Source organism: Bubalus bubalis, chromosome 5 (assembly GCF_019923935.1).
Source record: "Bubalus bubalis isolate 160015118507 breed Murrah chromosome 5, NDDB_SH_1, whole genome shotgun sequence".
In the NCBI taxonomy this organism is placed as follows: domain Eukaryota; kingdom Metazoa; phylum Chordata; class Mammalia; order Artiodactyla; family Bovidae; genus Bubalus; species Bubalus bubalis.
This window is the reverse complement of record NC_059161.1, coordinates 120,742,735-120,814,823: the sequence shown is the minus strand read 5'-3', so window position 1 is coordinate 120,814,823 and position 72,089 is coordinate 120,742,735. Positions and strand designations below refer to the sequence as shown.

The 72,089-nt window shown below is 42.1% G+C and overlaps 1 protein-coding gene and 1 pseudogene across 2 annotated transcripts; both read left to right on the top strand.

Annotated features, from left to right (window-relative positions):
• The first annotated feature begins 27,948 nt into the window (after nucleotides 1-27,948).
• LOC102411564 (pregnancy-associated glycoprotein 1-like) lies at nucleotides 27,949-37,296 on the top strand. 2 transcript variants are annotated; one of them, XM_025286474.2, is made up of 9 exons: nucleotides 27,949-28,033; nucleotides 29,064-29,211; nucleotides 30,485-30,602; nucleotides 30,700-30,818; nucleotides 32,015-32,208; nucleotides 33,120-33,236; nucleotides 34,905-35,046; nucleotides 35,134-35,232; nucleotides 37,009-37,296. In XM_025286474.2, exons 1-9 carry the CDS (start codon nucleotides 27,981-27,983, stop codon nucleotides 37,156-37,158), a joined length of 1,140 nt encoding a protein of 379 aa, XP_025142259.2. In that variant the 5' UTR covers nucleotides 27,949-27,980; the 3' UTR covers nucleotides 37,159-37,296. The 2 variants fall into 2 exon arrangements, with proteins under 2 accessions (XP_025142259.2, XP_025142258.2); XM_025286473.3 differs by lacking the exon at nucleotides 37,009-37,296 and adding an exon at nucleotides 36,489-36,978.
• Nucleotides 37,297-62,551: 25,255 nt separating this feature from the next.
• LOC102411223 lies at nucleotides 62,552-71,584 on the top strand (annotated as a pseudogene).
• The last annotated feature ends 505 nt before the right edge of the window (nucleotides 71,585-72,089 follow it).

The window sequence follows — 72,089 nt, the reverse complement described above, 5'->3', positions numbered from 1 at the left end:
TTAGCTTGAAAGATATTGAGCATTACCTTGCTAGAAAGTGAGATGAGCACAATGGCACGATAGGTTTAACATTCTATGGAATTGCCTTTCTTTTGGATTGGAATGAAAACTGACATTTTCCAGCACTGTGGCCATTGATGAGTTTTCCAAATTTGCTGACATATTGAATGCATCACTTTTACTGCCTCATTCTTTAGGAATTTTAAACAGCTCAGCTGGAATTTCATCACCTTCCCTAGCTTTTCTTGTAGTGATGCTTCCTAAAGCCCACTTGGCTTCATACTCCAGTATATCTGGCTTTATGTGAGTGACCCCACCATCATCCCTATCCGGGCATTATGACCATTTTTGTATAGTTCTTCTGTGCATTCTTCCCACCTCTTCTTAATCTCGTCTGCTTCTGTTAGGTCTTTGACTTTTATGTTCTTTATTGTGCCCATCTTTGCATGAAGTCTTCCTCTGGTATCTCCACTTTTCTTGAAGAGATCTATACTGTTTACAATTCTATTATTTTCCTCTAATTCTTGCACTATTCACTTATGAAGACTTTCTTATCACGCCTTGCTATTCTCTGGAAGTCTGCATTCCATTGGGTGTATCTTTCCCTTTCTCCTTTGCCTTTCACTTCTCTTATTTTCTCAGCTATTTTTAAGGCCACCTCAGGCAACCACTTTGCCTTCTCACATTTGTTTTTCTTGAGGATGGTTTTGATGAGCACCTCCCATACAATGTTACAAGACTCCATCCATAGTTCTTTAGGCTAACAGACCTAACCCCTTGAATCTATTTTTCATCTCCACTATATAATCATAAGGGATTTGATTTAGGTCATAGCTGAATGTTCTAGTGGTTTTCCTGACTTTCTTCAATTTAAACGTGAATATTGTTTGCTTTTGCCTAAGCATTGCTTCCAGGTCTCCACCCACCACTCCCAGTGGGTGTGGAGCAAAAACACAGAATTTGAGGACTGTTACCCTGGGTTTGTGCTTGGCTTTTCACTTACTTATCTGTGTGTGTTTGATCAAGTCTCTTAACCTCAGTTTTCTCCTCTTGAAAATGGGCCCCATGATGATAATTCCACCTTCTAGATTGCATGTGTGCCTGCTAAATACAAGTGGTCCTGAGAGGGCTTTCTGGGTTCCTGAGTCTGGAACAAATATGAATTATTCTGCCACCTGGGAGAAGGAAATCTATTTAGGGGTTATGGCTGCCATCCCCAAGGCTAAATACTGATTCAAGCCAAATGACATCTATTTCTGAACTCTGACCCAGAACTCTGACTGAGTCGATGCTTCTGTTTTCTGGGCTTACACAAGAGCTAATGATTACTGGCTCAGATTACTCCCTTCCTCAGCCTTACCAGTCAGCCTTTCCTTTTCAACTACTCCCCTGAAATCACACTGCAAGGAAAGTCATAAAGGCTCTTGCTGTCTTGTCAGTGCCCCACATCTCCAGCGTAGCAACAAGTAGCTGTTATGGCTACTTGTCATAGCAACAACTATGGCAACCTGTACAGTCCAATCTCAGCCTGTTAAATGAATCTTTCCCCATTTGGCCCCTCATGGTTAAATTACCTACAGTTGCCTTAGTAACCTTCCTATGCTTGCTGTTTAATGTCGAAATATGTATGGACTTCATCTAGTTCTTTTTTCCCAAGCATAATTCCAACCATGCAAATAAGTAACCAAGCATTTAGTCATCTAACTACCCACAGGAACTGACAAAAGCAAACCACTCATCATGCATTTATTGCTTGCCCCAAAACACCATTGAAGTGATCTGCTGAAACAAAGTGAATACATTGGCATGTACACTCCAGAAGGGACACTTTTTCTCTGGATTTGTTTTCCATCTAGTGAAGAATGTCTACCATAAGCCTGACCCTCCAGCAGTTGGTCACCTAATTTTTGCAGACTCAGCCCAATCCAGATCCCTTCCACATGCCTCAGAAAAATCTAGAGAACAGACTCAGTCAAAGTTCTCACTCCTGCACAAAACAGTTTTTTGTTTTTTTAGAAAATAATATTTAGTTACACATTCAAAATCTTGTGCTCCTTGCCTTGGATTCAAGGGCCTACACCAGAGGTTGGGAAGCCTCTCCTTCCACCTAAACCTTTCACCACTACCACCAGGGCCACAGGCTTGACTGGACCCCAAAGACTTCTGCCTGCTCCCTGATGTCCTCTGTATATCAGTTCAGTTCAGTCTCTCATTCATGTCCAACTCTTTGCTATATCGTGGGGTACAGCATGGCAGGTTCCCCTGTCCATCACCAACTCCCGGAAATTGCTCAAACTCAGGTTCAACAGGTCGGTGATGCCACCCAACAATTTCATCTTCTGTCTTCCGCTTTGCCTTCTGCCTTTAATCTTTCCCTGCATCAGGGTCTTTTCTAATGAGTCAGTTCTTCCCATCAGGTGGCCAAAGTATTGGAGGTTCAGCTTCAACATCGGTCCTTCCAATGAGTATTCAGGACTTATTTCCTTTAGCCTGGACTGGTTGAATCTCCTTGCAGTCCAATGGACTCTAAAGAGTCTTGTCCAACACCACAGTTTAAAAGCATCAATTCTTTGATACTCAGCTTTCACATCCAGTCTCTCATCCAGTCACGACTTCTGGTAAAACCATAGCTTTGACTATACAGACCTTTCCTGGTAAAGTAATGTCTGCTTTTTAGTATGCTGTCAGGTTTTTCATAGCTTTTCTTTCAAGGAGCTAGTGTCTTTTTTTTTTTTTCCCCCCACAACTGCAGTCACTATCTACAGTGATTTTGGAGCCCAGTAAAATAAAGTCTGTCACTGTTTTCGTTGTTTTTCCAGGTATCTGCCATGAAGTGATGGAACTCAATGCCATGATCTTCATTTTTTGATCTGTATATACCATATCTCGACCATCCCAAAGAAAAAGAAATGCAAAAAGGCAAAATGGGTGCCTGAGGAGGCCTTACAAATAACTTAGAAAAGAAGAGAAGCAAAAGGCAAAGGAGAAAAGAAAGACATACCCATCTGAATGCAGAGTTCCAAAGAATAGCAAGAAGACATAAAAAAAAACCTTCCTAAGTGAACAGTGCAAAGAAATAGAGGAAAACTTTAGAATGGTAAAGACCAGAGACATCTTCAAGAAAATTATAGATAAGGAGGGAAAGTTTCAGGCAAAGATGGGCACAATAAAAGAGAGAGATGGGATGGGCCTAACAGAAGCAGAATATGTTAAGAAGAGGGTGAAAGAATACATAGAAGAACTGCACAAAAAAGATATTAATGACCCAAATAACCACGATGGTGTGATCACTCACCTAGAGCTAGACAATCCTGAAATGTGAAGTCAAATGGGTCTACAGAAGCAGTGGAGGTGCTGGCATTGCAGTAGAACTATATCAGATCCTAAAAGATGATGCTGTTGAAGTGCTGCACTCAATATGCTAGCAAATGTGGAAAACTCAGCAGGGGCCACACGACTGGAAAGGTCGTTTTCCTTGCAATCCCGCAAAAAGGTGATTTCAAAGAATGTTCAACTACCACACAGTTGCACTCATCTCACATGCTACCAAAGTAATTCCCCCAAGCAAGTCTTCAACAGTACATGAACTTTGAAATTCCATATGTTCAAGCTGGACTTAGAAAAGGGAGAGGAACCAGAGATGAAATTGTCAAAATTCGTTGGGTCATAGAAAAAGCAGGAGATTTCTAGAAAAACAGCTACTTCTGCTTTATTGACCATGCAAAAGCCTTTGACTGTGTGGATCACAACCAACTGTGGAAAACTTACAGAGATGGGAATACCAGACCATCTTACCTGCCTTCTGAGAAATCTGTATGCGGGTCAAAAAGCAACAGTTAGAACTGAACATGGAACAGCAGACTGGTTCCAAATTGGGAAAGGAGTACATAAAGGCTGTATATTGTCACCTTGCTTATTTAACTTATATGCAGAGTACATCGTGTGACATGCCCAGCTGGATGAAGCACAAGCTGGAATCAAGATTGCTGGGAGAAATATCAATAGCCTCAGATATGCAGAAGACACCACCCTCATGGCAGAAGTTGAAGAGGAACTACAGAGCCTCTTGATAATAGTGAAATAAGAGAGTGAAACGTCTGGTATAAACTTCACATTCAGAAAATGAAGATCATGGCATTTGGTCCCATCACTTCATTGCAAATAGATGGGGAAACAATGGAAACAGTGAGAGACTTTATTTTTTGGGGCTCCAAAACCACTGCAGATGATGACTACAGCCATGAAATTAAAAGATGCTTGCTCTTTTGAAGAAAAACTATGACAAACCTAAACAAATTTTTTTTAAAAGTTAAAAAAAAATTTTTTTAACCTTTACAATTAAAAGTAGAGAGATAACTTTGCTGAAAAAGTTCAGTATAATCCAAGCTATGATTTTTCCAGTTGTCATGTATGGATGTGAGAGTTGCACCATAAAGAATGGTGAGAGATGAAGAATTAATGGTTTTAAACTGTGGTGTTGGACAAGACTCTTGAGAGTCCCTTGGACTGCAAGGAGATTAACCCAGTCATCATAAAGGAAATCAAACCTGAATATTCATTGGAAGGGCCGATGCTGAAATTGAGCCTCCAATACTTTGGCCAACTGATGTGAAGAACTGATTTATTAGAAAAAACCCTGTTACTGGGAAAGATTGAAGGCAGGAGGAGAAGAAGTTGACAGAGGATGAGATGGTTGGATGGAATCACCAACTCGATGGACATGAGTTTGCCCAAGCTCCAGGAGTTGGTGAAGAACAGCGAGCCCTGGCATGCTGCAGTCCATGTGGTTGCAGAGTCGGACATGACTGAGCAAGTGAACTGAACTGAATATACCACATAGCAAATACTATTTGTAATGGGCATGTTCCTTCAGCAAGTCTGGGGCTCCCTAAGGCCCCAACACATATCCCCAATCAAGTATGCACCCATGCACAGGAGTCACTGCCTAGCATTCACAAGGCATTCAGTGAGTTCTGATTGCAGGGGGACCTCCATTTTAGTCGACATAAAGGAGCAAAGGACACATTTATCCTCCTGGATCAAATAACTCCAAAGTAGAAAAGACAAACGAAAGAGCATTGCTTTACATCAAACATCTGGCAGCAGAGAATGAATTCCTGAGGCAGTGAGCAATCAAGCAGAGTTCTACAATTGCCCCAACTCTAGAAATAGTTTCCAACACACACATGGAAGGTGTACCTAGGCAGAGGCAAAAAGTCTCCCCAAGAAGACAGATTTATGACTCTATATAGTTAGAGTTCACAGGAGAGAGCTACATACAGAGAACTGTGGGAAGGTACAGGTGATACCCTTCCAGGTTTCAGCAGAGTTGATAGTACTGGTCTGAATTATAGGGAACAATCCTTGAGTCTCAAATTGCACCAAGTCTAATTGTGTCCCCAACCACCAGCATGGAAATTACTGATTTTAAAAATATAAATTTATTTTTTTTAATTGGAGGCTAATAACTTGACAATATTGCATTGGTTATGACATACATTGACATGATCCACCACACATTTACATGTGTTCCTCATCCTGTACCCCCCTCCCACCTTCATCCCCATACCATCCCTCTGGGTCATCCCAGTGCACCAGCCTCGAGCATCCTGTATCATGCATCGAACCTGAACTGGTGATTTGTTTCACATATGATATACATGTTTCAATGCCATCCTCCCAAATCATCCCACCCTCGCCCTCTCCCACAGAGTCCAAAGACTGTTCTATACGTCTGTGTCTCTTTTGCTGTCTCACATACAGGGTTATTACCATCTTTCTAAATTCCATATATATGCATTCAGTTCAGTTCAGTCGCTCAGTCGTGTCTGGCTCTTTGCGACCTCATAAATTGCAGCACACCAGGCCTCCCTGTCCATCACCAACTCCCAGAGTTCACTCAAACTCACATCCATCTTGTCGGTGATGCGATCCAGCTATCTCATTCTCTGTCGTCCACTTTTCCTCCTGCCCCCAATCCCTCCCAGCATCAGAGTCCTTTCCAATGAGTCAAATCTTCGCATGAGGTGGCCAAAGTACTGGAGTTTCAGCCTCAGCATCATTCCTTTCAAAGAACAGCCAAGGCTGATCTCCTTTAGAATGGACTGGTTGGATGTCCTTGAAGTCCAAGGGACTGTCAAGAGTCTTTTCCAACACCACAGTTCAAAAGCATCAGTCTTCAGTGCTCAGCTTTCTACACAGTCCAACTCTCACATCCATACATGACCACTGGAAAAACCATAGCCTTGACTAAACAGATCTTTGTTGGAAAAGCAATATCTCTGCTTTTCGATATGCTATCTAGGTTGGTCATAACTTTCCTTCCAAGGAGTAAGCGTCTTTTAATTTCATGGCTGCAATCACCATCTGCAGTGATTTTGGAGCCAAAAAAATAAAGTCTGACACTGTTTCCACTGTTTCCCCATCTATTTCCCATGAAGTGATGGGACCAGATGCCATGATCTTCGTTTTCTGAATGTTGAGCTTTAAGCCAACTTGTTCACTCTTCTCTTTCACTTTCATCAAGAGGCTTTTTTGTTCCTCTTCACTTTCTGCCATAAGGGTGGTGTCATCTGCATATCTGAGGTTATTGATATTTCTCCCAGCAATCTTGATTCCAGCTTGTGCTTCTTCCAGCCCAGCGTTTCTCATGATGCACTCTGCATGTAAGTTAAATAAGCAGGGTGACAATATACAGCCTTTACGTACTCCTTTTCCTATTTAGAACCAGTCTGTTGTTCCATGTCCAGTTCTAACTGTTGCTTCCTGACCTGCATACAGATTTCTCAAGAGGCAGATCAGGTGGTCTGGTATTCCCGTCTCTTTCAGAATTTTCCACAGTTTATTGTGATCCACACAGTCAAAGGCTTTGGCATAGTTGATAAAACAGAAATAGATGTTTTTCTGGAACTCTCTTGCTTTTTCGATGATCCAGCAGATGTTGGCAATTTGATTTCTGGTTCCTCTGCCTTTTCTAAAACCAGCTTGAACATCAGGAAGTTCATGGTTCACATATTATTGAAGCCTGGCTTGGAGAATTTTGAGCATTACTCTACTAGCGTGTGAGATGAGTGCAATTGTGCGGTAGTTTGAGCATTCTTTGGCATTGCCTTTCTTTGGGATTGGAATGAAAACTGACCTTTTCCAGTCATGTGGCCACTGCTGAGTTTTCCAAATTGGCATATTGAGTGCAGCACTTTCACAGTATCATCTTTCAGGATTTGAAAGAGCTCAACTGGAATTCCATCACCTCCACTAGCTTTGTTCGTAGTGATGCTTTCTAAGGCCCACTTGACTTTATATTCCAGGATATCTGGCTCTAGGTGAGTGATCATACCATCATGATTATCTGGGTCATGAAGATCGTTTTTGTACAGTTCTTCTGTGTATTCTTGCCATCTCTTCTTAATATCTTCTGCTTCTGTTAGGTCCATACCATTTCTGTCCTTTCTTGAGCCCATCTTTGTATGAAATCTTCCCTTGGTATCTCTAGTTTTCTTGAAGAGATCTATAGCCTTTCCCATTCTGTTGTTTTCTCTATTTCTTTGCGTTGATCACTGAGGATGGCTTTCTTATCTGTTCTTGCTGTTAGTATACTGTATTGGTGTTTTTCTTTCTGGCTTATTTCACTCTGTATAATAGGCTCCAGTTTCATCCACCTCATTAGAATTGATTCAAAGGTATTCTTTTTAATGGGTGAGTAATACTCCATTGTGTATATATACCAAAGCTTTCTTATCCATTCGTCTGCTGATGGACATCTACGTTGTTTCCATGTCCTGGCTATTATAAATAGTGCTGCGATGAACATTGGGGTACACGTGTCTCTTTAAATTCTGGTTTCCTTGGTGTGTATGCCCAGCAGTGGGATTCCTGGGTCGTATGGCAGTTCAATTTCCAGTTTTTAAGGAATCTCCACACTGTTTGCCAGAGAGGCTCTACTCGTTTGCATTCCCACCAACAGTGTAAGAGGGTTCCCTTTTCTCCACACCCTCTGCAGCATTTACTGTTTTAGACTTTTGGATAGCAGCCATTCTGTCTGGCATGAAATGGTACCTCATTGTGGTTTTGATTTGCATTTCTCTGATAACGAGTGATGTTGATAATGAGTGATGATTTTTTCATATGTTTGTTAGCCATCTGTATGTCTTCTTTGGAGAAATGTCTATTTAGTTCTTTGGCCCATTTTTTAGGTCGTTTATTTTTCTGGAATCGAGCTGCAGCAGTTGCTTGTATATTTTTGAGATTAGTTGTTTGTCAGTTGCTTCATTGCTATTATTTTCTCCCATTCTGAAGGCTGTCTTTTCATCTTGCTTATAGTTTCCTTTTTGTGCAGAAGCTTTTAATTTTAATTAGGTTGCATTTGTTTTCTTTTTGCTTTTATTTCCAATATTCTGGGAGGTGGGTCATAGAGGATCCTGCTGTGATTTATGTTGGAGAGTGTTTTGCCTATGTTCTCCTCTAGGAGTTTTATAGTTTCTGGTTGTACATTTAGATCTTTAATCCATTTTGAGTTTATTTTTGTGTATGGTGTTAGATAGTGTTCTAGTTTCATTCTTTTACAAGTGGTTGACCAGTTTTCCCAGCACCACTTGTTAAAGAAATTGTCTTTTCTCCATTGTATGTTCTTGCCTCCTTTGTCAAAGATTAGGTGTCCATAGGTGTGTGGATTTATCTCTGGGCTTTCCACTTTGTTCCGTTGACCTATATTTCTGTCTTTGTGCCAGTACCATACTGTCGTGATGACTGTGGCTTTGCAGTAGAGCCTGAAGTCAGGCAGGTTGATTCCTCCAGTTCCATTCTTCTTTCTCAAGATTGTTTTGGCTATTCGAGGTTTTTTGTATCTCCATACAAATTCTGAAATGATTTGTTCTAGCTCTGTGAAAAATATCATTGGTAGCTTGATAGGGATTGCACTGAATCTATAGATTGTTTTGGGTAATATACTCATTTTCACTATATTGATTCTTCCAATCCATGAACACAGTATACTTCTTTCTTTTTATAGTTTTCTATGTATAGGACTTTAGTTTCTTTAGGTAGATATATTCCTAAGTATTTTATTATTTTCGTTGCAATGGTGAATGGAACTCTTTCCTTAATTTCTCTATTTTCTCATTATTAGTGTATAGGAATGAAAGGGATTTCTCTGTGTTGGTTTTAAATCCTGCAACTTTACTATATTCATTGATTAGCTCTAGTAATGTTCTGGTGGAGTCTTTAGGGTTTTCTATGTAGAGCATCATGTCATCTGCAAATGGTGAGAGTTTTACTTCTTCTTTTCCAATTTGGGTTCCTTTTATTTCTTTTTCTGTTCTGATTGCTGTGGTCAATACTTCCAAAACTATGTTGAATAGTAGTGGTGAGAGTGGGCACCTTTGTCTTGTTCCTGACTTTAGGGGAAATGCTTTCAATTTTTCACCATTGAGGATAATGTTTGCTGTGGGTTTGTCATATATAGCTTTTCTTATGTTGAGGTATGTTCCTTCTATCCCTGCATTATGGTGGGTTTTATCATAAATGGATGCTGAATTTTGTCAAAGGCTTTCTCTGCATCTATTGAGATAATCATATGGCTTTTATTTTTCAATTTGTTAATGTGGTGTATTACATTGATTGATTTGCGGATATTGAAGAATCCTTGCATCCTTGGGATAAAGCCCACTTGGTCATGATTTATGAACTTTTTAATGTGTTGTTGGATTCTGATTGCTGGAATTTTGTTAAGGATTTTTGCATCTATGTCATCAGTGATATTGGTCTATAGTTTTCTTTTTTTGTGGCATCTTTTTCAGGTGTTGGTATTAGGGTGATGGTGGCCTCATAGAATGAGTTTGTAGCTTTACCTTCCTATGCAATTTTCTGCAAGAGTTTGAGTAGGATAGGTGTTAGCTCTTCTCTAAATTTTTGGTACAATTCAGCTATGAAGCCGTCTGGTCCTGAGGCTTTGTTTGCTGGAAAATTTCTGATTACAGTTTCAATTTCCATGCTTGTGATGTGTCTGTTAAGAGTTTCTATTTCTTCCTGGTTCAGTTTTGGAAAGTTGTAGTTTTCTAAGAATTTGTCCATTTCTTCCAAGTTGTCTATTTTATTGGCATATAATTGCTGATAGTAGTCTCTTATGATCCTTTGTATTTGTGTGTTGTCTGTTGTGATCTCTCCATTTTAATTTCTAATTTTATTGATTTGATTCTTCTCCCTTTGTTTTTTGATGAGTCTGGCTAATGGTTTGTCAATTTTATTTATCCTCAAAAAGTACCATCTTTTGGCTTTGTTGATTTTTGCTATGGTCTCTTTTGTTTCTTTTGCATTTATTTGTGCCTTAATTTTGAAGATTTCTTTCCTTCTAGTAACACAGGGATTCTTCATTTCTTCCTTTTCTAGTTGCTTTAGGTGTAGAGTTAGGTTATTTATTTGCCTTTTTTGTTGTTTCTTAAGGTAAGCCTGTATTGCTATGAACCTTCCCATTAGCACTGCTTTTACAGTGTCCCACAGGTTTGGGTTGTTTTGTTTTTATTTTCCTTCGTTTGTATGCATATTTTGATTTCTTTTTTGATTTCTTCTGTGATTTGTTGGTTATTCATCAGTGTGTTTTTCAGCCTCCATATGTTGGAATTTACAATGGTTTTTCTCCTGTAATTGAGATTTAATCTTACTGCATTGTGGCCAGAAAAGATGCTTGGAATGATTTCAGTTTTTTTGAATTTTCCAAGGCTAGATTTATGGCCCAGGATGTGATCTATCCTGGAGAAGTTTCCATGTGCACTTGAGAAAAAGGTGAAATTCATTGTTTTGGGGTAAAATGTCCTATAGATGTCAATAAGGTTTAACAGGTCTATTGTATCATTTAAGTTTGTGTTTCCTTGTTAATTTTCTGTTTAGTTTATCTAGCCATAGATGTGAGTCGGGTATTAAAGTCTCCCACTATTATTGTGTTATTATTAATTTCCCCTTTCATACTTGTTAGCATTTGTCTTACATATTGTGGTGTTCCTATGTTGTGTGGATTTATATTTATAATAGTTACATCTTCTTGGATTGATTGTTTTGTCATTATGTAGTGTCCTTATTTGTCTCTTTTCACAGTCCTTTTTTTAAAGTCTATTTTGTCTGATATGAGTATTGCTACTCCTTCTTTCTTTAGGAATCTATTTGCATGGAATGTCCTTTTGCAGACCTTCACTTTCAGTCTGTTTGTGTCCCTTGTTTCAAGGTGGGTCTCTTGTAGACAACACATATAGGGGTCTTGTTTTGAATCCATTCAGCCAGTCTTTGTGTTTTGTTTGGGACATTCAACCCATTTACATTTAAGGTAATTATTGTTAAGTATGATCCCGTTGCCATTACTTTATTGTTTTGGGTTAGAGTTTATACACCGTTTCTGTGTTTCCTGTCTAGAGAAGATCCTTTAGCATTTGTTGGAGAGCTGGTTTGGTGATGCTGAATTCTCTCAGCTTTTGCTTGTCTGTAACGCTTTTGATTTCTCCTTCATATTTGAATGAGATCCTTGCTGGGTACAGTAATCTGGGCTGTCCGTTTTTTTCTTTCATCACTTTAAGTATGCCCTGCCATTCCCTCCTGGCCTGAAGAGTTTCTAGTGAAAGATCAACTGTTATCCTTATGGGAATCCCCTTGTGTTCTATTTGTTGTTTTTCCCTTGCTGCTTTTAATATTTGTTCTTTGTTTTTGATCTTTCTTAATTTGGTTAATTTCACCTTGGGTTTATCCTTTTGGGGACTCTCTGGGTTTCTTGGACTTGCATGATTATTTCCTTCCCCATTTTAGGGAAGTTTTCAACTATTATCTCAAGTATTTTCTCATGGTCTTTCTTTTTGTCTTCTTCTTCTGGGACTCCTATGATTCGAATGTTGGGGCTTTTAACATTGTCCCAGAGGTCTCTGAAATTGTTCTCATTTCTTTCAATTAGTTTTCCCTTTTTCCTCTCTGTTACCTTGATTTTTACCATTCTAACTTCTACCTCACTTATCCCATATTCTTCCTCTGTTAGTCTACTCTTGGTTCCCTCCAGAGTGTTTTTGATCTCATTTATTGCATTATTCATTATATATTGACTCTTTTTTATTTCTTCTAGGTCCTTGTTAAACCTTTATTGCATCTTCTCAATCCTTGTCCCCACGCTATTTATCTGTAATTCCTTTTTGTATTCAAGATTTTGGAGAAAAAAAAAAAAGATTTTCGATCATTTTCACTATCATTATTCAGAATTCTTTATCAGGTAGATTCCCTATTTCTTCCCCATTTGTTTGGTTCAGTGGACATTTATTCTGTTCCTTTACCTGCTGGGTATTTCTCTGCCTCTGCATCTTGTTTATATTGCGGTGTTTGGTGTCACTTTCCGTATTCTGGCAGTTTGTGCAATTCTCTTTATTGTGGAGTTTCCTCGCTGTGGGTGGGGTTCTACATGTGGCATGTCAAGGTTTCTTGGTTAGGGAAGCTTGTGTTGGTGTTCCAGGGGGTGGAGCTGAATTTCTTCTCTCTGAAGTGCAATTAAGTGTCCAGTAATGAGTTATGAGATGTTAATGGGTTTGGAGTGACTTTGGGCAGCCTGCATATTGAAGCTCAGGGCTATGTTCCTGTTTTGCTGGAGAATTTGCATGGTATGTCTTGCTCTGGAACTTGTTGGCCCTTGGGTGGTTCTTGATTTCAGTGTAGACATGGAGGCGTTTGATGAGCTCCTATCTATTAATGTTTGCTGGAGTCAGGAATTCTCTGGTGTTCTCAGGATTTGGACTTAAGCCTCCTGCTTCTGGTTTTCAGTCTTACTCTTATAGTAGCCTCAAGACTTCTCCATCTATACAGCACCAAATATAAAACATCTAGGTTAAAGTTTCTCCACAGTGAGGGACATGCAGAGAGGTTCACAGAGTTACATGGAGAAGAGAATAGGGAAGAGGGAGATAGAGGTGACCAGGAGTAGAAGAGGGAGAATCAAAAGAGGCGAGAGCAAACTAGCCAGTAATCACTTCCTTATGTGCTCTCCACAGTCTGGATCCCTCAGAGTTGTTCACAGAGTTACACAGAGAAGAGAGGAGGGAGGATGGAGATAGAAGTTACTAGGAGGAGGAGAAGAGGAGGAATCAAAAGGGGAGAGAGCCAGCTAGCCAGGAATCACTTCCCTATGTGCTCTCCACAGTCTGGATCCCTCAGAGATCTTCACAGAATTACATAGAGAAGAGAAGAGGGAGGAAGGAGACAGAGGTGCCAGGGGTATAAAGGGTGGAATCAAAAGGAGAGAGACAGTTTCAGCCAGTAATCAGTTCCCTAAGTGTTCTCCACAGTCTGGAACACACAAAGAGATTCACAGAGTTGGGTAGATAAGAGAAGGGGGAGGGAGGAGATAGAGGCAACCTGGTGGAGAAAAAAAGAGATCCAAAGGGGGAGAGAAGCCAGTGATCTCGCTCCCAAGTAAAAATGGTTGCTGAAGATTGGGTTTTTAAAGGTATAAAATTACTAACAAATACCAAAAAGCAAAGATTAAAAATCTAGAGTAGAGTTTGGATTCTCAAAAATACAATTATTAAAGGAAAAAAACAAAGTCACAAAAATTATAAAATATATATATATATGAATTTTGCTTTAAGAAATCGGGTCTTATTTTCAAACTAATAGTATGTTATAAAAATGAAAATTAAAGCCTTAGTAGAGGACTTAAAAATAAAAAAAATTAAATTTAAATAATGAAAATAGTAAAAATATATCTAGGACTTTCTGTGGTGTTGTTGTGGACAGTGTGGGTCAGTTCACTTTCAGATAGTTCCTTCATCCAGCTTATACTTCTAAAGATCTATAGGCCCCTTCCTATGTAGTTGGTGCTAACTGCAGGGTTTTAATCTATTGCACCTGTCACTTCCAGGGTGGTTCCCTCTTTTTAAGCTTCTTCTGTTTGCTGGTCTCTTCAGTGTCTAATTTCTGCCCCTACCCAAAGGGGTGGTGGTGGACAATTTTTTAGGCTCACTTGTTCAGTCGTGTTGTGGGGAAGGAGGGTCGCTGCCAACAGATAACACTGGCTGTGTGCTCACAGTTATTCGCCCACACGGGGTTTGCCCCATCTCATGGCGTGCATGCTTTCCCTGTCTGTACTGCTCAGGCTCTAGGTTACTTTGCTGGGATCTTTTGGAGGTGGGCCCTGGGTTGCATGCACTTCCCAGGCTTAAGCCGCTTAGGTTCAGATACTCGGGTACTCCTCAAAGGTGCAGACTCGGCTGGGCCTGCGTTTTGTGCTCTTCCCAGGTCCGAGCCGCTCAGGAGATCAGGTGTTTGGTGAATGCGGTGGCTGTGACTTATTGCCTCTCCCGTCCCTGCCGCTCGGTTTTCTGGGTGTACAACCGGTGCACCTTCTCAGGTGGATGTTGACCGTCCAGAATCCCAAGAAATCTTGGTTGGCAATGAAGCCTGCTTGCAGTTTGGTAGATGATGCCTCTCTGAGGCTGAGCTCTCCCCCTTCTGGCTCTGGCTGCCCTCGCTCCCCTGTCTCTGGCAGGGGATGGCCTGGCCCACAGCCGGCTAGCTCTGCTCAGTCCTTTGTTCTGTGGGCAGGCCTGGCAGTGTCTTAGTTTAGGGCTTTTCGCTGGGGTAGTTATCCCAGGGTCTGGTTTGCTATCTCAAGTTAGTTCCCTCAAATTGCCCTCGGGGCATTCAGGCCTGGTCCTTACTCTAAGCAATGCAGCCCGCACTTCCCTGCCCAGCCACCTCTTGCTAGTGGCGGATGCAGGTGTCTGTGCTGCTTCTCCACTGGGAGTTGCTGTTGGACATGTAATCTGTGGGTTTAAACTATTTATTTATTTTTCTCTCACTTATGTTGCCTTCTGAGGTTCCAAGACTCACCACAGACTCACCAGTGAGAGTGTTTCCTGGTGTTTGGAAACTTCTCTCTTTTTAAAGACTCCCTTTCCAGGATGGATCTCTGTCCCTACCTCTTTTGCCTCTCTTTTTATCTGTTACATTTTTTTCCTACCTCCTTTTGAAGACAACGGGCTGCTTTTCTGGGTGCCTGATGTACTCTGCCGGCATTCAGAAGTTGTTTTGTGGAATTTACTCAGTGTTCAAATGTTCTTTTGATGAATTTGTTGGGGAGAAAGTAGTTTCACTGTCCTATTCCTCTGCCATCTTAGGACTGCCCCCGAAATTACTCATAATTCCCATGAGATCAATAGGGTCCTAAAGACAATATTGCCTTGCTAGTGGGGAAGAGTAAACCTGGTCTAAAGGCTGGTTTCATCTCAGATTAAAAAACTTTACCACAAGCTTTCAAAAAGTGCAATTGTTTCCAAGAAATTAACAGTGTTTGCAAACAGTGAAAGGAATAATTTATAAAAATTAAAAAAAATCCAGCATCCAAAGGTAAAGTGACCACATTCACAATCCAATTTAAAATTTCCATATAAATTGTGAAAGTATTTGTCCTAGTTTCATCTCAATATTGTAAGGTAATTATCCTCTGATTAAGATAAATAAGGAATTTAAAAAGAAAAAAAATCCAGATGTGTAAAGAAGCAAGAAAATATTCATAACGAGGGAAAAATCAATTAGTAAAAACACAAGTAAAATGTATATTACATAATTAGCAGGGAAGGACAGTAAAATGCATCAGTTCAGTTCAGTTCAGTTGAGTCGCTCAGTTGTGTCTGACTCTTTGAGACCCCATGAATTGCAGCATGCCAGGCCTCCCTGTCCATCACCAACTCCTGGAGTTCACTCAAACTCATGTCCATTGAGTCGGGAATGCCATCCGGCCATCTCATTCTCTGTCGTCCCCTTCTCCTCCTGCCTCCAATCCCTCACAGCTCAGAGTCTTTTCCAATGAGTCAACTCTTCACATGAGGTGGCCAAAGTACTGGAGTTTCAGATTTAGCATCATTCCTTCCAAAGAACACCCAGGGATAATCTCCTTTAGAATGGACTGGTTGGATCTCCTTGCAGTCCAAGGGACTCTCAAGAGTCTTCTCCAACACCACAGTTCAAAAGCATCAATCTTTGGTGCTCAGCTTTCTTCACAGTCCAAATCTCACATCCATACATGAGCACTGGAAAAACCATAGCCTTGACTAGACGGACCTTTGTTGGCGAAGTCATGTTTCTGCTTTTGAATATGCTATCTAGATTGGTCATAACTTTCCTTCCAAGGAGTAAGCGTCTTTTAATTTCATGGCTGCAGTCACCATCTGCAGTGATTTTGGAGCCAAAAAAAAAAAAAAAAAATAAATAAATAAATAAATAAAGTCGGACACTGTTTCCACTGTTTCCCCATCTATTTCCCATGAAGTGATGGGACCAGATGCCATGATCTTCGTTTTCTGAATGTTGAGCTTTAAGCCAACTTTTTCACTCTCCTCTTTCACTTTCATCAAGAGGCTTTTTTGTTCCTCTTCACTTTCTGCCATAAGGGTGGTGTCATCTGCATACCTGAGGTTATTATTTCTCTCACCAATCTTGATTCCAGCTTGGGCTTCTTCCAGCCTAGTGTTTTTCATGATGCACTCCGCATGTAAATTAAATAAGCAGGGTGACAATATACAGCCTTGATGTACTCCTTTTCCTATTTGGAACCAGTCTGTTTTTTCATGTCCAATTCTAACTGTTGCTTCCTGACCTCGATATAGGTTTCTCAAGAGGCAGGTCAGGTGGTCTGGTATTCCCATCTCTTTCAGAATTTTTCACAGTTTATTGTGATCTGCACAGTCAAAGGCTTTGGCATAGTCAATAATGCAGAGATAGATGTTTTTTCGAACTCTCTTGCTTTTTGATGATCCAGCAGATGTTGGCAATTTGATCTCTGGTTCCTCTGCCTTTTCTAAAACCAGCTTGAACATCTGGAAGTTCACGGTTCACATATTGCTGAAGCCTGGCTTGGAGAATTTTGAGCATTACTTTACTAGCGTGTGAGATGAGTGCAATTGTGTGGTAGTTTGAGCAGTCTTTGGCATTGCCTTTCTTTGGGATTGGAATGAAAACTGACCTTTTCCAGTCCTGTGGCCACTGCTGAGTTTTCCAAATTTGCTGGCATATTGAGTGCGGCACTTACACAGCATCATCTTTCAGGATTTGAAATAGCTCAACTGGAATTCCATCACCTCCACTAGCTTTGTTTGTAATGATGCTTTCTAAGGTCCACTTGACTTCACATTCCAGGATGTTTAGCTCTAGGTGAGTGATCATCAATAATCCTTTTATGAATGAAGCTGAAGAATATTGAGCATGTTAATTAGAGACATGTAAAATAGACATCCAAAGACTGTGGGAAAAAAATTAATTGTGCATCAGAGAGCTTTGAAGTAACTTTAAGAGTGTTAAAATATATGTAAATGGTATCCCACAGGACGTGAAAGACAGGAGAATAGAGCAAAGAACTGCATAATTACTGGCTGAAAAATTTCCAGGAATGATGAATGGTTTAAACCCATTAACACAGAAATTCCAGAGAACTAAGATCCCACATGCCACTCAGCAACTAAGACTGCATGTCTCAAATAGAGTTTACATGCTGCAAGTACTGAGCTTTCCTTCCTCAAATAGAGAGTCCCTACAACAAGGAAGATTCTGCATGCCACACTAAGACCAGTACAGACAAAGAAATCATAAATGAATAAATAATTTTAATAATTGTGATAATTAATAATGATAGACTAGCAAGTTAAAGATGTATACCATGGATCTTAAAACCACTTAAAAAACAGTTGCAGTTAGTTAATAAAGTGAGAAAGGATACTAAAGGGCATCAGAAAAACTATGCAGTCACAGAAAAGTCAGGGATAAAAAGAGACATGGAAAAAAAAATGGGACAAACTGAAGATAAAGAGCAAGATGATCTAATTAAACCCAACTAGAGTTAATCCCTCAGATGTGAACCCAGACTGAAGATATAACCCAGGGCCCAGATGTCAGCAGATCCCCATACACTGCACTGTGGGGCTGAAACAGAGCCTGCCAGGCCCAAGGGCCCCATGTGCCTGGGCACAGAACAGCATCAAAAGTTTATATGGAACAGTAAATTAGAAGAGTTCAATCATACAAAGTACATCCTCTGTTTATAAAGAAATGGCATTAGAAATCAATGTTCACTGGACAGAAGAAGAATAAGGTGCTAGCATAGTGTGGACCTTCCCTCTTTTACAACTCTAATTCTTCTCAGGAGGGAGCAGATAAATTGACAGGACTTACATCTCTTCAATACTAGACATACTTGACATACATAGACAATACTAGACATACATGTTTGATTTTCACGTTTCAGTCTCCTCTCTCTTCTCCTCTCTTCTCTTGCTCATCCTGGGCAACAGAGACTGCTCCTCTAACCCACAGCTTAATTACTACACACAAATCCGGATGATATTTGCCGAGTCTTTCACATAAATCAGTGAAAACTTGTTTCCTCCTATTTCGCACTCTTGGATCTTTTCAACCAACCACAGCTCTTGTCCTACCTCCTGGGATCCTGGTCCTCTGTCACTTGCAGCCATGTTCCCATACACGGGGCCTCAATTACACCCAATAAAATTCCTATTAAGAGTGGCCATAATACATGCAAAAAGGGAAAGAACAGGCAGCTCCTTACTCTCCTCTCTTGTTCCTTCACTACATACCTTCACTGAAAACCTGTGTAGCAAGTTTATTACATACAAACGTTCAAGTTGAAAACTTTCAAACATGTAAAAGTGCATTTGCATGTGCCATCACATCAGTTAGTTCACAGATCTGACACACGTTGTCGTGGTGACATCTAAGACAAGTTGGTGTGCATTTGTGTACTTTACTGTACAGAACTGTATGGAATACAATAGTGCAGGACTTTTATTTCAAGCCTACGCTGTCTGCAAGGAAGCATAAATGCAGTGGTAATGTAGATGGTACTATTCTATTTTTAAAGGTGTGCTTAGTTGCTCAGCTGTGTCTGAATTTTCAACATATGAACTGCAGTCAGCCAGGCTCCTCTTGCCATGGGGATTCTCTAGACAAGAATACTGGAGTGGGTTGCCATGCCCTTTCCAGGCACTGCAAGATTAAAAATGTTTCTTTTATTGTGTTCGTTTTTTATGTATTATTTATGTGAAAAGTATCAGAAAACTATTAAACTCCAGTAATATATAGCCAATTGTCTTAGTTGGCTACCTAAGTAACTTTGCTGGATTTATGAAGAAATTGGGATTTTTGAACACCCTTCTCAAATGTAACTTGTTCATATACAGGGGACTTCCTGTTCTGCTAAGACCTGTGGATCCAAAAGTGAACGCATCCCCTCCAGGTCCAAGGAAGTCACGTTCTTGGCTGGGATTTTAGAGGAAACATGAGAGCTCCATAATTATAGCCATTTCAGTCTTTTCAAAAGACCTTGATCAGGACAAACAAATAGTAAAGTAGAAATAGTCATTGTGTTTCTACCCACTTCTAGAAAGTGTTGCTAAGTTCTCAATACTGGATCTTGTAATGCTGGTGGACTAGATGGAGAAATGATGTGAACAGAAATAAGGAAGCTAAGACAGGTAGGTCAGAATGTGAGGTAACAAAGACAAGGTATTTAGAAGCTGAAGAATTGAGAGAGATTTGGGACCTGAGTTGGAAAAGCAGTTTTCAAGCCAAATTGGGTCATGTGGTATGTGTAATCCTCACTTCAGTTCTTAGAAGATCTCTACTGACCAGTTTGCCTCTATTTTCTGGAGCACAGTTCAGATCCATCTAGCTGTTTCCCATTGCTGCTCCTTTCCCCTGGCTCCCACACTTTGCCCAGCCATTCAGTCTATCCCATTCTTTTTTGTTTTTGTTGTTCTTTAAGGCAAGCACTGCAGGCTACCTACAAAATGATGTATTCTCTGGTTGTCTTTCAAAACTGAAAATAGTTTGTTATATAGTCATGAGCCCAGTAGCTACAGGACTGAACTTCCTACCCACCTGTGCCTTTAGTCATGACTGGTGACTTAGAGATGCAAGAAGATCTGTAAGAGGGATTTCTTGGAAGACTGCTTTCAAGGAGCTGATTCAGCTGAGAGATGAGACTCTTCCCTTCCCCACCTACTTCCTAACTGTTGCCTGGATTTTAGTTGTGATGGCTGGAACTTCTGCAGTTGTATTGGACAATCATGTAACCTTGGAGATGGTTAGCACCCAAGCTCTGGCTGGCCCACCTCCAGTGTTGTTTCAGTAGGAGGGAAAAATCAAGTTTATCTTGCTAAAGTTATAGTTGTTTTAGTTTTACAAAATGTGCATCCAAACTTAACCCTGATACTACTGTGTGTTTAATATGATATAGCCTCTTTATTTTGTTGGGTTTAGTGAATATATTTATATTTTACATTTCTCTAATTTTTATTTTATAAATTGATTCATCAACCATTATACCTAAATTGTATAAATGCAAAATTATGATTATAAGCATGCTTTCCTTTAGATTTTGAATTTTTATGCTTTTTTATCTTCATCCATTCTTGTTTTTTCCATATTTATACAGCCTGGACCATGTCCTTTCTTATAACCTCATCCATATCCATATCTGCAGGCCAAAACAGACTGAGAGCTGGGTGGAGAGAACCAAAGAAGAATAAATACAGGGATATGAATGAAGGGCGGTGGCCCTTGTTACTCATCGTGAAAGTTATTCATTAGGATCACATTCCCCTGCCCTTCTGTGCGCCCATCAACCCCAGGTTTGCCATGACCATGGAAGATACTTCGGCCAGGGGAATTTGAGTAGAGGTGATATGTCACTTCCAAATGGAAGTATTATTTTCTGTCCCACTAGCTGGAATGCAGATGTAATGACAGGAGCTGGAGCAGCCATGTTAGACCAGAGGTAAGTAGCACAGGTGGAAGATGTGACAAGAAAAAAGCAGGCCTTCATCTCTGTGGAGAGATCTGCACTAACATTATATGACAGAGAATTGAAATTGTATTGTATTTAAGACAACGTTACTAAGGTTTTGATTACAGTCGTTGAAATTATAACCTAACACTCATAATAAAATAACTGATCTTTGTGTTAGCCATGTCTTGACATTAGGGTCTGAATGAGACAATATCTACTGATGTATACTTACAAGTGAGTCAAGTGACAGCCCTGCCCTCTGGAAGCTGTGATCTAGTGTGGGATTCAGAAACTGAAGCAAGAACAAAGCCACATGGCAGGACAGCTTCAAGATCCTATAGGAATCCTTGGGAGGGGAAACTCAATCAGTCCTGATCTCAGGAGGTGCATGGACAATCCTCTATCAGTCTTTTCATAAATAGGCCATGGTGCCAAGTTTCATGTGAAATGATTTATTTCAAATTCCTTCCAGAGTGTTTTCCCTTTTGATCCAGTGCTTAAGATATGCGTTTGAGGCCTGGTTTGGGACAATTGCAAATGCCCCAGGGCAACTAAGCTGGTGGACCACAGCTACTGAGCCTGAGTGGCCTAGAGCCTGTGATCTACATCAAGAGAAGCACAGGATTGAAAAGCCAGTGCACTGCAATTACAGAGTAGTCCCTGCTCTCTGAAAAGAGAGAATTCCGGAGCAGCAATGAAGACTTACTGCTGCTGCTAAGTCACTTCAGTTGTGTCCTACTCTGTGCGACCCCATAGATGGCAGCCCATCAGGCTCCCCCATCCCTGGGATTCTCCAGGCAAGAACAGTGGAGTGGGTTGCCATTTCCTTCTCCAATGAATGAAAGTGAAAAGTGAAAGTGAAGTCGCTCAGTCCTGTCTGACCCTCAGCGATCCCATGGACTGCAGCCTTTCAGGCTCCTCCGTTCCTGGGATTTTCCAGGCAGGAGTACTGGAGTGGTGCCATTGCCTTCTCCACAATGAAGACCTAGTGATGCCAAAGTTAAAAAAAAATTCTCCCAGGGAAACCAGTGAGGTCTCAAGAGAAGCAGGACATGAAAAAGGATGAAACCAGTCTGGGTCTGATTTCATGCAAGTCATGGAGAAGGAAGCTACACCCTGTTTTCACAGGGAACTTGGGATATAAGTTGTGCCTCAAACTTGCCCCAACCCAAGGCTAGGGGGCTGGCATTTCACTCTCCCACTAGCGCCTCCCTCTTGTCCTTCAACTAACACCCGGCTGGTGTCTCCAAGCCCTTGTATTAGATCCTCCAAAGACAAATCAAAGGCGACACTAGAAACAAAAGTCACCAAAGCTCAGTAAAATGCAACCTCAGATAATGTTTAGATTTCTGCACCCAGTCTGCCTTCTCCAGCATCATATCTGAAATCCTGTGAGTCTAAAGAACTCCATGGGTCTCTACATGTAAGCATTAAAAAAAATTTCAGGTTTTAATTTATATAGAAGTGTATTTGATTTACAGCATTGTATTAATATTAGTTGTATGGGAAATTAATTCCCTTATACATACACATGTACCTATTGTTTCTTAGATTCTTTTCCCATACAGGATACTACAGACAATTGAGCAGAATTCCTGTGCTGTACAGTAGGTCTTTGTTGATTATCTATTAAATAAAGTAGTATACATATATTAATCTCAAACTCCCAATTTATCCCTCTCCCACCTTTCCACTTTGGTGACTATAATTATTGTTTTGATGGAGGGAAGGGTCTAGGCAATTTTTGTATGAAGGTCTGTGCTTGTGAGAGTGCATAGGCCAGGGAAAGCAAGCCTGAGAGAGACTCATTTGAGATGATGGTATCACTAAGACAGAAACTTCAAAATGGACTTTCTATAAACTTCTTACTGCAAATCTATTTCAAACATAACAAATATAAGAAAGAAGAGTGTCATGAACCCAATATTTCATCATTCGGCATCAATAACTACAAATCTAACATCTTAGTCCCACAGATTGTCATAGACTGGAGACCATGCAACATCAAGGTGGTGGCCAACTGAGTTCCCAGTGGAGACATTCTTGACTTTCATCAGTCTTTTTCTTCTTGCTATGTTCTCACATGTGGTGGTTGAAGGGAAGGAAGAAGAGGGAGAATAAGAGAGAGAAAGAGGGAGAGGCTAATCCCATCATGAGGGACCACAATCAAAACCCATGTCAACCTGGGTACCTCCCAAAGACCCTACTTCCTATGCATAGCATAGCAGCTATCTGTTTTTAAATCAAGACAGACCATCATTTCATTCTCTCTATTACTCCTTATTCATTTTTCCTGAAGTATTTTAGGGACAAGATGAACATTTCATCAAATGTACATAATGAGTATTTGTGGTAGAATGATAGGATATGAAAAAAATGCTCTTTTGTTCCCCATAAAATGTACATTTTATATCCAGTCCATGTGCAAATTTCCCTGATTCTCAAAAAGCAGATGTCTTTTCACAGTTTATTGAAAGAATGTAGTCATATGTTACACTTGGTTGTTTTCCTTTAGGACTAAATAAGTGTTCCTCTCCCAATTTTAATGCCATTTATTTGTTCAGAAATGGGGAGGAAGCAGGGTGGTTTGTCCTACAGAATGTCCCACTATTGGTTTTAGAGCAGGAGTCCACAATACCAGCACAGTGGGTCAGGACCAGTACCAGTCCTTGGCCTATTAGGAACCAGACCTCCACAGCAGGAGGTGAGCTGCAGGCCAGTGAATGAGGCTTCATCTCTATTATAGCTGCTCCCCATCACTCTCTCATCACTCCCGACAGTCTAGCTTGTTTTCCTGGAACTGTTGGTAGTTACATAACCTATGCTTAATAGAAACAAAAATAGCATAAATATTGATGATTATTTTTCTTTCTCAGTGCTCAGAATGGTGAGTTGGTGCCCTAGCAATCTATCACAGTGACAAATTAGATGTTGCTTATTAACATTTGGACACATTCGGCCAGCTTAAAATTAAATATTAAAAAACTAACATCACGTGATCCAGCCCCATCCTTCATGGCAAATGGAAGGAGAAGAGGTGGAAGCAGTGAGAGATTTATTCATCTTAGCCTCTAAAACCACTGTGGATGGTGCCTGCAGCCATGAAATCAGAAGACATTTGCTTTTTGGCATGAAAGCTATGACAAACATAAACAGTATGTTGAGAAGCAGAAACATCATTCTGCCCAAAAAACTGGTAGGTGTTTGGCCTTTTCATTTGGATTCCTAAACTTTCTGTCCAGTCCCCTTTGGTCTTTGAAATCCCTCAGCTTTCTGGTCCTTCACGATTCCCAAGATTATTTTGTGCATTTCTTTATCCAGTCCTGAAATCAGCCATCTCTTTAATATCGTCTGGTGGGAAATGTATTTAGAAGCTACATGTTAGAGCTCAGAATAGTCACTGTTATCAAGTTGTCACTGCTTCTGTGCTTTACAGTGGTCAGAGGAGCAAGTACACATTTTCTTTAAAAATTAAAATAAAAAGGAATATAATCAGTTGGTATAAACTTATGCTTTCAGTTCAAGATTTAAGACAGCAAGGTTTGAAATAAATTTCTATATATTATGTGTGAACCTCTTTTTCTAGCCATTGAAAGGCTTACTTCAGAACATTAGTTTTAATTATTGTCTTGCTTTTACCTGTTAACATACATACAATTCCATCACAATAACAGAAACAATATGAGGAACAATTAGTTGTTGAATTATTGCTTGCCTCAGCTGTGATGGTGGTGCAGATGCATGGCGGCTGCAACGGCAGCACAGAAGTGTGGCAGAGAGGAACTACCCCATGTCCAAATCAGGGGAGGCAGCTGAGAGGCGCTACCCTACTTCCAAGGTAAGGAGCAGCAGCTGCGCTTTGCTGGAGCAGCCGTGAAGAGATATCCCAAGCCCAAGGTAAGAGAAACCCAAGTAATATGGTAGGCACTGAGAGAGGGCATCAGAGGGCAGACAGACTGAAACCACAATCGTAGACAGCTAGCCAATCTGTCACACGGATCTCAGCCTTTTCTAACTCAATGAAACTAAGCCATGCCATGTGTGGTCACCCAAGATGGACGGGTCATGGTGGAGAAGTCTGACAGTATGTGGTCCAGTGGAGATGGGAATGGCAAATCACTTCAGTATTCTTGCCTTGAGAACCCATGAACAGTATGATAAGACAAAAAGATAGGACACTGAAAGATGAACTCCCCAGGTCAGTAGGTGCCTAATATGCTACTGGAGATCAGTGGAGAAATAACTCCAAAAAGAATGAAGGGATGGGGTCAAAGCAAAGACAACACCCAGTTGTGGGTGGGACTCATGATAGAAGCAAGATTCGATGCTGTAGAAAGCAATATTGCATAGGAACCTGGATTGGTAGGTCCATCAATAGAAGCAAATTGGAAGTGGTCAAACAGGAGATGACAAGAGTGAACAAAGACATTCTAGGAATCAGCGAACTAAGATGGACTGGAATGGGTGATTTAACTCAGATGACCATTATATCTACTACTGTGGGCAGGAATCCCTTAGAAGAAATGGAGTAGACATCATAGTCAACAAAAGATTCTGAAATGCAGTACTTGGATGCAATCTCAAAAATGACGGTATGATCTCTGTTTGTTTCCAAGGCAAACCATTCAGTATCACGGTAATCCATGTCTTTGTCCTGATCAGTAACACTGAAAAAGCTGAAGTTGAACAGTTCTATGAAGACCTACAAGACCTTCTAGAACTCACACCCAAAAAAGATGTACTTTTCATGATAGGGGACTGGAATGCAAAAGTAGGAGTCAAGAAACACCAGGAGTAATACACAAATTTGGCCTTGGAGTACAGAATGAAGCAAGGCAAAGGCTAATAGAGTTCTGCCAAGAGAACGCACTGGTCATAGCAAACACCCTCTTCCAACAACACAAGAGAAGACTCTACACATGGACATCACCAGATGGTGGACACCAAAATCAGATTGATTATATTCTTTTCAGCCAAAAATGGAGAAGCTCTATACAGTCAGCAAAAACAAGACTGGGAATTGACAGTGGCTCAGATCGTGAACATCTTATTGCCAAATTCAGACTGAAATTGAACAAAGTGGAGACAAGCAATAGACCATTCAGGTATGACCTAAAAAAAAATCCCTTATGACTATACAGAGGAAGTGAGAAATAGATTTAAGGGACTAGATCTAATAGACAGAGTACCTGAATGAACTATGGATGGAGGTTCATGGCATTGTACAGGAGACAGGAATCAAGACCATTCCCCAAGGAAAAGAAATGCAAAAAAGGAAAATGGCTGTCTGAGGAGGCCTTACAGATAGCTGTGAAAAGAAGGGAAGCAAAAAGCCAAGGAGAAAAGCACAGATATACCCATTTGAATACAGTGTTCCAAAGAACAGCAAGGAGAGATAAGAAAGCCTTCCTCAGTGATCAATGCAAAGAAATAGAGGAAAACAATAGAATGGGAAAGACTAGAGATTTCTTCAAGAAAATTAGAGATACCAAGGAAATATAATTGTTGAATATAGTGTCAGATTTCTTTCCTTTTTTTCTTTTGGTTTTCTTTGGTTTTGTTTTTGATGGGCAGTATTTTTGTTTTTCCTCAGAAGATATTCCACTCTGAATGTAGAGTCATAAGTCTGAATTTTAAAGCCACTTAAGTAATGTGTTGTTATAGGTAGCTAGTCAACAACTTGATGCAATTAGATATATTAGTCTTCTCAATTTGTTCACTTCAGTTCAGTCCTTCAGTTGTGTCCGTCTCTCTGCAATGCCATAGACTGCAGCATGCCAGGCTTCCCTATCCACCACCAACTCCTGGAGCTTGCTTAAGCTCATGTCCATCGACTTGGTGATGCCATCCAACCATCTCATCCTCTGTCTTCCACTTCTCCTCATGCCTTCAACCTTTCCTAATATCAGCATATTTAGTATGCATTCAGTCTCTTTTAAAATCAACCAACATGAATTAAATTCCTCTCTGTCCCCACTGTACTCCCAACCCTAGGCCAGAAACAAAAACCTGCAGAGACTGAAGGCTGATTCTAGCACATTGCTGTGGAGATTTCGTTCCCAATCTTTTTTTTTGGGGAAAAAAAATTGGTTTCTAACATTAAAATCAGTAGATTGTACATATATATCCAAGTTCCGATTCTTTTGAAAACATGGCCAATTGGCCTGCTTTCCAGCATGGGTGAAGTGGAGGAAAGGCTGCTCCCAGTGGTAAGGCCTGTGCTGCCCAGATTTCAACATGGCCACCTAGTCCTAGTATCATATCTCCTGCCTCTTGGGGCCATGAGTTTATGAGAACTAGACTTCTAGCTCTCTTAAGATAAAGACTACTTTTGTCTTGATCAACTTTGACTTTGAAGCCTTTAACCCAGAGCCTAGCACACAGTTCTTCCTTGTACAGTTGTTGCTGCTAAGTAACTTCAGTTGTGTCCGACTCTGTGTGACCCCATAGACGGAAGCCCACCAGGCTCCCCTGTCCCTGGAATTCTCCAGGCAAGAACACTGGAGTGGGTTGCCATTTCCTTCTCCAACAGTTGTTAGATGATATAAAATATCTTGTGGATGCATATGACATTTCTTCCAATACTGAAACCATGCAATTGAAGTATTGCTCTGTCCTAAATCTTTGACACAGACTGGCATCATAAGTGCCCCTGATGTCTGCCATTAGACCCACTACTAAAGCCAGTTGTATATCCCTGGGCTGTCCCTTTGTCATTTGACATCTTATACTCCTAGCACTCTCTCCTCTCCAATGAAGACAGCAATGCCTATCTCATGAAGAGGCTAGGCAGATGACATGAAACCACGCGTGTTGAGCATGGCCCCTAGTATCCATTTTCATGATGTTCTTAGCCTTTTTTTCTCCAAGTAGGCAAGGTTCTCCATCCTCTTAGATGTCCATGCAGATCAGTTTGATTTTCCAGCCAAGATTCAAGGAAGAGATTACAGTTCAAGTCTCTGTATTCTGAAAAGTTTCAAAGTCCATTCGCCAAGGACACTGATAAAGGTAAAGATTTTATCAAGAGCTTTGTGATTTTTTTCAGATCTTTCAGTGGCCTAAAGGGGAAAACTAGGGTAAGTCAGAGCATATATAACTAGGGGCTTCTAGTCACCACTACATGCTAAGAACCCAAACTTCCCTGAGTATTTGGAGCCAGGAAATACACATGAAGTGGCTTGTGCTCCTCGGGCTGGTGGCCTTCTCAGAGTGCATAGTTAAGTAAGTATGGGGACTGTACGTCACATCATATTCCTTTCTTGGATTTTTCTTTTCATCTGATCATTCTTCCACCCATCAGGTTTAGAAGGGAATGGAATATTTCCCTAAGAGTCTTAAAGTTCAACTCTTACTTATTGATAAGTAACTTGCTATAGGAACTGTGTATCCCAAGCTCTTGGTGTAGATTTGGGTTGCACAAATCTTGGGATCCAGTCATGTCATGACCTATTGAAAATGCAACTCCTTGCAACAGTTCAGGGCACAGTCTATGCAGATGTCGATGTGGTCCTGTGGAATAGCACTTTTCTACATTTTATTCAACGTGCCCTCTTTTTTCCTGGTCTACATCAGTGTGTATATGTCTATGTCTGCATCTCTGTATCACTGTCATTTATCTCTCCACCTCTTTGGAAGTCACTGGGAGTGTATTTCTCTTACTTCCTTCTCAAGCCGCTGAATTTCCCTTATTTGTTCCCTATATCTTGGATTCTTCTTTCAATTCTCTTTCAACTTGGAGAAAGATACACTGTTTTACACTGTTTTATATCAGACAAACACTGTGAACACAGTCAACTCAGAAATCTCTTGCATTTCAAATTGCTCTCTTGTAAAAGAGGATAAGAGTCCCCCTTCTACCTCCTTCCTTGAGGTTCTATGAGAAGGAATGAGTGAGATGGCAACAGCAATGCTAATGGCTGTCATTGTTGAGACTTCATATTTATCAGGTTCCTTATATCCATCACTTCAGTTATCGCCAAGATATTCTATTTGTAGGTGTTGTATTGTTACATTCCACCATTTTACCAAAGGGGGGAGTGAGACACCACATGGTCATATGGCTTACCCAAGATTGCAGAACAGAACCTGTATTCAAATCTATGTCTTTGCCATGGTATATGCATAAAATTCTAATAATGTGCCTCATAAAAATGATTAGAAAACACACAGGGCCATTACAATGACAGTTATATCTTAAAACTGACAGCTAATTGTAGCATCTTTGTTTTCTTTGTCAAATGCTCGGTGAAAGAATACCTCTAAGGAGAGTGAAGACCATGAGAAATGCCATCAGTGGAAAAAACACGCTGAACAATTTGCTGAAGGAGCATGCTTACAGACTGCCCCAGATTTCTTTTCGTGGCTCCAATCTAACTCACCCACTGAGAAACATCAGGGATGTGAGTATTTTGGGAGGATGGTGCTCCACAGCGCCCCCTGGTGCTCTAGCCTAGCACTGAGGCTCATCTGGAGGTGCCACGTGGGATGTTGGGGTTGGGGTTCCTGCAAGAGGCACAGACACTGGAAAACAGGGACCCCAACCAGAGGAGAAGGCACTGTCATCCTCAACTGTTGGTCTTTGTGATTGGGCCCGGCAATTACCAGGTGGCAGGTAAACATCCATTTGTGTGTCAAAGATGTGTCATTAGTTTGAGGGCGATTGTTCCTTCTGAACTAAGTGAGCCACTCAGTTATAGATAAAGAGTGAACCATCACTTATCAAAAGGTAGAATCAACTGCAAAGCAATTGTGAATCCCCAGATAGAGGAATTCAGTTACCACAGATGCAAGAACGACAGCAGTAAAAAGTTACTGAACCTGTATTCTGAGTATGGCCATAAGAATCACTGTGGTTCCTGTTTTTAGATTAGAAAAAGGGCTTATTTTGTCTTCAAGATGTCTTCAAAAATGCCCATGCTAGCCTGAGAGATCGGAGAAGGCAATGGCACCCCACTCCAGTACTTTTGCCTAGAAAATCCCATGGATGGAGGAGCCTGGTGGGCTGCAGTCCATGGGGTCGCTAGAGTCGGACACGACTGAACGACTTCACTTTGACTTTTCATTTTCATGCATTGGAGAAGGAAATGGCAACCCACTCCAGTGTTCTTGCCTGGAGAGTCCCAGGGGTGGGAAGCATGGTGGGCTGCTGTCTATGGAGTTGCACAGAGTCGGACATGACTAAACCGACTTAGCAGCAGTAGCAGCAGCAGCCTGAGAGATAGGCAAAGAGTAAATACATGTCAAATGAAAGGGTCAACTGTGTGCTGGTGATTGGATGTGGTTTGAGTTTAGAAGGAGTGGCTGGGGTTGATCAAGAAGGACCTCCTGGAGAAGCATGTGCTAAGGCTGGTTTGAAGAGACCACAGAGCTTCTCAAATGAAGGCACCAGGACTTCCCTGAGTTTCCAGTGGTCCTGGAGGCCCAGTGGTTATGCCTCTGGGCTTTCCATGCAGGAGGTACCACTTCAGTGCCTGTTCATAGAGTCCATATCCTGCATACAATGTAGCACAGGAAAACTATATCAAATGCAGATACATCTGTGACCAAAGTCTGTGAGCTGCACGGTGGTTAGAAAGTGATCTCAAAAGATATGTGACACCCAGAGGGAGGCATCAGTTTGGGAATAGAGGGTAGCCAGTTCTGCACTAACCCACTCCCTCCTTCTCCCTGTAGTTGTTCTATGTGGGTAACATCACCATTGGGACACCCCCTCAGGAATTCCAGGTTATCTTTGACACAGGCTCATCTGACTTGTGGGTGCCCTCCGTCTTTTGCAACAGCTCAACCTGTGGTGAGTACAGACACCCTGTACCTGGTCGTCCTTCACTTGCCATGCCACCCTGTTTCCACCCTTGGCACCTGATGACACTCATCTCTTGTGTCTGCAGCTGCACACGTTAGGTTCAGACATCATCAGTCTTCCACCTTCCGGCCTACCAATAAGACCTTCAGGATCACCTATGGATCTGGGAGAATGAAAGGAGTTGTTGTTCATGACACAGTTCGGGTAACAGTGTAATAAATGCTGATTCAGAACTGGCTATGGAGTGACCACTGCTTGCAAAACAGATTCAGGACCATCTGGCAGGACCCTTCCTATCCTAACTCCCATAGACATTGGCCATCATATCCACAGGATATGTCTCTGGGGAGGCAGTGCCTGTGGTGACACATGAGCAAACAAATTAGCTGACCCAGAGAGTGGCTTGAGGTGTGGACTTGAAGCTCCTCTGCCCATGAACAGTTCAAGGTTCATTTTGCTGGGAGCGAGAAGAAGGGATAAAAGCACCCACTTTTATATTCACAGACTATTCCAGGCACTTTCAGGTGATAACTTGTTTAATCATGCAGCAACCCCACACAGCAGTTACTCTGATTAGCTCATGAGACATATGAGGAAACTGAGGTGCAGACAGAAAGGGCCTTGCTGAGGGCACACATGTGGTAAGTGGTGGAGTTAGGCTGGCTTTTCAGGACTGAAGTTGCTGTGGGGCATTTGAGGACAGGATAAAACTGATCTGGGGACCCTGAGGGCAGTCAAGGGCTTCAGGTATCCATAGTGGTACACTGGAGGCCTGAGAAGTCAAGGGGCCTGATAAATGAGTTCTCACTCTAGACGACCCTTGAGAGTCTAATAAACCTATGGCCTGCCTCCCCCAAAATACTTTAGTAGTTCCCCTCTCTCTTTCTTTCTCATACACACTGACACAAATACACACATATCCCAAGAAGTGAATTCCCCAGACAGTAATTTCATAGAACCCTGCAAGCAAGATTGTATTTTTGGCTTCTGTCTTCCTGGACAGATGCAGAATCCTCAGTACATTACAGAGAATGAAGTCCATTCTTGTCCTTAGGTCACAGTGATGCAAAAGAGAAGGCTACCTTGCTCTCAATTGCTTTGTCCCTAAGGTGGCACCAATGGGACCTGGTCTGACTCTTGATTGCCCGACCTAGACAGAAGCCACAAGGCCAATTTGACTCACCTAGGTGGTGTTTTTCAGAGGGGCAGATGTTTTAAAATTCACAGCCTCTCTCAAGTGTAACCCAGATTTCCCTCCCAGCTTCATCTAACCACCTGTGGGCCACCAATGACAGAACCCAGCCTCAATTCTTCTCTGAGGATCTCATGGCAATGCACCCCAGCCCAGTCCTAGCCCCACTTCATGTATTTGTAAGTGGGAACACTCTTCTCTCCCACAGATTGGGGACCTTGTAAGTACTGACCAGACATTCGGTCTATGCCTGAAAGACTCTGGGTTTAAGGGCATACCTTTTGATGGCATCTTGGGCTTGAGCTACCCCAACAGAACCTTCTCTGGAGCCTTCCCCATCTTTGACAAGCTGAAGAATGAAGGTGCCATTTCTGAGCCTGTTTTTGCCTTCTACTTGAGCAAGTAAGTCTGAGATGGACAATCCCTTTCTCTAACTTAGCTATAAGATGCTTTCAGTTGCACGAAAATTATAGAACACTTGCTAAAGAAGTATCCCGAGAGATAATCTACCCCAGGATAACTATGGCCCCCTGGCTTCACTACTGGCTTTTATAAATAAAATTTCATTGGAACACATCCCTACTCCTGGGCTCAAGACCAGTAACTTGGTCTAGGGGGGTGAGTGAGGAGGAAGGCTAATGGAAGGCAACAGGAAATAAGTTGAAGGAAAGGCATTAGGATTTGCTTATGAATTTAATAAGGAAGGAAGGAGAAGGATGGTGGATATCTTTCCTTCCTCGTTAGCATTCCACTGGGATCCAGGACCAGCTACCCAATTTGTAGGAGCCAGTGAGAAATGAAAGTGTGGGACACAAAAGTGTGGGACCCCTTGTTCAAGAAATATTAGGCATTTCGAGACAGGGAGAACAGAGGTGGGGTCCCTTCTGAGTGTGGGGCCCTTTGGACAGTAGAGGTCACAGGCCAGTGGAGCCAACTCTGGGTGACCTGATCCCACACCCTTAGAACTCCCAGGCCTTGATTTCCCTGAAAAATGACAAGGTGGACAAGGGGAAAGCCAAAACACTTCAGCACCGTGTCCTCTGAGGGTGTCTGAACACTCAGGTCGCTGAAGGTCCAGGGTGTCTTCAGAAGACATAATGGGTGGAGCCCAGCCAAGTGTCAGCTTCTAACCTCCTCTGTGCCATGCACTAGCCAGTAACAGACCTCAGTCTGAATCTCACTCTCTCCTAGATGTTATTTCTGCATCTGTACATGGGGACCTTATTAGGGCTTTGATGGGTGGACAAGCACAGCTCTTAGACAGTGCTGCTGTTACTGTCCTTCAAGGATTCCCCCCTCTCTTCTCTCTACAGAGACAAGCAGGAGGGCAGTGTGGTGATGTTTGGTGGGGTGGACCACCGCTACTACAAGGGGGAGCTCAACTGGGTACCATTGATCCAAGCGGGTGACTGGTTTGTACACATGGACCGGTAAGCCTCTCCCTCTAAGGGTCAGCCCAAGTGATGCTCCCACTACTGTACATGGACACAGGCAGACACACACAAATGCATTCTCAGACACACAGTCACACAGACATATACACCACCCACAACAACACAGAGAAACACACAGACACATGGAAACACACAAGCAGACACATATAAACCTACACAGAGACACATAAAAACATGCATAGCTAGTCAGTGACACACAAGCACACTCAGAGACACATACAGACAAACACACAAGCACATAGATACACAAACAACCCATGGGTTCATAATCCCCAGGCCTTCTGAGCAAGGCTCTGACAAGTGTCCTAAAAGGGTCCAGAGAGGTCTGTGCAGCTGGGAGAGGGCTGCACCCACTGCCCTTTGAGGTGGGGAGCATGGTTAGAGGACTCTACAGTGTGGTGAACAGAGGATCAGGGAGAATTTCTCCAGCTTGAACAGAGTTATGATAAGATGACCAACAGTCCAGGGCTACCTAGGACATAGGAAGTTCTCAGTACAGATAAATGTCATTTTAAAAACAGGGACAGCCCTGAGAAAATGGAGAGAACTGGTCTTATTAGGGAGCAGCTATCCAGAAGTGGAGAGAGGTTGGCTGCAGTCTTAAGACGTGAAAGCAACTAATAAAAAGGACACCCCACGTTCTTGGGCACACAGTGGGACAGGGGCTGTAACAGAGAATCAGGAAGGTGGGATCCAGGGGTGACCTGAGGACAAGAGGCATAATTGAGAGGATTCTGTGTGATACCCTCACAAAAGCTGACCTGTCCTTTGGAGTTTCTGTGGGCTAGTCATGTATTTCCTGGCCAGGGTCTCAGGGTCTGAGCTGGTTGTAGGAGCAGTGCTGGGAGACACCCTCTCCCAGAGAAGCCCCTCTCTCCCCCTACTATGAGAATCTGCTGCCCCTGCGAATCTATCTTCACTTTGTGTGTGACCCCTTCACTTTGTTATTTGTTCCCCATGAGATATAGCTCTCTGGGTGTTTCTTATTATTTTCTCAGTCTTCATTCCCTTATTGAACAGACAAGCCGTGGGCGTCCACTGTGTGCCAGGTACTTTAGGGAGCCCAGGAGAATAAAACTCGCCCTCACATCTAAGAAGGCAGATGTACATGAAGTGACTTGCCTACATAGTGAATTGTGACTTTGGTACATGCTAGACAGGAGGAGGAGAAGGCAATGGCAACCCACTCCGGTACTTTGCCTGGAAAATCCCAGGGACAGCGGAGCCTGGTGGGCTGCCCTTTAAGAGGTCCCACAGAGTTGGACATGACTGAAGTGAATTAACAGCAGCAGCAGCAGACATGAGGAAGGGTCTACAGAGAGTGGCCAAGATAGGAGACTGATAAACACTGGGGAAAGACTTGCTGAAAACAATACAATTAAGGTGGAATCTGGAAGATGAGAAGAAATTTGCTAGTTAAAGGGGAGTGGAGTCTTCTAGGAAGGAAGACCATCTTGTGTCAAGGTACAAACGATCCTGGTGTATTCAAGTACTGCATCTGAGGATGTCAAGAAAGGTGCTGTGTCTAGAGTAAAGGAAAAGAGGGCAAGAGATGAAGGGCTATTTAGGAGACAGTTGGGAAGGGGGCAACTCTGGAGAGACTCAGAGTGACCTTGATGCCCACTTTCTTCCATTGTCTCTCAGCATCACCATGAAAAGAAATGTTATTGCTTGTTCTGAAGGCTGCAAGGCCCTTGTGGACACTGGGACATCAGATATCGTAGGCCCAAGTACACTGGTCAATAACATCTGGAAGCTCATCCGTGCCAGGCCACTGGGTCCTCAGGTGAAGGGTCATGCCCCAGGGTCACTCCCAGTCTCCACACACAACAAGGATCTCCAGGGCCAACCTCTCACCCTCTCTCTCTAACAGTACTTCGTTTCATGTTCTGCGGTCAATACCCTGCCGTCTATTATCTTCACCATCAACGGCATCAACTACCGACTGCCAGCTCAAGCCTACATCCACAAGGTGAGGGGACAATACTGAGGGTTGGTTCTCAAACTGGAGCTTTCAGGAGCCCTTGGGCTGCTGCTGGGAGGAGGGCGCCCTCTGGAGGCCATGTCGAACCATTGCAGATGCTGTTGAGCCCTGTGGCTGGGCCAGTGCTTCCCACAAAACCAATTACTTGAGATGTAAGGGCTGTGTGGGACACTGATCTTCCTGAAATAAATGTGGAGATGCCACACCATATGGCATGGTGGGAGTCACAAGGAGAGGGGAACACTAAGGTACTCAGTGCTCAAAGAGCTTCAATTCAATCTGAACCCGTAGGCGCATGAACATGAAATTCAGCTCTAGTAATCCTGAAATAGGCCATGTTACAATGAGAATGGCTGGGGACAGTCCCAGTGTGATATCCTAGCATAAGTTAACAGTCTCCCTTCCCTTCTCAAAGTTTTCCTGGTTTGGATGATAAATTAAATGGTCAGCCTAGTTCTCGGCTGCATCTTCCCATTGCTCCTGCCAGGTGCGTCCTTTGTGAGTTGGGGTACCCGACCCCTCTGTGTGATGTTGGATAGTAAGGTGAATAAAGGGTGCACAGTGACTGCTCAGCCCCGGCACAGGGTGGAGGCTTCATGTCAGCTCCCTGCGAGAGTTCAGAGCAGGCTGATGGACTCAAAGAAGGCTTTGAGGAAGAGAGGAAATTTTAGGAATTCTAAAACCACAAACTCATTGAGCCATCTGGAGGGTTGCTTGGTTCTAGGCAAAACTGCACTGGGTTCCATGCAAATGGCATCTCTAGGTGGTCTGCACTGGGGCACTGGGGACTTACTCGGGGTGATGAGGGCTACAGACTGACCAGTGGGGATGGGGAACCAGAGTACGTTACACACCCAAGCCTGGAGTGGCCAAAGAGGGTGAGTGTAGGCCGAAGGAGGCTTCTCAGATTTCCTGAGTTAAGTCTTCAAGAATGTGTTGTGGGCACGTTCTATTTAATCTTAAATAGATTATCCATCTATTTAAGATGGATAATCAACAACGAGTTACTTTGTAGCACAGGGAACTCCGCTCAGTTATATGACAGCCTGGATAGGAGGGGTGTCCTTGGGACCAGGATATCTGGATACATACGGTTGAGTCCCTTTACTGTCCACCTGAAACTCAGAATATTGTTAATCAGCTATACTCCACTGCAAAAAACATTTTTTTTTAAATTTTATTTTATTTTTAAACTTAACATAACTGTATTAGATTTGCCAAATATCAAAATGAATCCGCCACAGGTATACGGGAGGCAGAAGGAGAACCAGCATTCTCTGCAGAGAAAACAAGGAGCAGGAATCAGAAGAAAAGAAACAGGGAGTGAGGGGAACTATGGACACACTTGTTCTTTTCTAAAAAATTTATTTGAAGTGTGGCTACTCTTCAGTGTTGTGTTAAGTTCTGCCGCACAACAATGTGACTCATTATACACATAAAAATTTTTTTTCTTATTCTTTTTCATGTGGTTTATCACTGAATATTGAATATAGTTCCTTATCCTCTACAGTAGGACTTTGTTGTTTTTCATTCCTGTGTTTGCCCAACTCCCAGTCCTCCACTCACCACACCCTTCCTCATGACAACCTCATGTCTTGGCCCTCTTTGCTTTTGGATGAACTCTCATATCCCCTGCTGCTGAGAAAACCCCTTGATACTTACCAAAAGAGGGAAATAAAACAAAGAATTGTGCTGGGTTTGGATATTGGGGGGAGTCACTGGTAAGGACTCATGCTTACTGGTGTGTGTCTCTGACTCCCCCAGGATTCTAGAGGCCGCTGCTATACCGCCTTTAAAGAGCACCGATTCACTTCACCTATAGAGACCTGGCTCCTGGGTGACGTCTTCCTGAGGCGGTATTTCTCAGTTTTTGATCGAGGAAATGACAGGATTGGCCTGGCACGGGCAGCATAAATGCTTGGAGTGGTTCAGGAATCAGTAAGGCCGCTGCTAACACACACTCACTCACACTTTGGGCACTCCTGCCCAGGATGCTGGTGAACTGTATTTGGTGGTCTGTACACCCTAAAGAATAAAGGGTTTCACTCTTAATGGTGCTGAAACAAATGGTTGCCTCTGTTTGTGTCTGGGAGTGAAGGATCTAGAACCAAGTTTGAATCATAATTGAGAGGATCCCTACTCCAACTGGCTTCAAGGAAAACAGAGACTCATTGAAATGATTCTGGGAATCCAGGATACAAGAATCAGAGCAAATACAAAGATCTCAGTGACTAGATCCAAGAAATCAGAAGTCATCAATTCTCTCTCACCTTCGCTCTTTCCCTTCAGTCTACTTTGATGGTCTTAGCCTGGCAACTTTTTTCCTTAAGGCTTATACACCTAGTGAGGGAGTTCAAGCTACCTGCCCTAGGGTTTTAAATCCTGAAGGCATCACCTAGTAAGGAAAGAAGATGCAGACATCAAAGTTCAAGGGTGTTCTCTGAATGACCCACCTCAGATCACATGTACAACCCTATATCAGCCATCCTGGCAGGGCCATGGGGTTTTATGACTGGCTTTACATGGTCTTTGGCCCTGACTCAGAAGTACAGATGATTGTCAATTTCCTCCAGAACTACATGACTGAAGCTGGGGAGAGGCAGCCCCAAGGATAGCGACTGGCAGATGGTCTAGACCATGGAAGAGTTTGTGATGACCCACCAACTCCACCACCTCCTCATTCAGAGGAATTTATAACGGATAAAGAAATAGACTCTCTTTGTCCCATCTCAGATGATCTTATCACTGGGCTTCTCCTCCAGGGGATTTTGGGTGAGGTACTTCATGCAGAGCTGGTTCCCTCTTGTTCCCACACCCCAGTCACCAGCTCTCTGCCACATATGCCTGCTCTATCCTTTACAGTCCCACTTGGTAAGTGGTGGCCACAGTTGATCTCTAAGCCATCCCCTTACTCCAGGGCCCAGAATGCCCCTTCCTTGCCTCCAGTGCTGCTGGGGAGTATGCAACGCATGTATCAGCGGACCCAGGTTACACAGAGCCTTCAGCCTTTCTGAGCTTCCTCCAGGGGTGGAGCTACAAACTATTTGCTTGAAGCTGCTGTGGTTAGGCACTTTTGAAGTGGAAGCATGCGTTCTTTCCACCTGGAGGGCCTCAGTAGATGCCTCAGCTGAGTCAGCAGGGGTCACAGGTTAATTTCCTTTCAGATTGACTGGTTTGATCTCCTTGTTGTATAAGGGACTCTCAAGAATCTTCATAAGAATCACAGTTCAAAAGCTCAATTCTTTGGCATTCACCCTTTCTTATGGTCCAGATTGCACATCTGTACATGATTACTGGGAAAATCATAGCTTTGACACTAGAGACCTCTGTAGCAAAGTGAGTTTCTGCTTTATAATACACTGTGCAGGTTTTTCATAGCCTATCTTTCTTCCAAGGAGCAAGTGTCTTTTAATTTTGTGGCTGCAGTCAAGGTCCATAGTGGTTTTGGAGCCCAAGAAAATAAAATCTGCCACTGTTTCCACTTTTTCCTCATCTATATGCCATGATGTGGTGGGGATCGGATGCCATGAATGTTGAGTATATTTTTGTGAATAGTTGTTTGAATGTTGAGTTTTAAGCCAGTTTTTGCATCTCCTCTCCTCATCAAGAGGCTGTTTAGTTCTTCTTTGCTTTCTGCTATTCTGGCAATGTCATCTTCATTTCTGCAGATGTTGATATTTCTCCCAGAAATCTTTATTCCAGCTTGGGATTTATGTTGTCCAGCATATCGAATGATGTATCCTATATAGAAATTAAATAACCAGAGTGAGAATGTACACCTTTTCACACTTCTTTCACAGTTTTAAATCTTTCAGTTGTTCTGTGCCTGATTCTAAGTGCCGCTTTTTGAACTACATACAGACTTTTCAGGAGACAGGTAAGGTGATCTGGTACTCCCATTTCCTTAAAAATTTTCCACAGTTTGTTGTGGTTCACACAGTGAAAGGCTTTAGCATAGTCAGTGAAGCAGATGGAAATGTTTTCTGGGATTCCCTTGCTTTCTCTATGATCCAATGGATGTTGGCAATTTGATCTCTGGTTCCTCAAACCAGTTTGTACATCTGGAAGTTCTCAGTTTATGTACTGTGAAGCTTAGCTTGAAGGATTTTGAGCATTACCTTTCTAGCAAGTGAGATGAGCTCTATTGCACGATAGGTTGAACATTCTTTGGAATTGCCTTTCTTTTGGATTGGAATGATAACTGACCTTTGCCAGCACTGTGGCCACTGATGAGTTTTCCAAATTTGATGACATACTGAATGCAGCACTTTTACAGCCTCATTCTTTAGGATTTTTAAATAGCTCAGCTGGAATTCCATCACCTCTCCTATCATTGTTTCTAGTGATGTTTCCTAAGGCCGACTTGGCTTCATACTCCAGTATATCCAGCTTTACATGAGTGACCCAAGCATCATCACTATCCCAGTCTTTATGACTGTTTTTGTACAGTTCTTCTGTGCATTCTTGCCACCTCTTCTTAATCTCATCTGCTTCTGTTAGGTCTTTGAGTTTTTTGTCCTTTATTGTGCCCATCCTTGCATGAAATGTTCCTCTTGTAGCTCCAATTTTCCTGAAGCAATCTATACTCTTTACAATTCTATTGTTTTCCTCTAATTCTTGCAGTGTTCACGTATGAAGACTTTTTTATATCCCCTTGCTATTCTCTGGAAGTCCACATTCCATTGGTATATCTTTACCTTTCTCTTTTGCCTTTCACTTCTCTTGTTTTCTCAGCTGTTTTTATGGCCTCCTCAGGCAACCCCTTTTCCTTCTCACATTTGTTTTTCTTTGGGATGGTTTTCGTGACCACCTCCCATACAATGTTACAACCCTCCATCCATATTTCTTCAGGCTTCCAGACCTAATCCCTTGAATCTATTTTTCATCTCCACTATATAATCATAAGGGATTTGATTTAGGTCATAGCTGAATGTTCTACTGGTTTTCCGTACTTACTTCAATTTAAGCCTGAATACTGCTTGCTTCTGCCTAAGCAGAAGGAAGATTGTTGCCAGATCACCACCCACCACTCCCAGTGGGTGTGGAACAAAAACACACAATTTGAGGACTGTTACCCTGGGTCTGTGACTTTTCACGTGCGTAGCTGTGTGACCTTGATCAAGTACCTTAACCTCAGTATTCTCATTTGGTCAATGGGCACGATGATGATAATTCCACCTCTAGATGCATGTGTGCCCGCTAAGAACAGGTGGCCCTGAGAGGGCTTACTGGGTTCCTGAGTCTGGAACAAATATGAATTATTCTGTCACCTGGGGAGAAGGAAATCTTCTGTTTAGAGGTTATGGCTGCCATCCCCAAGGCTAAATATTGATTCAAGCCAATGACATCTATCTCTGAACCCTGACCCAGAACTCTGACTGAGCTGATGCTTCTGTTTTCTGGGGCCCAACAAAAGCTAATGATTACTGGCTCAGATTGCTCCCTTCCCAGCCTTACCAGTAAGCCTTTCCTTGTCAACTACTTCTAGCCTGAAATCACACTGCAAGGAGAGTTGTAAGGCTTTTGATCTCTTTTCCGTTTCTCACATCTCCAGCATAGCAACAAGTAGCTGTGATGGCTTCTTGTCATAGCAACAACTATGGCAACCTGTACAGTCCAATCTCAGCCTGTTAAATGAAACTGTCCCCATTTGGCCCCTCATGTTTAAATTACCTACAGTTGCCTTAGAATCCTTCCTATGCTTGCTGTTTAACGACCAAATATGTGTGGACTCGATCTAATTTTCTTTCCCAAGCATGATTCCAACCATGCAATGAAGTAACCAAACATTTAGTCATCTAACTACCCACAGGAATTGACAAAAGCAAACCACCCATCCATTTCTTGCTTGCCCCAAAACAACATGGAAGTGATCTGCTGAAACAATGTGATAGATTGGCATGTACACTCCAGAAGAGACACTTCTTCTGGATTCGTTTTCCACCTAGTGCAGAATGTCTACCACAAGCCTTGCCCTGCAGAATCTGGTCACCTGGTTTTTGCAGACTCACCCCACTCCCAATCCCTTTGACATCCCTCAGTAAAATCTAGAGAACAAACTCAGTCAAAACTCTCTTTCCTGTAGAAAAGAGATTTTGTTTTTAGAAAACAATACTTAGTAACACATTCAAAATCTTGTGCTCCTTGCCTTGGATTCAAGGACCTGCACCAGAGGATAGGAAGCCTCCCCTTCCAACTAAGTCTTTCTCCACTCCAACCAAGACCAGAGCCTTCACTGGACCCTGTGTCCTCACTGGTATCATTCAGTTACTAAGTCATGTCTGATTCTTTGTGATTACATGTTCGGCAACAAAACAAGCTTCCTTGTCTTTCACTATTTCATGTAGTTTCCTCAAATTCATGTCATTTTAGTAGGTGATGCCATCTCACAATCTCATCCTTTTATTCCCTCTTCTTCTGCCCACAATCTTTCCCAGCATCAAGGTCTCTTCCAAGAGCTTGGTCTTAACATCATTGGCCTAAGTGTTGGAGCTTCATCTTCATCATCAGTCCTTCCATTGAATATTGCTCTACCACTTAAAAACAAAACTCATGTTTCCAATCACCTAACAATATTGACCATTGATAAAGTTTAATAGAAGTGGGATCTAGTCATCTGGGAAATCCCAGCACTGCCACCCTGCCTTTCTCTTACCATTCTCTCCACCTGGCATAGAATTGCTTCTCTACAGCTTCTTCAGCTTGAAATGGCCTGCTGACCCAGAATTGTTAGCTATCCAGGAATTGTTCCTTCCTCCTTCCTTAAAGAATTCTGCCTGCTCCGTGATTGTCCTCTGTACATCAGTTCACTTCAATCTCTCAGTCATGTCCAACTCTTTGCTATATCATGGGGTGCAGCATGCCAGGTTTCCCTGTCCATCACCAACTCCCAGAGATTGTTCAAGCTCATGTTAATCAAGTTGATGATGCTACCCAACAATTTCGTCTTCTGTCTTCACCTTTGTCTCCTGCCTTTAATCTTTCCCAGCATCGGGGTCTTTTATAATGAGTCAGTTCTACCCATCAATTGGCCAAAGTAAGGAAGGTTCAGCTTCAGCATCAGGCCTTCCAATGAATATTCAGGACTGATTTCCTTTAGGATGTACTGGTTGGATCTCCTTGCAGTCCAAGGGACTCTCAAGAGTCTTGTCCAACACACAGTTCAAAAGCATCAATTCTTTGGTGCTCAAGTTTCTTTATGGTCCAACTCTCACATCTGCTCACGACTTCTGGAAAAACCATAGCTTTGACTATACAGACCTTTGCTGGTAAAGTAATGTCTCTGTTTTTTTAGTATACTGTCAAGGTTTTTCATAGATTTTCTTCCAAGGACCAAGTGTCTTTTTTTTTTTTTTTTCACAGCTGCAGTCACTATCTTCAGTGATTTTGGAGCCCAGGGAAATAAAGTCTGTCACTGTTTTCATTGTTTCTCCATGTATTTGCCATGAAATAACGGAACTGGATGCAATTATCTTTGTTTTTTGATCTATACATACCTTATCAAGACCATCCCCAAGAAAATAAAATGCAAAAAGGCAAAATGGTTGTCTGAGGATGCCTTAGAAATAACTTAGAAAAGAAGAGACACAAAAGGCAAAAGAGAAAAGAAACACATACCAATCTGAATGCAGAGTTCCAAAGATAGCAAGAAGAAGTTTTAAAAAAGCTTTCCTAAGTGATGAATGCAAAGATATAGAGGAAAAAATAGAATGGGAAAGACCAGAGATCTGTTCAAGAAAATTAGAGGTAGGGAAGGATCATTTCATGCAACGATAGGCCAAATAAAAGACAGAAATGGCATGGACCTAAGAGAAGCAGACTATATTAAGTAGAGGTTGAAAGAATATATAGAAGAACTATACAAAAAGGATATTAATGACCCAGATAACCACGATGGTGTGATCACTCACTTAGAGCTGGACATCCTGAAATGTGAAGTCAAGAGAGCCTTAAGAAGCATCACTATGAGTAAAGCTAGTGGAGGTGATGGAATTGCAGTTGAGCTATTTCAAATCCTAAAAGATGATGCTGTTAAAGTGCTGCACTTAATACTCTAGCAAATTTGGAAAACTCAGCAGTGGCCACAGGACTGGAAAGGTCGTTTTCATTGCAATTCCAAAGAAAGGCGATTTCAAAGAGTGTTCAACTACCACACAGTTGTACTCATCTCACATGCTACCAAAGTAATTTCTCCAATCAAGTCTTCAACGTTACATGAACTGTGAATTTACATATGTTCAAGCTGGATTAATGAAAGGCAGAGGAACCAGAGATCAAATTGACATCGTCCGTTGGATCATAGATAAAGCAAGAGAATTCCATAAATATACCTACTTCTGCTTTATTGATCATGCAAAAGCTTTTGACATTGTGGATCAAAACAAACTGTGGAAAACTTACTGAGATTGGAATACCAGACCATCTTACCTGCCTTCTGAGAAATCTGTATGCAGGTCAAGAAGCAACAGTTAGAACTGAACATGGAACAGCAGATTGGTTCCAAATCAGGAAAGGAGTACGTAAAGGCTGTATATTGTCACCCTGCTTATTTAAATTATATGCAGAGTACATCATGCGAAATGACTAAGTGGATGAAGCACAAGCTGGAATCACATTTGCTGGTAGAAATATCAGTAACCTCAGATGTGCAGAAGTCACCATTCTCATGGCAGAACGTGAAGAGAAACTAAAGAGCTTCTTGATGAAAGTGAAAGAGGAGAGTGAAACATCTGGCTTAAACTTCACATTCAGAAAATGAAGATCATGGCATTTGGTCCCATCACTTCATGGAAAATAGATAGGGAAACAATGGAAACAGTGAGAGACTTTATTTTTTGGCTCCAAAATCATTGAAGATGATGACAGCAGCCATGAAATGAAAAGATGCTTTCTTGTTTGAAGAAAAGCTATGAGCAGCCTAGCAGCATTTTTAAAAGCAGAGACATTAATTTGCTGAAAAAGTTCAGTATAATCAAAGCTATGATTTTTCCAGTTGTCATATATGGATGTGACAGTTGAAGCATAAATAATGGTGAGTAATGAAGAATTGAAGGTTTTGAACTGTGGTGTTGGATAATACTCTTGAAAGTCCCTTGGACTACAAGGAGATCCAACAAGTCCATGCTAAAGGAAATCAATCCTGAATATTCATTGGAAGGATGGATGCTGAAGCTGAACCTCCAACACTTTGGCCAACTGATGTGAAGAACTTACTTATTAGAAAAGACCCTATTACTGGGAAAGATTGAAGGCTGGAGGAGAAGAGGATGACAGAGGATGAGATGGTTGGATGGCATCACTGACTTGATGACATGAGTTTGAGCAAGATCCAGGAGTTGGTGAAGGACAGAGAAGCCTGGCGTGCTACAGTCCATGGGGTTGCAAAGAGTCAGACATGACTGAGTGACTGAACTGAACATACCCCATGGCAAATGCTAGTTGTAATTGTCATGTTTCTCCAGCAAGACAGGGCTCCCCAAAGCCCCAACATATATCCCTAGTTAGTCTGCACCCACGCACAGAAGTCACTGCCTAGAATTCACAAGCCATTCAGTGAGTTCTGATTGCAGGGGGACCTCCATTTTGGTCGACATAGAGGAGCAAAGGACACATTTATCCTACTGTCTCAAACAACTTGAAAATAGATGAGATAAATGAAAGAGCAGTTTTTTACATCAAATGTCAGGCACCAGAGAATGGATTTCTGAGGCGGGGAGCAAGCAAGGTGGGTTCTACAATTGCCCCAACTCTAGAAATAGTTTCCAACACATACATGAAAGGGCTATCTAGGCAGAGACAAACGGTCTCCCAAGAAGAAAGATTTGAGACTCTAGATAGTTAGAGTTCACAGGAGAGAGCTACACACAGAGAACTGTGCAAGTGTACAGGTGATACCCTTCCAGTTTTCAGCAGAGAGTTGATAGTACTTGTCAGGATTATAGGGAACAATCCTTGAGTCTCAAATTGCCCCAAGTCTATTGGTGTCCCTACCCACCAGCATGGAAATTACTCATAATTCCCATGACATCAGTATGGCCCTGAAGACAATATTGCCTTACTAATGGGGATTAGTAAACCTGGTCTAAAGGCTGGTTTTTATCAGCTAAAAAGCCTGAACAGAAAGCCTTCAAAAAATACAATTGTTTCCAAGAAATTAACAGTATTTGCAAACAGTGCCAGGAATAATTTATAAAAATTAAGAATATCCAGCATCCAAAGGGTAAAAATTGCCATATCCATACATCTGTGTCTCCTTTGCTGTCTTGCATACAGGGTTATCATTACCATCTTTCTAATGCAATATCCAATTTAAAATTTCCATATGAATTGTGAAAATATTTGTCCTAGGTCAATCAAAATATTATAAAGTAATTATACTCTAATTAAGATAAATATATAAATTTAAAAATAAAAAAATTTCCAATGTGTAAAGAAGCAAGAAAATATCCATAATGAGGGAAAAATCGATTAGTAAAAACACAGTTAAAATATACATTACATAATTAGCAGGGAAGGACATTAAAATGCTTCCTAGAATAATAATCTTTATAGTCATGAAGCTGAAGAATATTGAGTGTGTTAAATAGAGACATGAAAAATAGGAATGAAAGACTGTGGGAAAAAAATTAATTGTGGATCACAGAGATTTATTTTTTTTAATATAAATTTATTTTAATTGGAGGTTAATTACTTTACAATATTGTATTGGTTTTGACATACATCAACATGAATCTGCCACAGGTATACACGTGTTCCCCATCCTGAACCCCCTCCGTCCTCCCTCCCCGTACCATCCCTCTGGGTCATCTCAGTGCACTAGCCCCAAGCATCCAGTATCATGCATCAAACCTGGACTGGCTATTCGTTTCATATATGATATTATAGATGTTTCAATGCCATTCTCCCAAATCATCCCACCCTTGCCCTCTCCCACAGAGTCCAAAAGACTGTTCTATACATCTGTGTTTCTTTTGTTGTCTCGCATACAGGGTTATCGTTACCATCTTCCTAAATTCCATATATATGCGTTAGTATGCTGTATTGGTGTTTTTCTTTCTGGCTTGCTTCACTCTGTATAATAGCCTCCAGTTTCATCCACCTCATTAGAACTGATTCAAATTTATTCTTTTTAATGGCGGAGTAATATTGCATTGTGTATATGTACCACAGCTTTCTTATCCATTCATCTGCTGATGGACATCTAGGTTGCTTCCATGTCCTGGCTATTATAAACAGTGCTGCGATGAACATTGGGGTACACATGTCTTTTTCAATTCTGGTTTTGTCGGTGTGTATGCCCAGCAGTGGGATTGCTGGGTCATAATGCAGTTCTAGTTCCAGTTTTTAAAGGAATCTCCACACTGTTCTCCAGAGTGGCTGTACTAGTTTGCGTTCCCACCAACAGTGTAAGAGTGTTCCCTTTTCTCCACACCCTCTCCAGCATTTACTGTTTGTAGACTTTTGGATCACAGCCATTCTGACTGGCGTGAAATGGTGGTTTTGATTTGCATTTCTCTGATAATGAGTGATGCTGAGCATCTTTTCATGTGTTTGTTAGCCATCATTATGTCCTGAAGTATACGAGAATGGAATCCCACAGGAAGTGAAAGAAAGAGAATAGAAAATAGAATTTCATAATTACTGGCTGAAAAATTTCCAGATATGATGAAAGCTTTAAACTCATTAACACAGAATTTCAATTAATTCAAGGACAAGAAATAGGACAACTATTCAAAGGTGCATGGTAATTTATTGTTTAAAATAATCAACCAAAGAAATGTAACCAGAAGGAAAAACAGATGCAGCAGAACAAAAAATGGAAACGACAGCAGATTAGGCATATGAAACAATGTTAGCCAGAGAACACTGGCACCACATCTTAAAATGCTGAGAGAAATAGAATTGACTCAGAATTCTATATGCAAGAAAAATACATATCAAATACAAGATAAAATACTTTCTCAGATGTACAAAAACTATGAGACTGCATCACCACCAACAGACCAATGTAACAAGAAATGTTTTTTAAAAGGCCTCAAATGTGAGATCTCTATATTCTAGCCATATCAGTCCTTCAAAGGACCTTGATCAGGAGAAACTAATATTAAAGTAGAAATAGTCATTGTGTTTCTACACACTTCTAGAAAGTGTTGCTAACTTCTCAGTACTGGATCTTGTAATGCTGGTGGAATAGGTGGAGAAGTGATGTGAACAGAAGCAAGGAAGGTGAGACAGGTAGGTCAGAATGTGAGGTAACAAAGACAAGGTATTTAGAAGCTGAAGAATTGAGAGAGATTTGGGACCTGAGTTGGAAAAGCAGTTTTCAAACAAATTGGGTCCTGTGGTATATATAATCCTCATTTTAGTACTTAGAAGATCTCTACTGACCAGTCTGTCTTTTTTTTCTGGAGCACAGTTCGGATCCATCCAGCTGTCTCTCATTGCTGCTCCTTCCTCCTGGCTCCCACACTGTGCCCAGCTGTTCAGCCTAATATAGTCAGAAAAGGTTTGTTCTTTAAGGCAGACACTGCTGGCTGCCTACAAAATGATCTATTCTCTGCTTCTCTTTCAAAACTGAAAATAGTTATATAGCCATGAGCCCAGTAACTACTGGACTGCATTTCCTACCCACCCGTGCTCTTGGTCATGACTGGTGACTGAGATGCAAGCAGACCTGTAAGAGGGATTTCTTGGAAGACTGCTTTCAAGGAGCTGATTTAGCTGAGAGATGAGTCTCTTCCCTTCCCTACCTTCTTCCTAACTGCTCCCTGGATTTTAATTGTGATGGCTGGAACTCCTGCAGTTGTATTGGGCAATCATGTAATGCTGGAGTTGCATACCACTCAAGCTCACACTGGCCCACCTCCAGTTTTGTTTCAGTGGGAGAGAAAAATCAAGTTTATCTTGCTAAAGTTATAGTTGTTTTAGTTTTTTGCAATGTGCATCCAAACTAATCCTGATAATACTATGTGTTTAATATGATATACCTTGTTATTTTGTTGGGTTTAGTGAATATATTTATATTTTATATTTTTATAATTTTTATTTTATAAATTGATTCATCAACCATTATACCTAAATTGTATAAATGCAAAATTATGATTATAAGAATGCTTTCCTTAGTTTTTGCATTTTCATACTTTCTTATCTTCTTTCCTTTCTTGTTTTCTCCATATTTGTACAGCCTGAGCCATTTCCTCTCTTATAACCTCATCCATATCTATATCTGCAGACCAAAACAGGCTGAAAGCTGTGTGGGGAAAACCAAAGAAGAATGAATTACAGGGACATGAATGAAGGGTGGTGGCCCTTGTTACTCATCATGTATGTTCTGTAGTAGGATCGCATTCCCCTGCCCTTCTGTGGACCCACCACCCCCAGGTTTGCCATGACCATGGAAGATACTTCGGCCAGTGGAATTTGAGTAGAGGTGATATGTCACTTCCAAATGGAAGTATTATTTTCTGCCCCACTAGCTGGAATGCAGATGTAATGACAGGAGCTGGAGCAGCCATGTTAGACCAGAGGTAAGTAGCACAGGTGGAAGATGTAATAAAGAAGAAGTGGGTCCCCATTTCTGTGGAGTTCAGTTCAGTTCAGTCGCTCAGTCATGTCCAACTCTTTGCGACCCCATGAATCGCAGCATGCCAGGCCTCCCTGTCCATCACCAACTCCCGGAGTTCACTGAGACTCATGTCCATCGAATCAGTGATGCCATCCAGCCATCTCATCCTCTGTCATCCCCTTCTCCTCCTGCCCCCAATCCCTCCCAGCATCAGAGTCTTTTCCAATGAGTCAACTCTTTGCATGAGGTGGCCAAAGTACTGGAGTTTCAGCTTTAGCATCATTCCCTCCAAAGAAATCCCAGGGCTGATCTCCTTCAGAATGGACTGGTTGGATCTCCTTGCAGTCCAAGGGACTCTCAAGAGTCTTCTCCAACAGGGACCTGACCTGCACTAATATAATATGAAAGAGAATTGAAATTGTATTGTATTTAAGACAATGTTATTTAAGGTTTGATTACAGTAGTTGAACCTGTAACCTAACACTTATAATAGAATAATGGATCTTTGTGTTAGCCTTGTCTTGACATTAGAGTCTGGTATAATGAGACGAGATCTACTGATGTATACTTACAAGTGAGTCAAGTGACAGCCCTGCCCTCTGGAAGCTGTGGTCTAGTGTGGGTTTCAGAAACTCAAGCAAGAACAAAGCGACATGGTGGGGACAGCTTCAAGATGCTGTAGGAACACCTGGGAGGGGAACTTAAATCAGTGCTGGTCTCAGGAGGTTGCTTGAAATAGCGGACAATCCTCTATTGGTCTCCTTAAAAACAGGCCATGGTGCCAAGTTTCATGTAAAACTGATGTATTTCAAATTCCTTCCAGAATGTTTTCCCTTTTGATCCAGTGCTTAAGATATGAGTTTGAGACCTGGCTTGGGAAGATTTCAAATGCCCCAGGGCAACTAAACCAGCGGGCCACAACTATGGAGACTGAGTGCCCTAGAGCTTGGGATATGCATCAAGAGAAACAGAGGATTAGGTAGGATTAGTACTCTGTACTGCAACTACAGAGTAGCCCCAGCTCGCTGCAAATAGAGAAGTCCTGAGCAGCAATGAAGACCTAGTGCAGCCAATTTTTTTTTTTTAATATGGGGAAATTAACAATAACACAAGAATTGTGGGAGAGTTTAATATCCCATTCACACCTATGGATAGATCAACTAAACAGGGAAATAACAAGGAAACACAAACTTTAAATGATACAATAGACCAGTTAGACCTAATTGATATCTATAGGACATTTCACCCCAAAACAATGAATTTCACCTTTTTCGCAGGTGCACATGGAAACTTCTCCAGGATAGACCACATCCTGGGGCACAAATCTGGCCTTGGTAAATTCAAAATAACTGAAATAATTCCAAGCATCTTTTCTGGCCACAATGCAGTAAGATTAGATGTCAATTGCAGGAGAAAAACTATGAAAAATTCCAACATATGGAGGTGGAACAACATGCTGCTGAATAACCAACAATCCACAGAAGAAATAAAAAAGGAAACAAAAATATGCATAGAAACGAATAAAAATGAAAACACAACCACCCCAAAACTATGGGACACTGTAAAAGCAGTGCTAAGGGGAAGGTTCATAGCGATACAGGCTTACCTCAAGAAACAATATAAAAGTCAAATAAATAACCTAACTCTACACCTAAATCAACTAGGTGATTGGAAGAAATGAAGAACCCCAGGGTTAGTAGAAGGAAAGAAATCTTAAAAATTAGGGCAGAAATAAATGCAAAAGAAACAAAGGAGACCATAAGAAAAATCAACAAAGCCAAAAGCTGGTTCTTTGAGAGGATAAATAAAATTGACAAACCATTAGCCAGACTCATCAAGAAACAAAGGGAGAAGAATCAAATCAACAAAATTAGAAATGAAAATGGAGAGATCACAACAGACAACACAGAAATACAAAGGATCATAAGAGATTACTCTCAGCAACCATATGCCAATAAAATGGACAACTGGGAAGAAATGGACAAATTCTTAGAAAAATAAACTTTCCGAAACTGAACCAGGAAGAAATATAAAGTCTTAACAGACCCATCACAAGCACGGAAATTGAAACTGTAATCAGAAATCTTCCAGCAAACAAAAGCCCAAACAAAAATCCAGATGGCTTCACAGCTGAATTCTACCAAAAATTTAGAGAAGAGCTAACACCTATCATACTCAAACTTTTCCAGAAAATTGCAGATGATGACAAACCGCAAAACTCATTTTATGAGGTCACCACCACCCTAATACCAAAAGCAGACAAAGATGCCACATATAGGACAATATCACTGATGAACATAGATGCAAAAATCCTTAACAAAATTCTAGCAAACAGAATTCAACAACATATTAAAAAGATCATACATCATGACCAAGTGGGATTTATCTGAGGGATGCAAGTATTCTTCAATATCCACAAATCAACCAACATAATACACCACATTAACAAATTGAAAGATAAGAACCATATGATTATCTCAATAGATGCAGAGAAAGCCTTTGACAAAATTCAATATCAATTTATGATAAAACGCTCCAGAAAGCAGGAATAGAAGGAACATAACTCAACATAATAAAAGCTATATATGACAAACCCACCGCAAACCTTATCCTCAATGGTGAAAAATTGAAAGCATTTCCACTAAAGTCAGGAATAAGACAAAGGTCTTATTCCTCTCTCATCATTACTCTCATCATTACTCTTCATCATTACTCTCATCATTACTATTCAACATAGTTTTGGAAGTTTTGGCTACATCGATCAGAGCAGAAAAAGAAATAAAAGGAATCCAGACTCAAAAAGGAGAAGTAAAACTCTCAATGTTTGCAGATGACATGAAAACATAGAAAACCCTACATAGAAAGTGTTCTAGTCTCATTCTTTTACAAACCGTTGACCAGTTTCCCCAGCAACACTTGTTAAAGAGATTGTCTACATAGATTTTCTACATAGAAAACCCTAAAGATTCCACCAGAAAATTACTAGAGCTAATCAGTGCATATAGTAAAGATGCAGGATATAAAATTAACACACAGAAATCCCTTTCATTCCTATACACCAATAATAAGAAAATAGAAAAGAAATTAGGGAAACAATTCCATTCACCATTGCAATGAAAAGAATAAAATACATAGGAATATATCTACCTAAAGAAACAAAAGACTTATATATAGAAAACTATAAAACACTGCTGAAAGAAATTAAAGAGGACACTAATAGATGGAGAAATATACCATGTTCATGGATCAGAAGAATCAATATAGTGAAAATGAGTATACTACCCAAAGCAGTCTATAGATCCAATGCAATCCCTAGCAAGCTACCAACGGTATTTTTCACAGAACTAGAGCAAATAATTTCACAATTGGTATGAAAATACAAAAAAACCTCGAATAGCCAAAGCAATCTTGAGAAAGAAGAATGGAAATGGAGGAATCAACCTGCCTGACTTCAGGCTCCAATACAAAGCTACAGTCATCAAAGCAGTATCTACTGGAACAAAGACAGAAATGTAGATCAGTTAAACAATATAGAAATCCCAGAGATAAATCCATGCACCTATGGACACCTTATCTTTGACAAAGTAGGCAAGAATACACAATGGAGTAAAGACAATCTCTTTAACAAGTGTTGCTGGGAAAACTGGTCAACAGTTTGTAAAAGAATGAGACTAGAACACTTTCTAACACCATACACAAAAATAAACTCAAAATGGATTAAAGATCTAAAAGTAAGACCAGAAACTATAAAACTCCCAGAGGAAAACATAGGGAAAACACTCTCTGACACAGATCACAGCAGGATCCTCTATGACTCAAATCCCAGAATATTGGAAATAAAAGCAAAAAGAAACAAATGGGACCTAATTAAACTTAGAAGCTTTTGCACAATAAAGGAAACTATAAGCAAGGTGAAAAGACAGCCTTCAGATTGTGAGAAAATAATAGCAAATGAAGCAATGGACAAAGAATTAATCTCAAAAATATGCAAGCAACTCCTGCAGCTCAATTCCAGAAAAATAAAAGACCCAATCAAAAAATGGGCCAAAGAACTAAACAGACATTTCTCCAAAAAAGACGTACAGATAGCTAACAAACATGTGAAAAGTTGCTCAACATCATTCATTATCAGAGAAATGCAAATCAAAACCACAGTGAAGTACTATTTCACGCCAGTCAGAATGGCTGCTATTCAAAAGTCTACAAACAGTAAATGCTGGAGATGGTGTGGAGAAAACACATTGGTTTCTTACCCTGTTGGTGGGAATGCAAACTAGTACAGCCACTATGGAGAAGAGTGTGGAGATTCCTTAAAAAACTGGAACTAGAACTGCCATATGACCCAGAAATCCCACTGCTGGGCATACACACTGAGGAAACCAGAATTGAAAGAGACATGTGTACCCCAATGTTCATCGCAGCACTGTTTATAATAGCCAGGACATGGAAGCAATCTACATATCCATCAGTAGACGAATGGATAAGAAAGCTGTGGTACATATACACAATGGAGTACTACTCAGCCATTAAATAGAATACATTTGAATCAGTTCTAATCAGGTGGGTGAGACTGCAGCCTATTATACAGAGTGAGGTAAGCCAGAAAGTAAAACACCAATAGAGTGTACTAACACATATATATGGAATTTAGAAAGATGGTAATGATAACCCTATATGCAAGACAGCAAAAGAGACACAGATGTATAGAACAGTCTTTTGGACTCTGGGAGAGGGTGAGGGTGGGATGATTTCAGGGAATGGCATTGAAACATGTATATTATCATATGTGAAATGGATAGCCAGTCCAGGTTTGATGAATGAGACAGGGTGCTTGGGGATGGTGTACTGGGATGACCCAGAGGGATGTGATGGGGAGGGGCATTGGAGGGGGGTTAAGGATGGGTAACACATGTACACCTGTGGCAGATTCATGTCAATGTATGGCAAAACCACTTCCATATTCTAAAGTAACTAGCCTCCAGTTAAAGTAAATCAATTTATATTAAAAAAGTATTCTCATAGAGAAATCAGTTAGGTCTCAGGGGAAGCAGGACATGAAAAAGGATGAACCAGTCTGGGTCTGATATCATGCAAGTCGTGGAGAGGGATGGAACAGCTGGTTTTCATAGGGAACTTAGGACAAAAGTTTTGCCTCAAAGGTGTCCCAACCCAAGACTAGGGAGCTGGGATTTCACTCTCCCACTAGCACCTCCCTCTCATCCTTCAACTAACACCAAACTGGTGCCTCACAGCCTTTGTATTAGATCCTCCAAAGACAAATCAAAGGTGACACTAGAAGTAAAAAGACACCAAAGCTCAGGAAAATGCAACCTCAGATAATGTCTCAATTTCTGTACCCACTCTGCCATCTCCAGCATCATATCTGGAATCCTGTGAGTCTAAAGAACTCCACGAGTCTCTAGACATAAGAATTTTTCAAAATTCAGTCTTTAATTTATATAGGAGTACAATTAATTTACAGTATTGTATTAATATTATTTGTATGGGAAATTAATTCCTTTATACATAGACATGTATCCATTCTTTCTTTTCCCATACAGGTTATTACAGACTATTGAACATAATTCCTATATTGTACAGTAGGTCTTTGTTGATTATCTATTAAATAAAGTAGTATACAGATATTAATCTCAAACTCTCAATTTGTCCCTCTCCCACTTTCCCACTTTGGTAACTATAATTATTGTTTTGATGGAGGAAAGTGTCTATAGGCACTTTTTGGATCAGGGTCTGTGCTAGTGAGAGTGCAGTGGCCAGGCAAACAAGCCTGAGAGAGACTCATTTGAGATGATGGTAAATGTGGAGAAGGACCTGGCCATGCAAATGCTGGGAAAAGATCATTGTAGACGTGGGAAGTAGCCCGTGCTAAGGACTAATGTAACCAAGGTTAATAAATGGCTACCCTTCCACTGACAACCTTCCTTCCATGCTTGGAACTTGGCCTACAGGTCAACCACCATGACCTCATCCCATGCTTAAGTTGTGAGTTAGCAGCAATGAGCCACGTCAGCCTTCCCAAGAAGGGAGAAACTGGGGCTATCATGAGGCTGAATATGCTCTGGACTCAGGGAAGTGTCCACAAACTGGTTATCACCAGGAGCATTAGGTGCCAGGAGCACCACCAATGCCTCTATTTCCATGTACTTGTTCTCAGGAGTAGAAACGCCAAGGAACTGATAGAGCAAAGAAACAACTAATGACTCTTGTTTCATCTTGCCCTGTGTGATTCCCGTGGCCCTTTGACCACACTGCTCTCTGCCCAAAAACTCTTTCCTCTTTTGCTTCTTCAAAGGTGTCTTGTGAATAACATCAGCACCTGACTTTGAAGCCTGGTGGATGGAACTCAACTCACAGTCAGCTGGGACCCAGAGATGTCCAGCCTTGTCCTGTGTTTCTGTCCTTTTTCTCCAACCAGATTCATAAAGGAAAGTTCTGAAAAAACATAAGTGTGATTGTAACCCTCTCAAGGCCTTTGAATCTCCAAGGTCTATTTTGAGCATCAAAGAGGGAACACATCCGTTTCATCCAGGCTAGTCTCAGACCCCAGCCTCTCTCAGCAGGGGTTCGCTGAGGAAATATATGACACTTATCTATGTTTCCAGAGGGCCGAGAAAGGAATGCTTCTCGCTGGAATGCAGGTGCATGTTATCCAGTCACCCAAGGTCTGTGTTGTGTGAATGAGGAGCGAGAGCTCTTTGGATTCTGAGTTGGGAGTGAGTCAGTCACCACCTGCAGGACTGCCTCCTGGGGTCACTACAGCAGGGGCTCCCCCACTGTGCCTGGAATCCAACAGAAACTTCCCTGAATATTGCTTTCCTGCTGCTACATGGAGGCAGGTCTGCTGATAAAATCGGAACCAGACTTGAGGGGCAAAGGGAAAGGAACTTCCCCTCTGGTGCTTGCAGACATCTGAGAGCTACCCAGTAGTGGATGCAATTGAGCTTTCTCTCATCTTTCCCTTCCTGGAAGTCTCTTAGCCTAGGAACCAGAGTTCCTGGGTCTCAAGTCTTCACTAACTTACCTGCAGCCTTAAGGTGAGTCATACTCCCCAGGGTTCAGTTTCCCATCTCTTGGATGAGGGAGACTGGACTTGCTCCTGAACACTTGTTCCAGACTGAAGCTCAGTGCCAATCAGTGGACAAGTGGCTCAGCAGTGGGTGTTGCTGAGGAAGCTGAGGCTGCTTCTGGTGGGGCAGGGGGCTGTAACTGTCTGGTGATGTTCATGGGTCCTGGGCTCAGGTCTGAGAGTGGTAGACCACTTGGCACACAGCTGCTGTGACACCAAGGACCTTAGAGGCCTTGCCCACTGGAACTTACCATCATTTAGGTTCTGTGGGATGAGATCAGGTAGTTATAAGTCAGAAGTTACCAGTTGGGAAGCTTGTAGAATCCTCAGCATAACCCAAATTAGGCTAATGAATCATCTCTCCTAAAAAACTCTGGAAAGAAGATATGCCAGGACTCTTAGACAAATTTTGTAAAGTAGGTCATCTTTTGGATGACCTGCCATTTGCTCTCTGGCTTGGGATGATACCCACAGTTAGAGTGGAATCAAAGTGCTCCTGGGGGAGGCTGTCCCTCTCCCTGTGGCTCATTACCAGTGAGTACAGCTCTAGCCCCTCCACATCTGGAGCAGAAATTAAAGCAGGAAGGACACAACCTCTAAGTTTAACAGGAAGACTCAGGTAGGTCTAGCCCTCAGGTACACACTATTCTTTCCCCAGTGCTTCTTCCTTCCCTCCTGGGTCCTGTGCAGCTGCCCGCCTCCTGGTTATTGGGTTGTGAATTCCTCCTCCCTTCTCTGGCAAATATCCATGCAGTCTCACTTGTGGCTTCCTCTCTACCCAGGCCCTATCCCTCACCTGTAGATGGCAATAAAGAAGGGAAAACTAAGGAGGGGTCTGCCCAGATCATTCTTTCTAAAAATGTCTGCATTCCTTCTCCTTCCAGACCCTGTCCTGAATCATCTAGATCTCCAACTAGATGACTCAGTAGCTTAGCAGGGGAGTGGAGATGCAGATAGGGTTGGAGGTAAGGTTGCCAGGTATTGGGGGGGATGGTTTTCAGATGACAAGAGAAGAGTTGGAGCAAGGAGCATGTGGTCCTCCAAACACTCATCAGGGAGCTGCCTGAATCTGCTATCTTGGGCCCCTCAGGGTATCACCAAGACAGAAACTTCATTCTATAAACTTCTTACTACAAAACGATTTCAAACATAACAAATATAAGAAAGAAGAGGGTCATGAACCCTATATTTCATCATTCGGCATCAATAACTACAAAACTAACCTCTTAGTCCCACAGGTTGTCATAGACCAGAGACTATGCAACTTCAAGTTGGTGGGCGATTGAGCTCCCGGTGAAGACATTTTTGACTTGCATCAGGTCTTTCTCTTCTTGCTATGTTCTCATTTGTGGTGGGGGAAGGGAAGGAGGAAGAGGGAGAATAAGAGAGAAAAAGAGGGAGAGCATACTCCCATCATGAGGGACCACCATCAAAACCCCATGTCAACTTGCGTACCTCCCAAAGGCCCTACTTCGTAATACCATCACATTGGGAGTCAAGGGTGGACACAATTCAATCCATAGCAGCTATGCAGTTCTGTTTTTAAATCAAGACAGACCGTCATTTCATATTCTCTTTTACTCCTTATTCATATTTCCTGAAGTGCTTTAGGGAGAAGATGAACATTTCACAAAATATACATAATGAGTATTTGGGGTAAAATGATAGGATGTGAAAAAAATGCTTGTTTGTTCCCAATAAAATTAACATCTAATACCCAGTCCATGTACAAATTGCCCTGATTCTCAAAAAGCAGTTTTCACAGTTTATTGAAAGAATGTAGTCGTATGTTGCACTTGGTTGTTCTCCTTTAAGACTAAATAGCTGTTCCTCTCCCAATTTTAATGCCATTTATTTGTTCAGAAACTGGGCGGAAGCAGGGTGGCTTGTCTTACAGAATGTCCCACTATTGGGTTTAGAGCAGGAGTCCACAATACCAGCACAGTGGGTCAGGACCAGTACCAGTCCAAACCTTGGTCTATTAGGAACCAGATCTCCACAGCAGGAGGTGAGCTGCAGGTCAGTGAGTGAGGCTTCATCTGTATAATAACTGCTCCCTATCACTCTCTCATCACCCCCAGAAGGGACAATCTAGCTTGTTTTCCTGGAACTGTTTGTAGTTACATAACTTATGCTTAATAGAAACAAAAATAGCATACATATTGATGATTATTTTCCTTTCTCAGTGCTCAGAATGATGAATTGGTGCCCTAGCAATCTATCACAGTGACAAATTAGATGTTGCTTATTAACATTTGGACACATTCGGCCAGCTTAAAATTGAATATTAAAAAACTAAGATCATGGGATCCAGCCCCATCCTTCATGGCAAATGGAAGGAGAAAAGGTGGAAGCAGTGAGAGATTTCTTCATCTCAGCCTCTAAAACCACTGTGGATGGTGCCTGCAGCCATGAAATCAGAGGATGTTTGCTTCTTGGCATGAAAGCTATGAGAAACATAAACAGTGTGTTGAGAAGCAGAAACATCATTCTGTCCAACAAACTGATAGATGTTTGGCCTTTTCATTTGGATTCCTATACTTTCTGTCCAGTCCCCTTTGGGCTTCGAAGTGCCTTAGCTTTCTGGTCCTTAATGATTCCCAAGATTATTTTGTGCATCTCTTTACCCAGTCCTGAAATCAGCCATCTCTTTAAGAATCCATGCATTGTGTGATGGGAAATATATTTAGAAGCTACATGTTAGACCTCAGAGTAGTCACTGTTATCAAGTTGTCATTGCTTGTAGGCTTTACATTGGTCAGAGTAGGAAGTACACATTTTCCTTAAAAAATGAAATAAAAATAAATATAACTAGTTGGTACAAACTTATGCTTTCAGTTCAAGATTTAAGACAGCAGGGTTTGAATTAAACTTCTTTATGTTATGTGTGAACCTGTTTTTCTAGCCACTGAAAGGCTTACTTCAGAACATTAGTATTAGTTATTGTCTTGCTTTTACCTGTTAACATGCATATGATTCTGTCACAATAACAGAATTTGTGAGGAACAATAAGTTGTTGAATATAGTTTCAGATTTCTTTCCTGTTTTGCTTTTGATTTTCTTAGGTTTTGTTTTGGATGGGCAGTACTTTTGTTTTTCCTTAGAAGATATCCCACTGTAAATGTAGCCATAATTCTGAATTTTAAAGCCACTTAAGTAATGTGTTGTTATGGGCAGCTAGTCACCAACTTGATGCAATTAGGTTTATCAGTCTCTTTGTTCTCAGTTTGTTCAGTTCAGTTCAGTCCTTTCAGTTGTGTCCGTCTCTTCAAAACGCATGGACTGCAGCATGCCAGGCTTCCCTATCCATCACCAACTCCTGGAGCTTACTCAAGCTCATGTCCATCGACTTGGTGATGCCATCCAACCATCTCATCCTGTCTTCCCCTTCTCTTCCTGCCTTCAATGTTTCCTACATCAGGGTCTTTTCTAATGAGTCAGTTCTTCCCATCAGTTCAGTTCAGTTCAGTCCGACTCTTTGCGACCCCATGAATCCCAGCACACCAGGCCTCCCTGTCCATTACCAACTCCCAGAGTTCACTGAGACTCACGTCCATCGAGTCAGTGATGCCATCCAGCCATCTCATTCTCTGTCGTCCCCTTCTCCTCCTGCCCCCAGTCCCTCCCAGCATCAGAGTCTTTTCCAGTGATTCAACTCTTTGCATGAGGTGGCCAAAGTACTAGAGTTTCAGCTTTAGCATCATTCCTTCCAAAGAAATCCCAAGGCTGATCTTCTTCAGAATCAACTGGTTGGATCTCCATGCAGTCCAAGGGATTCTCAAGAGTCTTCTTGAACACCACAGTTCAAAAGCATTAATACTTTGGTGCTCATCTTTCTTCACAGTCCAACCCTCATATCCATATATGACCACTGGAAAAACCATAGCCTTGACTAGATGGACCTTTGTTGGCAAAGTATGTCTGCTTTTCAATATACTATATAGGTTGGTCATAACTTTCCTTCCAAGGAGTAAGCGTCTTTTAATTTCATGGCTGCAGTCATCATCTGCAGTGATTTTGGAGCCCCCCAAAATAAAGTCTGACACTGTTTCCCCATCTATTTCCCATAAAGTGATGGGACCAGATGCCATGATCTTCGTTTTCTGAATGTTGAGTTTTAAGCCAACTTTTTCACTCTCCTCTTTTACCTTCATCAAGAGGCTTTTGAGTTCCTCTTCACTTTCTGCCATCAGGGTGGTGTCATCTGCATATCTGAGGTTATTGATATTTCTCCCGGCAATCTTGATTCCACCTTGTGTTTCTTCCAGCCCAGCATTTCTCATGATGTACTCTGCATGTAAGTTAAATAAGCAGGGTGACAATATACAGCCTTGACGTACTCCTTTTCCTATTTGGAACCAGTCTGTTGTTCTGTCTCCAGTTCTAACTATTGCTTCCTGACCTGCATACAAATTTCTCAAGAGGCAGATCAGGTGGTCTGGTATTCCCATCTCTTTCAGAATTTTCCACAGTTTATTGTGATCCACACAGTCAAAGGCTTTGGCATAGTCAATAAAGCAGAAATAGATGTTTTTCTGCCACTGTCTTACTGTTTCAATGATCCAGCGGATGATGGCAATTTGGTCTCTGGTTCCTTTGTCTTTTCTAAAACCATCTTGAACATCTGGAAGTTCATGGTTCACATATTGCTAAAGCCTGCCTTGGAGAATTTTGAGCATTACTTTAAGAGCTGCACTCAATATGCCAGCAAATTTGGAAAACTTAGCAGTGGCCACAGGACTGGAAAAGGTCAGTTTTTATTCCAATCCCAAAGAAAGGCAATGCCAAAGAATGCTCAAACTACCGCACAATTGCACTCATCTTCACATCAGGTGGGCAAATAATTGGAGCTTCAGCTTCAACATCAGTCCTCCCAGTGAATATTCAGAACAGATTTTTTTTAGGATGGACCGGTTTGATCTTCTTGCAGTCCAAGGGACTCTCAAGAGTCTTCTCCAACACCATAGTTCAAAAGGCATGTATGTGTGTCCTTTGTCAGTGACGTCATATTCCCCCTGTTGGGATTTATCGACCAGAACTGAATTTAAACAACATGCAAAAATGAGGATTAGGTCACAGTGCCCCATCTAAACACACTTGGCAACAGGAGAGGCTCCTGTTGTATTCAAGGGACAGGCATGGATAGATCTCATGCAGGAATAGGCCCTGGGAGTCCTGGATGAGTCATTAAACAGGATTGTCTTTACTTGGCTGCCACAGTTGTTTTGTCTTCTTTGATTGGGAAGACATTTCAAAATTATTTTTTTGTATGTTTGGTTTGGCAGACAAAATTTTTCGTGACATAGACCCTATGGGGAAATTATATCAAAAATATATCCATTTATCTTCAGCAGTTAAATTTTTTTGGTTTGTATGTCCCTGATGATCTTTCTTTATAAGTAGAAAGGAAACACACATGTTCAGTATGCATTCAGTCTCTTTGTAAATCAACCGACATGAGTTAAATTCCTCTCTGTCCCCACTGCCCTCCCAACTCCAGGCAAGAAATAAAAACCTGCAGAGACTGAAGGCTGATTCCAGCACATTGCTGTGGAGATTTCATTTCCACTGTTTTTTTTTTTTTTTTGGAAAAGATTAGTTGCTAATATTAAAATCAGTAGATTGTACATAAATATCCAAACTTCCGATTCTCTTGAAAACATGGCCAACTGGCCTAATTTCCAGCATGGGTAAAGTGGAGGAAAGGCTGCTCCCAGTGGTAAGGCCTGTGTGGCCCAGGGTTCAACATGGCCACCTAGTCCTATTATCATACCTCCTGCCTCCTGCGGCCATGACTTTGTGAGAACTAGACTACTAGCTCTGGGGAACATGTGCATACCTGTGGTGGATTCATGTTGATGTATGGCAAAACCAATACAATATTGTAAAGTAAAAAAGAAAAAAAAATAAAATAAAATGTAAAAAAAAAAAAAGACTACTTTTATCTTGATCAACTTGGACTTTGAAGCCTTTAACCCAGAACCTAGCACACAGTTCTTCCTTGTATATTTGTTGGATAATATAAAATATCTTGTGGATGCATATGACATTTCTTCCAATACTGAAACCATGCAATTGACGTACTGCTCTGGCCTAAATCTTTGATGCAGACTGGCATGATAGGTGCCCCTGATGTCTGCCATTAGACCCACTACCTAAAGCCAGTTGTATGTTCCTTGGCTGTCCCTGAAGTCTTCACTTTGTCATTTGACAACTTATCTTCCTAGCAATCTCCTCTCCAATGAAGACAGCCATGCATATCTCATGAACTGGCTAGGAAGATGACATGAAAACACGAATGTCGAGCCTGGCCCTTAGTATCCATTTTTATGATGTTCTTAGCAGTTCTTTTATCCAAGTAGGCAAGGTTCTCCATCTTCTTAGATGTCCATGAAGATCAGTTTGATTTTCCAGCCAAGCTTCAAGGAAGAGATTACAGTTCAATTCTCTGTATTCTGTGAAGCTTCAAAGTCCACTCTCCAAGGACACTGATGAAGGTAAATATTTTATCGAGACCTTTTTGATTATTACAGACCTATTATTGGCCTAAAGTGCTAAACTAGGGCATGTCAGAGCATATATAACTAGGGGCTCCCGGTCACCATTACATGCTAAGAACCTGAACTTCCCTGAGTACTTGGAGCCAGGAAAGAAGCATGAACGGGCTTGAGCTCCTCGGGCTGGTGGTCTTCTCAAATTGCAGAATCATGTAAGTATGGAGACTGTAAGCCACATCATCTTCTTTTCTGTGATTTTTCTTTTCATCTGATTATTCTTCTACTCATCAGCTTTAGAACAGAATGGAATATTTCCCTGACAATCTTAAAGTTAAACCCTTAAATATTGATAAGTACCTTGCTATAGGAACTGTGTGACCCAAGGTTCTTGGTGTAGATTTGCATAGTTGCACAACTCTGGGGTCCAGTCATGTCATGACCTATTGAAATTGGAACTCCTTGCAATTGCTCAGTGCACAGTCAATGCAGATGTAGGTGTGGTCCTGTGGAATAGCACTTTTCTACCTCTTATTTAGCGTGTCCTCTTTGTTCCCTCTCTACTTCAGTGTGTATATGTCTATGTCTGCATCTATGCATCACTATCATGTATCTCTCCACCCCTTTGGAATTCTCTGTGAGTGTATTTCTCTCTGTGGTGTTTTCTTTTAACTTTTCTTTTAATTTTCTACATTTCCTGAACTTGTTCCTTATCTTCTGGATTCTTCTTTCAACTCTCTCTTCTCTTTCAACTTTGAGAAAGAGTGGGAGAGCTACTTATACACTGTTTTATATCTGACAAGCAGTGTGACCACAGCCAATTCACAAGTCTCTTGAATTTCAAATTCCTCCCTTGTAAAAGAGGACAGGAATCCCCCTTCTACCTCCTTCCCTGAGCTTCTATGAGAAGGATACAGTGGGATGGCAACAGCAGTGCTAGTGGCTGTCATTGTTGAGACTTCCTATTTATCAGGCACCTTATATCCATCACTTCACTATCCCCAAGATGTCCTATTCAGAGGGTTTGTATTGTTACATTCCACCATTTTACTGAAGGGGAGACTGAGACCCCACATGGTCATATGGCTTACCCAACATTACAGAACAGAATCTTTATTCAAACCTGCATCTTTGCCATGGAATATGCATAAAATTCTCGTAATAAGGTGACTTATAAAAATGATTAGAAAATACACAGTGCCATTGCAATGACAGTTATAGCTTAACACTGACAGCTAATTGTGGCATCTTCTTTGTTTTCTTTGTCAAATAATCAGTGAAAGAATATCTCTAAGGAAAGTGAAGACCATGAGAAATACCCTAAGTGAAAAAAACATGCTGAAAAATTTCCTCAAGGAACATGCTTACAGTCTGTCCCAGATTTCTTCTCGTGGCTCAAATATAACTATTCACCCCCTGAGGAACATTATGGATGTGAGTGTTTTGGGAGGATGGTGCTCCACAGCGCCCCCCTGGTGTCCTAGCCTAGTATTGGGGCCCATCTGGAGATGCCACGTGGGATGTTGGGGCTGGGGCTCCTGCAGGAGGCAGAAACACTGGGCAAAATGGGCCCCACCCAGAGGAGAAGGCACTATCATCCTTAACTCTTGTCTTGGTGACTGCACTGAGAAATTACCAGGTGGCAGGTAAACATTCATTTCTGTGTCAAAGATGTGTCATTAGTTTGAGGGAGATTGTTCCTTCTGAGGAGAAGGCAATGACAACCAACTACAGTACTCTTGCCTGGAAAAACCCAAGGATGGAGAGGCCTGGTAGGCTGCAGTCCATGGGGTCGCTAAGAGGTGGACACGACTGAGCAAATTCACTTTCACTTTTCACTTTTCACTTTCCTGAATTGGAGAAGGAAATTTCAACCCACTCCAGTGTTCTTGCCTGGAGAATCCCAGGGATGGTAGAGCCTGGTGGGCTGCTGTCTATGGGGTTGCACAGAATCAGACACGACTGAAGTGATGCAGCAACAGAAACATCAGCAACAGTTCCTTCTGAACTAAGGGAGTCAACTAGTTACAGATGAAGAGTGAATCATCTCTGATCAGAAGGTAGAACAAACTGCAAAGCAATTGTGAATCCCCAGGCAGAGGAATTCAGTTTCCACAGGTGCAAGAACCGCAGCAGTAAAAAGTTACTGAACCTGTATTCCGTGTAAGGCCATCAGAATCTAACACAGTCGTTACTGTTTTTAGATTAGAAAAAGGGCTTGTTTTGTCTTCAAGAATGCCCAAGGCAGCCTGAGAGATAGGCAAAGAGTAAATACATTCAAATGAAAGGGTCACTTGTGTGGTGTTGACTGGATGTGGTCTGAGTTTAGAGGGAGTGTCTGGAGTTGATCAAGAAGGACCTCCTGGAGAAGGGGGTGCAAAGGCTGAGTTTGAAGAGACTACAGAGTTTCTCAAATGAAGGCACCAGGACTTCCCTGGGTGTCCAATGGTCATGGAGGTCCAGCAGTTATGCCTCTGAGCTTCCAATGCAGAAAATACCACTTCAATGCCTGGTCATAGAATCAATATCCTGCATACAGTGTAGCACAGGAAAAAAAAAAATCAAATGCAAGCACCTCTGTGATCAAAGGCTGTGAGCTTCACAGTGGTAGGAAAGTGATCTCAAGAGATGTATGACACCCAAAGGGAGACATCAGTGTGGGAATAGAGGGTAGCCAGTTCTCCACTAACCCACTCCCTGCTTCTCCCTGTAGATGCTCTACATGGGTAACGTCACCATTGGAACACACCCTGAGGAGTTCCAGGTTATCTTTGACACAGGCTTATCTGATTTGTGGGTGCCTTCCACCTTTTGCTAAAGTCCAGCCTGTTGTGAGTACAGGTACTCCCTACCCAGACCATCCTTCACTTGCTCTGCCACCCTGTTTCCACCCTTGGCACCTGATGACACTCATCTCTTGTGTCTGCAGCTACATAAGTTAGGGTCAGACATTACAAGTCTTCCACCTTTCAGCCTAACCAAAACACCTTCAGCATCACCTATGGATCTGGGAGCATGAAAGGATTTCTTGCTTATAACACCATTTGGATAACATGTAAAGAGAAGCTGAAAAAAAAAAAAAAAAAAAGAGAGAAGCTGAGTCAGGACTGGCTATGGAGTGACCCCTACTTGCAAAACAGATGCAGGACCATCTGTCAGGACCCTTCCTAGCCTGACTCCCATAGATATCGGCCATCTTACCCACAGAATCCTGTCCCTGGGGAGGCAGTGTCCATGGTGACACACGAGCAAATGGATTAGCTAACCCAGGGAGTGGCTTGAGGTGTGGACTTTCAGCTCCTCTGCTCATGAGCAGCTCAAGGTTTATTTTCCTGGGAGCGAGAAGAGGGGAAAAAAGCGCCCACTTTTATATTCACAGACTGTTCCAGGCACTTTCAGGTAATAATTGGTTTAATCCTGCAACAACACAACACAGCAGGTGGTCTGATTAGCTCATGAGACATATGAGGAAACTGAGGTACAGACAGCAAGGGCCTTGCTGAGGCCCACATGTGGTAAACGGTGGAGCTTGGTTGGCTTTTCTTGACTGAAGTTGCTGTAGGGTATTTACGGACAGTATAAAACTTATATGGGGACCCTGGGGGCAGTCAAGGGCTTCAGGTATCCACAGTGGGACACTGGAGGCCAGAGATGTCAAGGGGCCTGATAAATGAGTTCTCACTCTAGGGTGCCTTTGAGAGTCTCATAAGATGTATGGCCTGCCTCCCCAAAGTACTTGAGTAGTTCCCCTCTCTCTCTTTCTCTCTCATACACACTCACACAAATACACACATATCCCCAAAAGTGAATTTCCCAGGCAGCAGTTTCATAGATCCCTGCAAGCAAGACTGTGTTTTTGGCTTCCATCTTCCTGGACAGATACAGAATCCACAGTACCTTAGAGAATACAGTCCATTTCTGTCAGTAGGTCATAGTGTTGACAGAAAAGGCTACCTTGCTCTCAACTCATTTTGTCCACAAGGGAGCACCAATGGGTCCTGGCCTGACTCTTGGTTGCCCCACCTGGACAGAAGCCACAAGGCCAATTTGACTCACTCAGGTGGTGTTTTTCAGAGGGACAGATGTTTTAAAATTCACAACCTCTCACAAATGGAACTCAAATTCCCCTCCCAGCTTGGTCTAACCATCTGAGGTCCAGCAAAGACACAACCCTGCTGCAATTCTCTGAGGATCTAATGGCAATACACCCCAGCCCAGTCCTGGCCCCACTTCATGTATCTTCTCTCCCACAGATTGGGGACCTTGTAAGTTCTGACCAGCTGTTCGGTCTAAACGCTGTGGCATACGGGTGTGAGGGTGTACCTTTTGATGGCATCTTGGGCTTGAACTACACCAACATATCTGTTTTTGGAGCCATCCCCATCTTTGACAACCTGAGGAATCATGGTGCCATTTCTGAGCCTGCTTTTGCCTTCTACTTGAGCAAGTACGTCTGAGATGGACAATCCCTTTCTCTAAATTAGCTTTAAGATGCTTTCAGTTGCACGAAAATTACAGAACACTTGATAAAGAAGAATCCTGAGAGACAATCTAACCCAGGATAAATATAGCCCCAGGGCCGTACCTGGCTTCACCACTGGCTTTTACAAGTAACGTTTTACTGGAACACAATGCTGCTCCTGGGCTCAAGACCAATAACTTGGTCTAGGCGGGTGAGTGAGGAGGAAGACTAATGGAAGGCAACAGGAAACAAGTTGGAGGAAAAAGCAATATGATTTGCTTATGAGTTTGATCAGGAAGGAAGGAGAAGGATGGTGGATATTTTTCCTTCCTTATTAGCATTCCACTGGCAGCCCAGGACTAGCTACCCAATTTGCAGGAGCCAGTGAAAAATGAAAGTGTGGGACACAAAACAACCATGTGGGATTCCTTGTTCAAGAAATATTAGGCATTTCAAGACACGGAGAGTATAGGTGGGGTCCCTTCTGAGTGTGGGGCCCTTTGAACAGTAGAGGTCACAGGCCAGCAGAGCCAACTCTGGGTGACCTGAACCCACATCCTTAGAACTCTCAGGCCTTGATTTTCCTGAAAAATGACAAGCTAGACAAGGAGAAAGCCAATATGCTTCAGCACCGTGTCCTCTGAGTGTGTCTGAGCACTCAGGTCACAGGAGGTACAGCATGTTCAGAAGATAGAGTGGATGGAGCCTAGCTAAGTGACTCAGCTTCTAACCTCTTCTGTATCACTCATTAGCTGGTAACTGACCTCAATCTGGATCTCAATCTCTCCTAGCCTCGATTTCTGCATCTGTTTATGGGGACCTTATTAGGGCCTTGATGGGTGGACCATCATAGCTCTCAGACAGTGCTGCTGTTACTGTCCTCCAAGGATCCCCCCTCTCTTCTCTCTACACATGCAGGCGAAAGGCAGTGTGGTGATGTTTGGTGGGGTGGATAAATCCTACTACCAGGGAGCGCTCAGCTGGGTACCATTGATCCACGTGGGCGACTGGAGTGTACACATGGACTGGTAACCTCTCCCTCTGAGGGTCAGCCCAAGTGATGCTCCCGCTACCGTACATGGACACAGGCAGACACACACAAATACATTCTCAGACACATAGTCACACAGACATATACACCACCCACAACAACACAGACAGACACAGAGACACATATAAACATGCATAGCTAGTCAGAGACACACAAACACTCACAGAGACACAAACAAACACACATACAAACAAACACACAACCAGATAGATATGCAAACCACCCATGGGTTCATAATCCCCTGGCCTTCTGACCAGGGTTCTGACCAGGGTTCTGACCAGGGTCCTAAAAGGGTTGGAGGTGTCTGTGCACCTGGGAGAGGGCTGCACCCACTGCCCTGTGAGGTGTGGAGCATGGTTAGATGACTCTACAGTGTGGTGAACAGAGGATCAGGGAGAATTTATCCAGCCTGAACAGAGATATAAGATGACCAATTGTCTGGGGCTACCTGGGACAAAGGAAGTTCTCAGTACAGATAAATGTCAGTTTAAAAACAGGGAAAGTCCTCAGCAAATGGGTAGAACTGGTCTCCTAAGGGAGCAGCTACTGAGCAGTGTAGAGAGATTTGCTGAAGTCTTAAGACTTGAAAGCAACTAATAAAATAGACATCCCACATTCATGGGCACACAGTGGGGCAGGGGCTATAACAGAGAATCAGGAAGGTGGGATCCAGGAGTGACCTGAGGACAAGAGGCATAATTGAGAGGATTCTGTGTGATACCCTCAGACAAAAGCTGACCTATCTTTTGGAGTTTCTGTGGGCTAGTCATGTATTTCCTGGCCAGGGTCTCAGGGTCTGAGCTGGTTGTAGGAGCAGTGCTGGCAGACACCCTCTCCCAGAGGAGCCCCTCTCTCCTACCACTATGAGAATCTGTTGCCCTAGCAAATCTTCATCTTCACTCTGCGATTGACCTGTTATTTGTTCCCCACAAGATATAGCTCTCTGGATGTTTCTTATTTATTATTCACACAGTCTTCATTCATTCACTGAACAGACAAGCCTTGGGCATCCACTGTGTGCCAGGCACTTTAGGGAGGCAATGAGAATAAAACTCGCCCTCCCATCTAAGAAGGCAGATGAACAGGGAATGAGACACACACATAGTGAATTGTGTCTTTGGTACATGTTAGGTATGAGGAAGTGTCTACAGAGACTGTCAAGAAAGTATACTAATAAACACCAGGGGAAAGACTTCCCTGAAACCATGACAATTAACCTGGAATCTGGAAGATGAGAAGAAATTTGCTAGTCAAAGGGGAGGGGGCTCCTTTAGGAAGGAAGATCAGCTTGCGTCAAGGTGCAAAAGAGCCTGGTGTATTCAAGTACTGCATTCAAGAATGTCAAGGAAGGTGCTGTGTAGGGAGCAAAGGAAAAGAGAGCAAGAGACAAAGGGCTGTTTAGAAGACAGTCGGGAAGGGGGAAGCTCTGGGGAGACTCAGAATGACCTTGATCTCTGCTTTGTCACACTGTCTCTCAGCATCTCCATGAAAAGAAAGGTTATTGCTTGTTCTGGCGGCTGTGAGGCCCTTGTGGATACCGGGACATCACTAATCCTTGGCCCAAGAAGACTGGTCAATAACATCCAGAAGCTCATTGGCACCACACCACGGGGTTCGGAGGTGAAGGGTCAAGCCCCAGGGTCACTCCCAGTCTCCACACACAAGAAGGATCTCCAGGGCCAACTTCTCTCCCTCTCTCTAACGGCACTATGTTCCATGTTTTGCAGTCAATACCTTGTCCTCTATTAGCTTCATAATCGATGGTATCAACTACCCAGTACCAGCTCAAGCCTACATCCTCAATTTGAGGGGAGAACCCTGAAGGGTGGTTATCAAATAGGAACTTGCAGGAACCCTTGGGCTGCTGCTGGGAAGAGGGTGCCCTCTGCAGGCCATCTCACACTATTGCAGATGCTGCTGAGCCCTGGGGCTGGCCAGAGCCTCCCACAATACGAACCACTTCAGAGTAAAAGGCCGTCTGGGACACTGATCATCCTGAAATAAATGTGGAGACACCACGCCATGCTGGCATGGTGCGAGTCACAAGGAGAGGGGAACACTCAGGTCCTCAGTATTTAAAGAGCTTCAGTTCAATCTGAACCCTCAGATGGATGAAAACAGAAAGTCAGCTCTAACAGTCCTTGAAATAAGTCATGTGACAAGGAGAATGGCTGGGGATAGTCTCAGTGTGCTGTCCCACCATAGGGATTAACAGTCTCCCTTCCCTTCTCGCAGTTTTCCTGGTTTGGATGATAAATTATATGGTCACCCTAGTTCTCGGATGCATCTTCCCCTAACTCTGGCCAGGTCCCCACTTTGTGAGTCAGGCTACCCAACCCCTCTGTGGAGAGGCTGGATGCTAATGTGAATAAAGGGTGCACAGTGACTGCTCAGCCCTGGCACAGGGTGGAGGCTTCATGTCAGCTCCCTAGGGGAGTTCAGAGTTGGCTGATGGGCTCAAAGAAGGCTTTGAGGATGGGAGGGAATTTCAGGAATTCTAAAACTGTAAACTCATGGAGCCATGTGGACGGTTGCTTGGTTCTAGGCAAAACTGCACTGGATTCCATGCAAATGTCATCCCAAACTGCTTTGCATTTGGGGCACTAGGGGCTTACTCGGGGTGATGTGGGCTATGGACTGACTGGTGGGGATGGGGAACCAGAGTAAGTTACCCACCCAAGCCTGGAGTGGCCAAAGTGGGTGAGTGCGGGCTGAAGGTGGCTTCTCAGAGTACCTGAGTTAAGTCTTCAAGAATGTGTTGTGGGCACTGCTCTATTTAAGATGGATAACCAACAATGAGTTACTGTGTAGCACAGTGAACTCCACTTAATTATATGACAACCTGGATGGGAGGGGTATTTTTGTGACCAGGATACATGGATATATATGGTTGAGTCTGTTTACTGTCCACCTGAAACTCAGAATATTGTTAATCCGCTATACTCCAATACAAAATAAAGTTTTTAAATAAAGTATGGATTGTGGAGACGCAGGAGTAGAACCAGCATTCTCTTCAGAGAAAACAAGGAGCAGGATGCAGAAGGAAAGAAACAGGGAGAGAGGAGAACTATGGACTCTTTTTCTTTTCTAAAAATTTTATTGAAGTGTGGCTAATCTTCAGTGTTACATTAAGTTCTGCTGCACAGCAATGTGACTCAGTTATACACATACAGAAATATATATTCTTTTTCTTATTCTTTTTCATGTGGTTTATGACTGGATAGTTAATATATTTCCTTATGCTCTACAGTAGGTCTTTGTTGTTTATTATTCCTCTGTATCCCCACCTCCCAGTCCTCCCCTCTCCCACACCCTTCCTCATGGCAACCTCATGTCTTGGCCCTTTTAGGTTGCTGATGAACTCTCATATCCCCTGCTAATGAGAAAACCCCTTGATACTTACCAAAAGAGGGAAATAAAACCAAGAATTTTGCTGGGTCTGGATATTTGTGGGAGTCACACATAAAGGCTCAAGCTGACTGGTGTGTGTCTCTGACTCCCCCAGGATTCTAGAGGCCACTGCTATACCACCTTTAAAGAGAACACAGTTAGGACATCTAGAGAGAACTGGATCCTGGGTGACGTCTTCCTGAGGCTGTATTTCTCAGTCTTTGATCGAGGAAATGACAGGATTGGCTGGCAAAGGCAGTATAAATGCTTGGAGTGGTTGAGGAATCAGTAAGGCTGCTCTGAGCAAGCACTAAATCACACTTAGGGTACTCCTGCCCAGGATGTTGGTGAGCTGTATTTGGTGGTCTGTACACCCTATTCTCATTAAAGAATACAGGGTTTCACTTGTAATGGTGCTGAAACAGACAGGAGCCTTTGTTTGTGTCTGGGAGGTGTACAATGATTGGGAAGGATCTAGAACAAAGTCTGAATCACAGTTGAGAGGAGCCCACCTCCAACTGGCTTCAAGGAAAGGGAAGACTCATTGAAGTGATTCTGGGAATCCAGGACACAAGACTCAGAGCAAATACAAAGATCTCAGTGACTGGACCCAAGAAATCTGAAGTCATCAAGTCTCTATTCCACACCCTCATGCTTTCATTCCCTCTTCTTTGATGGTGTTAGCCTGACAACTTTATTCCTTAAGGCTTCTATACCTAGTGAGGGAGTCCAAGCTACCTGCTCTAGGGTTGTGTATCCTGAAGTCATTTCCAATAAAGAAAGAAAATATTGAAGAC

What these genes read in the sequence shown, in the direction of transcription:
- LOC102411564 (XM_025286473.3), top strand. Translation starts at nt 27,981, where the DNA reads ATGAAGTGGCTTGTGCTCCTCGGGCTGGTGGCCTTCTCAGAGTGCATA. An exon ending in TTGCAACAGCTCAACCTGTG is followed by an intron (nt 30,603 to 30,699) that starts GTGAGTACAGAC and finishes TTGTGTCTGCAG; the next exon opens with CTGCACACGTTAGGTTCAGA. An exon ending in CCAGGCCACTGGGTCCTCAG is followed by an intron (nt 35,047 to 35,133) that starts GTGAAGGGTCAT and finishes TCTCTCTAACAG; the next exon opens with TACTTCGTTTCATGTTCTGC.